The sequence below is a fragment of the Ammospiza nelsoni genome, chromosome Z (assembly GCF_027579445.1).
Source record: "Ammospiza nelsoni isolate bAmmNel1 chromosome Z, bAmmNel1.pri, whole genome shotgun sequence".
Classification (NCBI taxonomy): Eukaryota; Metazoa; Chordata; class Aves; order Passeriformes; family Passerellidae; genus Ammospiza; species Ammospiza nelsoni.
In genome coordinates, this window is record NC_080669.1 from 26,288,161 (window position 1) to 26,360,249 (window position 72,089).

Here is a 72,089-nt window from a genome sequence, read left to right on the forward strand (position 1 = left end):
CCGCTCCGGGGGTCCAGGCCTGAGGGCGGGCCGGGCTCGGGGACCGGCGGGTCCGCGCTCTGTGGGGCGGGGCGGGAGCGGCCGGCGGGAGCCACCTGCCCCCAGCGCCGCCCTCCGCCCTCCCCGCGCCCGCAGCTCGCTCAGCCGCCGCCTCGGCCCGGGGCGAGGCTTCCTGCGCCGCCGCCTTCCCCGGGAGCCAGCCCCGGGCTGCGGCCGCCGGCGGGCGTGAGCGGGAGATCGCGCCTTATGCAACCGGCTCAGGGAGAGGCCGCCGCCGCCTCGCCGGCAGCAGCAGCAGCAGCAGCGGCAGCAGCAGCCCGGTGCTGTGCGTGAGTCCCAGGGCCCAGGGGGGAGAAGGTGTCCGGCCTCAGCCGTGCGCGGGCAGCGCGGGCACTCCCGCCTCGCTCCCGCCGGGCCGTCCCGCAGGTGCGGCGAGGCGGAGGCGGGCGGGAGCTCCGGCCGTGCCGTGCCGTGCCGTGCCGTGCCGTGCCGTGCCGTGCCGTGCCGTGCCGTGCCGTCGGAGCTCCCTGTCTCCCTAGCTCCTGAGCGGTGTTGGCCCGGGCGTCCCTCTGTGGACGGGGTGAGGGCGGGAAGAGCCTCAGCCCGTGCCGGCCTTCGCCTCCGCGCCCTGCCCGGCTGTGTGCCCGGCGGCCTGGCTGCGGAGAGATGCGTGGCTGGGACGACCTTTACCCGCTCCCAGTGCCGCCCTCCTGGGTACCGGGGGCTGCTGTCGGGATTCTTTCCTTGCACTTCATCCAGAAACTCCTCTTCCCCTACTTCTGGGCGGACCTGAGATACCTGCTCAAAGTGGTGACCTATGGCGCGAGAATGGAGATGTACCGGCTGCAGGGGAGGGTTGTCACTGTCCTGGACAAGTTTGTGAAGCTGGCGGAGAAGCAGCCCCACAAACCGTTCCTCATCTACGAAGGGACCGTTCACACCTACAGAGATGTGGACCGGAGGAGTAACAGGATAGCACAGGTCTTCCTGCAGCACGAGGCTCTGAAGGAGGGGGACACGGTGGCCTTGCTGATGGGGAACGAGCCAGACTTCATCCACGTGTGGTTTGGACTGGCCAAGTTGGGCTGCGTGGTGGCATTCCTCAACTTCAATGTCCGCTTCAGATCTCTCCTGCACTGTGTCAGTAGCTGTGAGCCCAAGCTACTGGTTGTGGGAGCAGGTAGGGTATACTCCTCATTCCTGCATCCAAAGCTTTTAATGTCACGTCTCCCACATACCTGCCCTCCATATTGTTTGTTGGAAACCTGATTTAGAAATGTTCACAGAATGAAAGAAATACAGAGCTGGAGAAGGGTTCAAAATGTTATAAAGCTTCAGCCTCTCTGGCAGAATCAATTATATTTCTGCTTTGTGAACATCCATTTAACTTTTTATTAAAGAATGTGTATTACAGGAGAGTTTTCCACATCTGAGTACAGCCTGTTCTGAGTGTTTAGTTGTGTCAGTAAAAGTGTCTCTGAAAGCATTAAAATTACCCATTAAGAATAATTTTCCATTACTTCTCAAACAGTCAAATTTAATCTTACTTAAGTAATGTACTTTATTCTCTTGTACTACCTGCCCATCTTTCTACTGATCAAACACACTGCAAAACTGGAAGGTCTAAACTTGGACTGTACAGCCTCTGCTGTTCAATTGTTTGCAGAGGTACGACAGTTTTACAATAATAAAATTTTGGAAATAGAGTACATAGGAGGTTGATTCATAATAACAAACTTACTATTGGTGTTGGATTGTCGAAGAAATTGCTGTGTTTGAATAGGTAGTGTGTGTGGTGCAACTTTCTGGAGTATTACATTTTTATTAAATACTTCAAAAGAATTTAAAATCTTGTTGTAGGCATCCTGCTCATTGTATGTTCAAATTGGGGTTAATTGTATAAACTGAAGACAGATCCAAAACATTAACTTGCCAAAACTCATTATGATGAAGTGAAAGTGAACCTGCAAGGCTCAAAGACCACACAGAAGCTTGACACTTGATTGGAAGAAAATATAACTAAATATTGCATATTATTTGTCTCATATTGTCCCTTCTCTTTAAAAGTGTTGTTTCAAGTCTCCTTTGCCTTTTTTCTGTTGCACACCTTCTTGCTTTAATACTGTTACACAAATTGTGGGGTTTTACACCCACGACACCTAAATGATAGAATTTTCTTCCATCTGATATCTACTGCTATAAAGCTGTGTTTTCAAAAATTTTTCTCTTGCATATTCTTAAATTATAAATCTTCTAATTCTGATCCTATATGATTTCCTAGTTTAAGATGTTTGGTAATTAGAACAAGCCAATGAAAACAAAACCAATTTAAATATAATCCACATACATGATAACAAGAGTTCTGAACTGACAGCTTTTCATTTTGCTTTCTTAATTAAAAAAAATCTTGTTTAGTTTCTTCTTATGAATATGTACTTTTGAGTGTATGGATTGAGGAAGGGAATTCATGTTCAGGAACTTTCTGCTCATTGACTGTGGAAAGGGAGAAACTTTGTATCAGAGCTTGCATCTGAGAGAGGTTTTTATTTAAGTTAGAGGTAACTAATGGATGAAAAACGCATTTGCAGAGCAGCGCTGGGAACTGTGTTTCTCGGGTCTTAATTTGCTACCAGCAGCTGATAGTGAGAGCAACTGTGTTGAACTATGTTCTTCTGGGATTCTGCCTCTGCTCACAAGGGAAGAGCTGTGTGCAGACAGCTGATACAACACAAATACCAACAAATTAGTCTCTCAGCTGGTATTTTACATTTTGGACTTCTTACTTTATTAATGGCTTTTAGTTTCTGCTGTAAGTTTGCTGGTCCCATGAGCCTTCAGGACTTAGAGGCTCTTTTTGTTTTTATCTGTGAAAGAAGTTAAAGTTGCTGTGTCCTCAGCTATTGACCATATCATACAGTAGCCTCTCCAACGGAGTCCAGGTTTGGCAATTGAAAGTGTATACACAGACCAGTGGCTGTGAGGCCTAACTCATACCACTCTTGAAAGAAACGTATTGAACCTAATTGTTATAGATAATAATTTCCCCCTGATGTTCATAAAAATTTCAGAGCAATGTTTAACAGTGGGATTACACAGTCAGCTACATAATTCTTAGAAATCTATTAAACATCTTTTTGTTCAGTGTTATTGTGACTATCAAGGGATTCTTCCTCATCAATAAACAAGAGTTGTTCCTTTTCCCCTTGTGGCACCATTTTCACAGAACTGTGGATAGTTTGAACATGGTATATATTTTTTTACGAAGCATTTACACTACAACCAATCCACTTGTGGTCTAATATTTGTCATTGCCATAGACAGGCATCATGTCTGGCAATTGAGACTGTTTTTTTAAAATCAGAGAATAGTATGTAATGGCAGTATTTCTGAATAGTGAAATTCTTTTAAAACTATGTAGGTTTTTTACCGTCCACAAAGAAATGCAGGTTAACTTAGCAATTCTATTTCTTGCAATGGTTAGAAACTATATCTTCAGTGTTTTGGATGACCTTTGGTCTTATTCATGGACTGCAGCACGGGAGAAATTATCCCCTTAACAATTTTACTCCCTGTGTTCAGCAAGACCAAATTTGCTCTTGAAATTCTTGTCTGTAACAGCACATTAAAACAGGAGCCTATGTACAGGTTCTACTGTTACATCTTACTGCATATCTAGTTAATATTAAGGTTTCATTTATGCTGAAGGGAACCTTCAGCTGCTGCCTGAAACAATTCTCACTGATGATGGTTTATGGCAAAATCTTCCCGGCTCAGACTGTTGATGTAGCCTCCTTTTGTGTGAGATGATTGCATCTTGAAGATTTTTTGTACCTCATTTTCAAAAATGCTTTTATTTCTTACAAATGTGATACCTCCATACAATTAGGTTTGATATTATTTATGGTTGCATTGTCTTCCATACCTTGTTCCATTTTTCATGTTGCCTCTTGTAAGTGCACTCTCATATGCCTTTTTTTACTCCTAACTTTTGTTGTGTGCCTGCATATTTGTCAGGCATTGTGGTTTGGTAAGCCCATCCAATTAGTATTGTCTTTGCTTCAGCACTTGGAATCAGACTTTCTTCTGATCTGACAATTGCTTTTTCTAACTTGTACTTGGATTGCTTTTTCTAACTTTAGTTCAGAGTGTTTCAGTAGTATTTAAGTTTTGTGGATTTGATTTTGTCTTAATGTATTCTATGAACTCAGCAACTGAATGTTTTATTCAGATATGTTATAAAAAGCCCCAGATATGTTATAAAAACTTCAGGATTTCTTTCTCTTGTTGGTTTCCTATATGAAATGGCTATCTCTAAAGTGTGGGGTTTTTTTCTATGACACTGATGGTCTTTTAATTAATTTAGTGCAATCAAGTAAATTTTTTTGTCTTCTTGTCCGGGCTCTGGCTAAAAGGCAAATATGGATTCTATTATTTGCCAATATTTAGTCTTTCTATTCCTTCCATTTGCCTTTGTGTCAGAGAGACAGAGTTTTTTTACTTTAACTTCTCTCATTTGTCTTTGTTCCCAGAATATTTAGCTCTTGCTTTAATTTGTTGCTTAACCTTTTCACACTTCCATTCCCAGAAACATTTTCTCCCACCACTCCCATTTTGGGGAATGTTTCTTGAAAGAGGTTCAAAAGCTAGAGTTTCAAACTGCATTTTTAATAAAACTGTAGTTAACTAACTTTTATGTCAATGAGGAACTTGTAAAAGAGAAAGAAAGAAACTATGTTCTTCTCTCTCTAAAGCTGTTCATTCTTACTACAGGTTACCAGACTATGCCACCCTTAGTTGTTTAAATAAGCTTCTGGTTAAACAGAGGAGGCGCTGCTTAAAATGAAGACATCTTTTAAGGTGTTATGTCCTTTTTGGTGCATATTTCTATTGATCGAAAACTTGCTTGAAGAAGGGATTACATTGCATCTGTTCTATCATTGTATCTATAGCAGTATCTACATCAGCAATACTACTAAACAACACATACAGTTCAGTGAACCATGAGAAATGCACAAATGGAATTTATTTGCCAGGGCATCTCTAATCTGTTCCTACTGGGAAGAATTCAGCCCAGAGTAGGACATCCCAGATTGCCATCATGACTTCTGATGCAAGGATTCAGCTGTTAAGGATTGCTTTCTAAACTCCATGAGATTGATTTACATCAGTCCTGGTAACAGAGGCTATTAAAGGAGTGTACATGCTGCATGGACACGTGTGGGCAGTGTGCTCTACGTGGCTCTGCTTGAGCAGGGAGATCGGACCGAGGTGACCTCCAGAGGGCCCGTTCTATTCACAGCCGTCTTGTGATTTTGCAGTTCTGTACAGTGGTTTGTCTCTCAGCTGTATTGCATTTTTCTGGCCAGAAGTTTTTACTCTTGAGGCACTAGCAGTGCTTTCTGCTGCTGCTGCTGGGTGTATTCTGAGCTTTACAGAAGCATGTCTAATCCTGGAGAAAGACAGTAAGCAAAGTATTTTTTGAATTTGTAAATTAAAGTCAGTTGATGTTACATACAACTAGAAGTCTCATCTGTCATGTTAGTCACTGAATGAAAAAAATAATGGATTGTATGGAAACAACCTTTTCTTTTCCATTTGGAATAAAAAGCTATTTAGACCTAAACATTTAGAAGAGGACTGTGGAAGACACCTGCTCTGTTAGACACCATATCTTTATGATTACTTGCTCTTACTCTAGTCTGTGTCTTGTCCCAGATGGTCTTTGGGGGGTAAAAAAGAGCTGACTGTGATTTGCAAAGTGGTTTCTATTTTGTTATTCTTACTGCCTTCAGTGGCACTTCAAGACACCAGCACTGATCCTGAGCTACATCTGACTTTTCTGCTATTATTACTTTGTGAGAAGCCATGCTGAGTCACTTGGGGGATCAAGTACAAGTAACAATTACTTTCTGAGGCCAGACAGTGTGGGGAAGAGTCCGGACTTGATATAACTTCCTGAACATATCAGCCAGGGTACACATCAAAGTTATGTAAGACCCATTTCTTGGAGTTTTCTTTCTGAGTAACTTTCTGTTCAGTACAAACTGATCTCATAATCTAATGTATTCCTTTCATCAGCGTGGGACTGTGTCCTTGCCAACAGCCTGCATGATCTCTCTGCTAGAAAATAACATAAAAAACCTTTGTGCAATGGGAAGCCTGGGACAGTAGTTCAAAACATATTTTCCTTGCTTTCTCAAAAGATGTAACTGAGTTATGTATTCATGCGAATATAAAGTAACAGTTTCACAAACTTTTACTGAATGATGCTTTAAAAGTAAGACAAGAAAAAAAGCAAAAAACATATCCATCCTGATAAATTCCAGATATTTTTTCCCAGTAGAAGCCAAATAACTAGCAAATGGCAAACATTTGTATACAAGCCATGTAAACAGTACAGATGGAACTTGCCAAATTTTCTATGAGGAGATCTTTCTCCCAAAACAAGTAACCCAAAATCTGAATATACTTTTGTAGTGTAAAGAGTAAATAAGTATTACTTGGGTAAAACTCCAAGTTTAAATAGCAGAATTGCTTTACTGTAATTGCTTTTCTGTATGAGGTGCACATACAAGGTGCCTCTAGAAATATACAAATTATAGCTCTTCCAACAGGGCTGTGTCTTCCTGACAGGTGGAAAAGATGATATGTAAAGACTAGACAGCCCTACACAATGTCTGGCACAGAAGTTTTCTGTTTGGGGAACAAAATGTTAATTGACGATCATTAGAACTATTATTTGGAAATATGTTTTTACAACTGAGAGTCATCTCCAAACATCCTATCTCATGTGTGTTCCAGAAGTAACTTTCAGTTTCTGACACTTTAAATACAGCTGTTTTAACTTACCTTTTTTTATTCAAGAAATAATTTATTGTTTATTCTGTTCTGTGCTATCTACTGAGAAGTTTGTTTCACGATAACTTTTAATTACAAGCTGTTCATGTATTGTTCCAAGTACTAGATTCCTGAGCACAGAAGAAAAATTATGCTGTGTAATCATTTAATTGTTCAATAGCAGTAAAAAGCTCCAGAGCCACTGGTTTTAAGAGTGAGTGTTTGGAGAAAAAAATTACAAGTGTGTATGTTTAATATGATGATTAATCTTAACTATTTTGGGTAGATATGTTTCAGTCTACCAAAAGGGAACTGTGTCCTCATGTCATTTTTGAATCTTAAATGAGTGCATCTGCAGGGTTGAAATTAATAGTTCCTATCTTTCTTCCTTTGCCGCACAAAAAGGGGGAAAAAAGAAAAAGAAGAGGGAAATCCTCTTCTTTTTGACAGATTTGCATTGTAGGTGAAGCTAGTGCACTAATAAAGAATGATGGAGAATCTATATTCTCTACTTTTGAAAACAGAAATAGAACACCAGCTACTTCCAACACCTCTGTTTCTTTTGCTAGGTTCTACACAGGCTCTCCTTAGTATATTTGAGAGACATATATTCATAATAGGAAGACAAAGTCAGTATGAGATGGTAATATGTACATAGTTATTCCATGACACTTCATTGATTAATATGTGTTAGAAGTAGTACAGTTGTATTTTTCTATTTATTGCTCAAAAATATGCCATAATTCCATAATACCACAGCTAGACAGAATTGACATGCCAAGGAACCTTGACATTCATGGCATCAGGTTTCCTGAAGTTAATACTACTGTTCTTGATATTATTTTTTGTTCTAATTTTTTCACTCTGTTGCTGTCTATAGTGGGACTGTACTCCAGTGATTCAAACAGCATCTTTCAGATTTAAAGTTATTTGGGTGATTTCTTCCTGAAATCATTCTGCAGTACTAGGAAAGTTAGAAAACAAAATTTTTAGTGTTAGACTACGTCAGATCTCTTTGCTAAATGTTCATAAAATATATAAAATTTGTACTCTGTAGGCTTTGGGTTTGTAAAACATGTTTAGTTGATGATAGTAGGCAGTATATCTGTAATAGCAATTGTGTGTTATTAATTAAAATAACTACATCAGTTTATCATTATTAAAGCAGCTTTCTAAAAGATTAAAAATCTTCAGTTGTTTTGGCATAAAATTTATGCATATGGTATCCATATTTATTATTTGTGAAGTGAGTTTGGAGTTGACATCAGGATTTCAAATGCCGGCTCTGGCAATGCCTCATTGTGAGGTTCTGAGTGAGTCATGTCAACTTTGTTTATTCAAATTTATTCAACTTTATTTATTATAAGAACTGAGATAATAAAATAAATTTATATCCATAGGTTTATTTGTAAGATTAATTACTTAGACTGAGATGTATCAAAGCCCTAAGGTATAAATGAGTTCTACTGGAAACAGTATTGTTCCTGTTCTTGGTATGTTTCCTGGATTAGTACTTTAACGACTGTGCAGTTTTCTGAGAAAGTGACATTGTAAAAATGCTTCAAAATATAAATACCAAATAGGTTATTTAAGGATTATATCTTCTATATATTTTCTTTTTTATTTACTCTGGGAACTGCTCTCACTGTTTCTTTCCTGATAAGCCAACGGAATAGAACTTAGTTAAACTGCTGTTTCTTTTTAAATTAGTCACTTCTGTGCTTTTGAAAAGAAATTAGTTCTCAAAAGGAGATTGCTGTTGATGGCATCCAAGGAAACCTGTACTGTAATTATCAGTTATGCATATATCTGCCTCAATGGATTTCTTCAAGATTTATTTGAAGTTGAAACTTAACCACATTTCATTCTAGTCTTAACAATGACTAAGTGTTACCTAAAATCATGTGGACAATAGGAGCAAATAATCACGGCTCACAAGTTTGCCTTGACAGCTAGTTGACCATTCTACTATGGGATGGGATCAGTGGTATTTTTAGCATATTATATCTTGTTTTCAGTGGATTTTCATTCTAGTTCATTGTTATTTTATTGAATCTATATCCATGGAGGTGACTTGCATTTCTTTTTCTATTATAAAAAGTAAAACTTTAAGAGAAAAAATACTTTATTATCTAGGTTTATGAAGGCATAATGGAATTAACATCATTTCATGTTAATTTTTAAGATTTGCTTGGGACGTTGGAAGAAATTCTTCCTAAACTTCAAAAAGATGTTAGTGTTTGGATAATGGCCAAGGACTCCACGTTTCCAAATGTGCATACCCTTTTGGACAAAATAGAAGCCGCATCTGAAGACCCTGTTCCAGTTAATCGATGCTCTGCCAACACTCTCAAGTCAGCTGTGTTATATATATTTACTTCGGGAACAACAGGTACAGATCTTCTAAAGAGTCCATGTTTTCCTTCAGCTTGCATCTAGAAACTTGATTTTTCTGAAACTCTGGTATCTCAATAGCAAAATGTCATGTTTCTCATCTAGAAGCATTACTATAGAAAACTGCTCATATTGGGTTTCTCTTCAGTGGTTTATGGGTTTCTCTTCTTTATTTTTTCCTGCCACATTGTACAAATACAATGAAAGGCTTTACCTCTTATTACTTCACAGATCAGGTGTTTATAAAACATTGCTTTTTTGGTCGGTTTACAATCATAATAGATAGTATTTTGTGACCACATAACACTCCCTAGCTAAAGTTATTAAGATTTTTACCTAGAACTTTAAAAAATAATCTTGAAACACTCAAATAGACATTTGTTTTTCTTACATTAAGTTGTGTTTTATGCAGGTCACTGTAGAGACAGAAAATAGGATTAAGTTACTAGCCTTTTAGTTTAGAAACAGATGTCTGAATTGTGCTCCAGCAGCTAAGAAGCTAATACTTAAAAAAACCTGATCACTGACATGAAAGGCAGCATTGTTTTTAAGCTGAGTGGATTGGCATTCTCATTCAATTGAATGCAACAGTTTTAGCCACATGAAGATTGAAAATACTTATGTGGTTTGAGGCTTTGTTCCTTCATACAAATAATAATTTTATTTATTTGCTTCAGGTTCTTAGGAAAAATTAGGAGATAAGAACATCAGTCTCCAATAAGTTAGGAAGTTATAAATATTGTCAAGAGAAGAGGTTTTATTTGAAATTCTACTAATAGAAATATGCTTAAGCTTGCTTGTTAAGAGTTGGGAGTTAAATTAGCTTAAAAAAATTACAGAATTATCCAGATGGGATGATTTTGTTCTTACAATTAGAATCAAAGTATCTGTGTGAAGTCTCAAGTTTCAGGTAGAATTTGAAATATTTCTGAAACTTTGTATGAAATACAAGAATTTACATTGAATTTCTATTATGTACTATGTAACTAATATCATAAGGTTTGTGTAGTCTGAAGAGTATGGAATAACTAATTCTGAGTTACTGAACATTTTCACATGTTTTGACTGATAATCTTAGTTAAAAGAAAGGAGTGTTTTGCACAGTCTGTAGTAATCTGTCTGTAAAGGCAGAAGTAAAAACTCAAGACTGTAGAAAACTTCTTACTATAAGCAATTTATTGGCAACCTAGGCATATTCCCTTTTCACTTAAGTGTTGAAAAGTGGAATAGCCTGGAGGGTAGCTCAGCTCTCCACAGATTATACTTCCAGCTCTAGCTAAGTCTTCAAATGAACCATAGCTTTGCAGAATAGGTGAGAAAACTTTGTGAATCATTATATTTTTTAAAGTATTGAACTGTTCTCACCGTTCATCATCAGCCTGACTCAGCCTGAAATTTGTGTGTGTGTTTGAGAACACAAATATTATGCAAGATCACATCCCCTACTCAGATTAATAGGTGAAGGGTAGTAGCACAAGAAGCCCTTGCCTGAGAGTCTGCATGTTGCTGAAGACAAGTGCTGTGCTGAACTTGGGCAAACTCTTTCAGAAGAACCTAACTGATGTGGTCTTCTCACAAATTTTTTTCTTTTTTGTTAATTCGTCATAGGCTTCGTAGAGTTCTAAAACAAATAGGAAGATGTATGATTCTTAGATAAGCACCCATTGTGTGACCTATTCCATGGAGATCCCATACCTTTCTTATTTGCCTTACTATCACTATGACTCTTGCCTGAACAAGATCTGGTGTGATGCCTCTTTATGTTAAAAGAGGTCCATATCTACAGTACATTTTTTGTCCCTTTTTGCTTTCTATAATTTGCTAGCAGCAAACCAGTGAGTTTCTTTATGTTTCCAATTACTTGAATGACTGTGACATCAAACTAAATAGCAAAGAGATGAGGTTACAAACTGGTTAATCTTTATATAAACATTGTATTAAACAGACAGTTGTCTATTTAGGTCGTCTAAAAAGATGGTTGACAATTTGATTACAGAAGTAAAAATTGACTCTCTTGTGATTTTAGAGACTTCATACAGATTCCATTTAAGAAATGCTTTAGTGCATTATTTTGATTTTATTACAGGTCTTCCAAAGGCAGCAGTCATTAGTCATTTACAGGTTCTTAAAGGAGCTGCTGGACTGTGGGCTTTTGGTGCTACTTCAGAAGACATCATTTATATTACTCTGCCCCTTTATCACAGTGCAGCTTCTCTTCTTGGCATTGGTGGATGCATTCAGCTGGGTAAGGCTTGTTTGCTTTTGTTGTTAATAGAGAATGAATTATTATAAAAATGTCTAAAACATGCTTAGGTTCACTAGCCCTAGGGAAGCTAATGCTTTGCTCAAATTCAGTGAGTAGTCTTTTTTGGAATAACTGTATTTTGGGGAGAGGGGATGTTTTGTACTAACAAGTGATCTCTACAAGCTCTCTTTGTGGTGAAGAATTAGTTGTCATAATTTGCATCACAAATGTTTTGACTTCTTCATATTTAGGTCAAAAGGAGGCTAAGGACATATACAGTATTTTGGCAGTGTGTATGGTGCATTAGTGTATGTACTACTAAGTACAGTAGAATAGAATTAAAATGTATTTGGTGAACTTAAAATATTGACAAATACATTGATTACTACTGACTGTGAAAGCTTTTTCATGTATTTTTAAATCCCTTGACTTTTTATCCATTTGATTTGTGTACTTTTACTTTTGTGTTTTAACACTGGCAAAAAATCAGATGTATTACTGAGACAATGTAGGTGTCCTCAATGGCTCTTTTCTAAAAGATTTATTTGGAACTCCATGACAAATACTTTGTTTCCTTATGGGTCAAGTTCAAGTCAGAGCAAGGGAAAAATAATTTTATTATGGGTTAATAATACAGTTATGAATCAGCATTAATGAATACTTTCTTGAGAAATAAGGCTTCAGTGATACTCACTTGATTTACTAATCAGCCTGAATCTTCTGGATTTTTCAGTTTGAAATGCTTGAACACAAGAGTTCATGTTAAACTCTTAAAATACGTTACAACACCAACAGTGTTGTAAGAAGAGAAGCTGACTTGTTTTTAAGCTCTGATCTATTACATTGCTGTCTCAGCCAGGAGGCTGATTTCCTCTGCCTTCTTTGCCTACCAGGTTTGAACACATACCTTCAAATAAAACAGCTTAAATACTGCATAGTTCTCTGAGCAAGGCTGTTTTAGTTCCTCAGATGATCTGTCTTATAGCTAAGCTGCCACATGGAGCAATTGCCTAATTTCATTTTCCCTACTGTTTCCATAAAGGTGCAACCTGTGTGTTAAAAAAGAAGTTCTCAGCTAGTCAGTTTTGGAATGACTGCAGAAAGTACAACGTGACTGTCATCCAGTACATTGGAGAACTCTGCCGTTACCTTTGCAATCAGCCAGTGGTAAGTGGAATCAAAGTGATGCCTATTTGTCTGACAGTACATTTATTTTTCTTCAAGTGGATATGGCAAAAGGGAAATTAAACTGTATTAGGCATGTACTTCTGCCCCTCCTTTTATGTGAGGTTCTGCAAATATGCGGTGATATGTAGATGCTTAAATAAAAATAATGGCTTGAATCATGAAGGTATGCTAAAAGTATTATAAGGAACAATTTTGACAATAAAAACTGATTCAATATCATCTGTGATAAAGTACTGTTTCATGGAATTTTGCAAGGTAAGTTCAAACAACCAGGAGTACTTTCCAATGCCTTTTCTAAATTTACAGAACTCTTTTCTTGGCACATGTGTGTGTCAGAGGTCTCATATTTTGTACACTATGTTTTAGCACTGTTTTGTTTTGCGAAATGTGCATATTCTGAGACCATCTAAATAATATTTTTAAACTTAGAAGGGGCTTGGTCTAGGTTAGCAGCTTTTTGTTCAAAGTGAACAATTTGCTTTTTTTTCCAATTATAGAACTATTCTAGACAACAAATATTTAGCAGAACAGAAAGAATTTTGTGAAAATATACACAAGTTGGATGCAGTGCAACTGTTATCGCTTTGAAAAGCCTCCCTTTGCCGCTATCATAATTTCATTTTGTTATTTCACAAAAATAATCAGTGGTTTATTTCCTTTTCATTGAATCTTATTAAAATGACTCATCTCTTAGGAAAAGGTACCAGAAACTCAAAGTATTTAATTTGAAAATTATTAATATCATCCTTAAGCAGTATTCTAAAATAAGGGAATGCAAATCAGTCTTGTTTTCCAACAGAATAGTAATTTGCATTAATATCGGAGTTGCTGACCAAAGAATGGAAAAGGTCATTGGATTGCTTTTCCCTGAGGAAAATTTTCAAAAGTATATTTAAGCAATGTAGTTGTGGGTCATGGATCCAACTGCTCTATCCATGTGTACCCCAGTAAAGTAGAAGTTCTTGAATTAAAGGGAGCATGGATGATGGCCTGGTGAAGACCTCTGGTGCTGATGAGAAACCAGAATAGTGATACCTTCTCTGATTGTTTTTTGTGTGTTTTTTTGTTGTTGTGGGGTTTTTTTGTGGGGGGTATGTCTTGGGATTTTGTTTGTTTTTGATTTTTATTTGTTTGGGGGATTTTAACTTTCTAGTAAAATAAACAAAAACTTAGTCGATAACAAAAAATCAAGTTATAAATCATAAGAAAAAGTCAAGGCATTGTGGAGGCATAGTTTTTATAAATTGTGGGTTTTTTTCCTCCATTGTAGGCTAACTTGATTGCCATAACATCATTTCCCTTCTCACCAAAACTTTGTAACTTCTGCTGTGTTTGCAGTCTGAGATATTAATTATTCCCTTTTTCTATTCTCTTACTGTACAGGAAGAACATGACTTCTTTTCACACTCCTTTTTTATGTTAAAGCACAAGTTATAGATTAATATACTTAATTTGTGATTGAAACTCTTCTAATTTTCAATCTTTACCAAGCTACTGTGAAGTAAAAGCAATTTTAAATTGTGCAAATAAAGTCATTTTTACCATCCTTAACTATTTATATACTGCATACAGTGGTTATACAATCATTAACTATTCATTAACCATATAACTATTCTATTTGTTAATTTATGTGCATATTTTCTAGGAGCTGGCTTATCTAAAACTCTTTCTTCTGTCAGGCTAAAGGGTTTTGTTTTGTTTTTACTTGCTTGCTAAGCCTCCTCAAGAAAAATTCAAATTATAAAACAAATCAGTTTGACAGCTAGGTACTTGAAGAAAAATACTAAGTATCTGTCATGTTAAAACTGGAAGAGAAACATGTTCGCACAAATGAGTGGAAGGTTTCAAAATATCTTATGCAATTTTAGTTTTCAGGTAAGCAAAACAATTACCTGACTTGGATTCCCTATTTAAGTTTCGTTAATGTAGAAGTACAATGTATGCTAGCAGCATGAGAAAGATATGGTGCATTTTAAAGTTATGTCAGGATATTATATGGGCACTGTTCATGAGATTAGAGTGCTACAAAGCCCTTCTCATCAGCCCAGATTAAATCCATGGCAATTACCTTATTTTCTTAATTTAATTTAGTGTTTCTTTAACACTAAACTTGAAATAAATGGTATATTGTTTACAATTGGAGTCCATGCTGTGGCCTCAAAGTTCATAAATTTTGAATTGAACTTTGGGCTAGTCTTTGTGGTAGCATGTAGGCTCTTGGCTGAGCTTTCCCTATTAGTTTTGTCTTGTTTGATCATTCTGTCTCCCACTCACATTTGCAAAAGTTCTTGAAGACTCTTGCAGCAAATTTTTCTGAGGTTATTCTGTATCCAGTTTGGTTTAGTAATCTGTTGTCTGGAAAGAACATTTGTTAGAAAAGGAAGTTATCTTTTTTCCTTAGGTACAAGTACAAAAAGATCTGGCTTTATGTGACATTTATAGATTTTGCTGGGTTTCCAAGTGAGTAATCCTCAAGCCTGTCCTCTTCCAAACACTTCTTCTGCAGCATTTTGATAGTAGGAAAATACAGTTACCAGCATTGATGGCTAATAGCCATTAGCAGCTACAAAATGGATCCATCTGTAAGATATGAGCATGACTACTCCAGTGAAGAAGAATATTTAGAAAATTGATATACTGGTCTTGCTGGCTGACATTGCTCAAAGTCTCTATTAACAGTGATCTGAAAAACTACAAGAGTATGGCATAGCAGAGCTCCCTGTATTGCCTCTTAGCAAAAGCCTTGGAATGCTTCTCTTCTAATCCGTGGATATATTTTCCTTAGACACTTGCAGCTAATTTAAATTTTAGCATCTGAACTGTAAATGAAACCTTCCAAAGGCAGTTGCAGATTTATTTCAAATTTGACATAATGATGATCTATTTAATAATGCATTGTATCCTGAAGCTTTTGGAAAGAAGGGAGTGGCAATGCAGCATCTCCTTCCTGCTTTTCTGTAAAGATTTGCATCCTGAAAAGTGTTACAAACAGAGGTTAGAAATCAGTGTCCTTAACCATTATGTCATGTTTTCTACTTTTGTAAGCTGTGATGCAGTGTGACAGTATTTGTATGATTTATGGTACCTTGCATGAAATAGGTAAGCTCTCTATTAAAACCAGAGCTCACTTCTGCTTCTATTCAAAGTCTGTGTCACAAATAATTGTATCATTGCTTACAATTTCCCATTTAATATATGTCCTGTTTTATGTCCGCTTGGTATTGAGACAGTGTTATCCTCTGGCACAGGTAATATTTCTTATTTCCTTAGGGTTACCTAAGTGTATAAGACCATGCTTATCAGCTCTCAGACTTTGTTTTGTTAAGCTGAGGCAAGACAGTCTCTCTAATAGATACAGTTTGGCCACAGGTTCTTTGGATAGGATTAAGCTCTCTGAAACTACTTCAGAGAAGATGCTTAGGATTTATTGTGTTAAAAGTCTTCTGTGTTAGAACAATAGTAGTGAAGAAGGTGAAAACAAGGAATACAGTGCTACTGGGATAAGAAAACAGAATGAATATTTATTTCCCTGCAGTTGACTAAAGTGTTGTGAAAAGTGATATAAGGATGGGGTTTACGTAGTTAGATAGCACTGTCTCTCACCAAGAAGCAGTTTTCCTTAAAGGAAGGGAATTTAATGGTCACATAAGCAAGGAGAAATTAGTCACTAGGCACTCTAAAATGCAGGTTTTACTTTTAATCACATTTTATTTCCCATTAAAGTTTAGTTCAATTTATGCTTGGTACTGGAAATTGTTCTTTCTGATGTCCTTAAAATGTAGAGTGGAAATGTGTTAAACCCCTTGCAGGTTTTTGACATAAATATTTTATTGAATACCCCAAACCAGTAATGTGACACAGTTGCAAACAGCCACATCTGTACCTTCCTTGGGAAAGCTTCTAAGAATCTCTACGTGTCATTAAAATTTAATTTCTAGGGGTGAATTTTGCAATTTGTTTATTCTTGTAGTGACCTAACCTTTAAAAAGAAACCTGAAGCCATCTGCACATGTCATAAGATATCATTCTTAATCCAAGTATTTCTTACTGCAGTATCAGCAGTGCCTAAAATAAAATTGAACATTGTTTGTACATACTGTTAGAGAAAATATAACTTTTAGACTAAGAACATACCCAGCAGATCTTAAATTAAAACTTAGAAAAAGCCATGAAATTTGGAAGCTTGTATTTTTTTCTCTCTAGACTGTATCATTTGACCTTGTAAAGAACAGACTGTATGTCATGGCAAACATCTTGTTTTCAACTGCTATAACTACAACAACAGTATTATTTTTGAAAAATGGCTTTAAAACAGATTATAAAACCACCTATTTTTCTTACTGTCTTCTGATACTTACAGATACTGGCCTACCTCTCTTGGTACCCACAAATGATCCTGTGTCTGTTTTCTCATCCTCCTCAGTAATAATGGTAAAAGGTTTTGAGATGTTCTTCATGGAAAATTGTTTCTGTGATATCTTAGGAAGCATTAGTTTTTTATATACAAACAGCACTGAAGGCTAGTTAGAACATCAACTACTGATTCTAGCATGGTGGATCATGACCTAAGAGGTCGTGCAACTTGACCAATTTCTCTCCTTCCAGTTTTTCCTAGACTTGTCTTTTGGGTTAAACAAGTGGAGTCATGCTTATATTAAAGCCTGGAAATCACAGCCATGTTTTCACAAAGGGAAGCTTCATATTGCTCACAGAATAGTGTGTGTAGCATGCACCACAAGAAATAACCTTTATGCACTTTAATTCTCTGAACTGACCTTTGAAAAGTTTTGTGTGATTTGTTTTGACTGGTGTGCTCCTGGGACAATCACCAAAAATACAATGCTTCATATTACTGGGTGGAACACAGATAAAAGTGACTTTTTTTTGTTTCTGAGGAGATGGGAATACAATTAAACAAAATATTTCCTCTTTGAAGAGCTGATTGAAGAAATCTTCTTCTAGAATATAATTCTAATAGATTATCGGGAGATTGATTATTAAAAATGGGGTGAGAATGAGCTATATTAAATAGCAAGCTACCAGTTTCTGAACTAGAAAGATGTGGCCTTTTCCTAATTTTATTGTCCTTTCTTATAGTGCATCTCTTCACACACTTCCTGTTCTCTTTTATTTGTATTTTTAAATTTGGGTATGTGTTTTGCTCAAAAAATCTAGTTGCAGTTTATAATTAGGCATTACTAAATAATGAACATGGATGTGCATCTTGAAAAATATATCTGTAATAGTAGAGTATCTCCCTTCTTACAGTCTGATTAACTACCTGATGCCCCTTTTTCAGGGCTAATGTATCAATAGAGGAATTGGTGAATGTGTTGTTACATACACACCATGTAAATACTTGAATGCAAATCCTGTCTCATCTGTCTTATTTTATATTTAACAGATGTTTGCATTCTCAGGCCCTGAGATTGCTTTCAGTTTCATCAAGGGCATGATACAGAGAACAATTCATGCTTCCTTTCCTTGAATTATCCTTCTCCCCATTTGGATATTCCTTATGCAGAAATAATAAAAGAAGGGCAATGAACTTGTTTTCTTGTGTTTGTTTTAAGTAGCTGCTTTAAATGCAGCACATTTTTATGTAGCTGCAATCATGAATACTTCCTGCATCAGTTAGTGTACTGCTGATAACACTCTAAGAGGCATTTACCAACCGCTTAATCACACAGATATTCCAAGTCATTTATTGAGAGCACTTAAGGGGAAAAGACTGCTGGATGAAAAATCCCAGGAATCTGGTGTTTAATGTACTAAGGCAGATCTTGACTTGTCAGTTAGTTAATATATGTAAGAAACAAGCATGCGAGACAGAGACATATTGTGTCAAACTGATTTATGATGTGTGCAGATGTTTGGTACACAGTTCAAAGATCCTGGCAGAATGAATGAAAAAAAATTCCAGGTGTATGGTAAGAACTATTCTTGCATATTAATGCATTGATGTCAATGAAAAAGATATTGAAAAAATGCTTCACCTTTATTGTTAGAAATAAGTGTATGTAAACTGAACACTCATTTTATTTAAGAATCACTCTGAATTAAGAAAATAAAATCAAAGTGCAGGAAAATAAATAGACATTTTTGGAAATGTTGGGAAGATGTTACTACATTCTGTTGGTCTAAACTCTCTTGTCCTAACTATCTGTGGAGAGCTATTAGTAAATTCAGAAACACAAATCATAATTGAATTGTCAGAGGACATGCAATTTGAACTTATTTGTGGTAGGTGACCAGGGTAAGGCACTGAGTCCTTTGTAAAGGAGATTTTGTGAGGAAACACAGTTTTTAGCGTAGGAGGTGTTAATTTGGTACAGTGTTTTTGCAGTGGGCTAAGAATACGCATGCACACAAGTACTGCATACCAACTGCTGCAGGGCAGCTGGCTGACATGCCACAGCTCGATCAGGTGTCACGAATGGCCCAGGCCTAAAAGAGCTTTTCTGCTGGAGCAGAGAGAGATGTGTTAGGTGACTCTGCATCTTTTCAACTACAGAAACAACTTTCTGCAGTATTAATATAAACCAACCAAAGTAGTGTGAGAAACTGAAATTATTGCACTTTTAAATGATATGATATTTGTTCTTTTGGGAAAAAATCCCAAGCACTATGGTCCATGTAAGCCACTGTCTTCTGGTTCATCCTAGAAGATGAACTAGACTAGGAGAAAACCTATCTTTTCAGCAAACAGCTATCAGTGCTTTTATTTTTCTTAAAGAAAAATAGTAGAAGCAAAGTTTTTTTTTATTAACTTGGTCTCTAGAGGTTTTGAATGTTCTTAGCCTGATGAAAGACTCAATTACTGTGTGTATATATATGCATATGTTTGTCTTTTCTGTTCATTGTGGAACAAAGAATTTTCTTGAAAGCGTCTCTTGAGCTATTTTTTGTATCTTAGCAGAGGCAGTAGATTTGAATAATTCAGTGGCATCAGCAAGAGATAACTGTAGTTTGGCTATGGACACATTTAAATTTCACATTTCATTTCAGTTTAGCATTGAAATTTCAAGGAAAAGAACCCACTTTGAATTTTATGTTGAGCTGACAGAAATATCCTAAAATTGGTGAACAATTTTGTGGAGGAAGAAAAAAACATTAAAAACTTTCCTGATTAAGTTCAAAGTAACACTGAAACATTTTAGCATAAAAAAATATTATTGTTGTTCATTGACAATATAATGAATTTTAATATATAATATAATAGATGTTATTATTTCAAGTATGTAAAAACCTACACTGTTGCATTGTGATACTGTGTCTGAAGTTGAAAAAACAAACCACTGTAAAAATAACACCTATGGGCAATTTTTGGATACTTTGTTCCAGGCTACATCCATGTCAGATTTTAGTGTTGTATAATGCAGCATGTTAATAATGATTTAGCATTAAGTCAGTGAAGTACGTATGTCCTTATGTGTTTAGAAATTACTTTCACATCTAAAGATAGAAGGGAAAAAGCGGGAATTGGGTTCTTGTAGAAACAGAGTTGTTAGAGACCAGGGGAGGCTGGTGAGTGATGTAGTTTTGAGGTAAAATTGCAGGATTATGCCTCAGATTGTAATCTGCCAACATCTACCTGCATCTAGTGAAATAGGTACTTTGCTTGCTGAATCATTTCAGCTAGAGAACCTACTTTGCAGAAGGAAGACTCTAAAGATGAATGAATACATTTTTATCTTTCTGTGAACTGCTGGTTTTGAAGAAGGAAGAAAACATAGCGGTCTTTGTGATTTAGAGGAGCTTAAAATTCCATTGTGTTTGCAATTTTTTGTTACAGTAGGAAGAATCCACATCCTTGAAAAATCTAATTTGTCCAAGACATAGGCCTTGGAGAAACACTGCTGTCTATGCACTCAGTTGATGTTTTACTGGTTTTAATATCCAAATTGTTCAAAAGATTCCTGTTTCACTCAGCTGACCAAATCTCTTCACAAAAATAATTTGTTATGATTTTATGTGAGACTAAAGGTGTTCAGATGGATTTTTACTGTAAAGCCATAACTAATTAATACTGGTTTGGTGGGGGGTGGAGAGGGGCATAATATAAAAGTAGAAAATAGAAACTCTCTGTTTTCTATAGTACATGTATGCAAATGTATACATATATGAATGTTTGAAAATAATGTGAACATGTGCAGACGTGTGCATTTGTTTATGGAGAGGTGTTTGCATATGTATGTATATAGGACTGTAGGCAGATAGAGGTGTATAGACACAGTTGCAGTGGCAGAGTGCCATGCATTTCTGAAAGTATGTGGTAACAAACTGTACCTATGTATATTTTGAGCTTTCTCACTTCTAGAGCATTCTGTATTGCAACTTGAAATGATTGAAAATGGAGTCGTAGTTTAAACTAGGTGAAATTAAAAGAAAATAAACCCAAACAAATCCAAACAGTGTAAATACTTTGCCTTCTGGTACTTCAGCTTAAATACGATTGTGTTCTAAAGGTAGTCCATGCAATCTCAATGTTTGGGAATGTTTAAATAAAATTAGAACATCTTACTGAATTTGATACATACTATGGGGTTTGTTATGGTAAACATGGGACTTGACAACAGTAAAGACTCAAGATTACTAAGAAATAATGTATTCCAGTAACATTGAACAAAACCTTGAGAGTCTTAATTTTGAAAAAAGTACGGAACATGACTCATACGCAATATGTGGGAAGAAACATATTTTACAAGTGTGTCAAATCTGATTGTTTCCTCATAATCAGTCTGAAGACAGAAGAAAGTAACTATTCATCTCTTCTGACTTTAATCCCATGACAGAAATAATTCCTGTCTTTCTCTGTTCTTCCCAATTTTTTAATTCCTCTGGGGAGAAATAGAGTGAAACAATACAACTTTTAAAATATGGACGTGTTTATATAAATCATTGTAGTAATTTTTTCAGGAAATAATTTGTTTGTTCAACATGCTAATAGGTTTTAGATTGCAGCTTACTGCTTTGCAGCTGTCCACCAGCTATGCCAGCTTTCTTTAACTTCTTGAGTGTTATGTTTTCTCCTCTTTTTTTTACTGGATGTATTCTGAAGAAGGTATGTTTTTCCTGCCATGTATGCACCAATCAAATGCAGTTATCAGTATACTATATTTTAATTTTCTTCCCTTTTTTTAACAGAAGGAAGGAGAAAAAAATCACAAAGTCCGACTAGCGGTTGGAAATGGCGTAAGAAATGATGTATGGAGGGAATTTTTGGACAGATTTGGTGCTATTAAGATCTGTGAGTTCTATGGTGCTACTGAAGGAAACATTTGTTTCATGAACCACACAGGAAAAATTGGATCGGTTGGGCGCACCAATTTCCTCTATAAGGTGACTATTTTTTTACATTCTATTTAGTAGGAGTGCTGAAAAATTGTGTTTCTTAGTTGTAGTGCAGTCCTAAGTCCAAGACAAATTTTCTAGCTTGGTTTTTGCAAGTTAGTTGATCCTCTGTAAAATCTTGGCACCCAACACAGCTGTACACTCAGCAGAAACACTGAGATTTTTTATGGAGCTCACAGGAGTCAAAAAGGCTTTAGCTCTCTTCTGAAAGTTTTGAGTAATCTGACAGTTGCCAAGTATAGTTTCAGGTCTCTACTACATTAGAGGACAAAAGAAAAAGTTTGATTTATTTTAATACCTAAGAACTCCTCACTGCTGAAATAAGACTACAAATTTCCTATTCTGACTTAATGTTCTACAAATTATAGTTAGAGATGTGTTTATATAGTATGTTTATATTGCATTCTGCTATGTAAATATTTGGCATACATGGGAATTAATAATAATTAATATATTGCAATAATTACATACAGTAGCATATAGACATATACAAATTTAATAGATATTTTATACCTGGAGGCAACTTCATCTAGCCAGTATCAGTATTTAGAAATGTTAAAGATAACACAATACATATATAATCACTGTTGAGGTATTGTGACAGAGAATACTAGGCAAGATGATTAATTTTAAAGTGCTATACCCAGTTATCTACAGTCTACAGTAGGTGTTTGCTATATTCTAGGCTACTGAAACTAGAAAAAAACCCCATTCTGTATTTCATCAGCTTTGAAAATGGCAGTCATATATTTTGGGGAGGAAGATTACATGTTATTTTTATCACACATTATGACTTTCCTCCATCCTTCTGAGTAAATTAAGTATTTATTTATGCTTGAAATTCACAAGGGGACTTTTTCTTTTTGGTCCTGTAAGGACAGTCTTTTAAAAGCAATTTGAAAGTCCCAAACAAAGTAACGTGTCCCAACCTTTAGCTAATAATATGAAAGATGTCTAGTCTTTTTGAAAGGAGATTGCATACTTATTATTATGTTGCTATTTATGCCAGTTTTTACTCTTCTTGAAATAAATAGTACCTCATGCATTGCCTGGAATTTTAAATTGAGTGATACCTATCTATATACAAGTCTATATAGAAGTCTTGTTGACTTAAATGACATTTGTGCTCCTTAGGAGAACTGATAGCAAAATGTCCCGACAAAACTTTTTAAAGGAATAATGTAAAACCATTGTTTGGAAATACAGCAGAGGTATCTTCTGATGCCATGTAAATAGGTTTCTAGGCAGCATATGTTCCAGGGTCCTCAGCTTCAATCTCCATCACCACAGTACAATCACTCCACAGACTGCTTTACACACAGGGGCCAGAGGAATTCTTCATTTCTTGTACAGAAACTCAGACTACAGTGAGGATTCTGGAACCACTCAGAAAACACCACAAGAGCTAGTGTGTTGCTCAGAAACCACAGAGACCTCAGGAATTTTAGCAGCTGATTCCACTGATTCTCTGTCCTACATGTCTGATGCTCCATTCAGTGACCATCCAATGCTGTTGGCAATTTCCAGAAAGGTCCAGAACTGCTGCCAGAAATCAGAGATCTGGAATTTAGAGAGTAGTAAGTGAACCAGGAGCCTTATAGCTGATGTTAATTTTTGCTTCGGACTTTTCTAAGCCTGATGCCTTATGATATCACAAGATTTTGCATGTGTTCCAAACTTGAGTAAATTTGTTTTCAGTCTTACAGAACTTTGGGCAGATTTTTGTCATAAATCATTAACCTTTTGGAAATACTTTGTGAAGTCTACAGCAGATAAAGGTTAAAATTGAAACTACCTGCATATTTATTTAATCATCTTTATTTTTAATTAAATAGTGTGGTGGTTTTGCAAGTGACACTAAATGCATATTTTTATGCCATACATAAGTTCATTTTTGCTTATTTCAGGCATTTGTTCTGGGAGGTTTTTTAATACATTTTGCAGCTTGCAGGTTACTAAACAATGCCTTCTGAAGTGTAGCTGTTTTTTGTTTTACTTCAGTCTATGTGACATCCACTAGACAACTAGTGATATGTAAAGGAGAGCAGCATAATTTCTGATTTGTTGACTTGTGAAAAACCTTTGCTGAGGTTGGAAAGAAAATCTGTCTCCTGCTGTAAAGCAGACAATGGCACAGAGAAGGCCCAGCCACCCAGTCACTAACATTCGTTGTTTCTTCAAATCAATGCTACAACATCTTTTGGAACATTCTCTTGACACGCAGGACAACATGAGATAATCTTTAACATGCTTTCTAGGGATTTCCTAAACACCTATTTCTAGAATAGAAAGAAACAGAACTGAGAAAGTGGGAAAAATAGGTTTGTGTGTTCATATATGTGGTATACTGAAAGAGAAGGAAGAAACTTACTCTCTTCCTACAGCATAATTGCACAGCGTGCAACAAAGTAAATGCAGTACAAAGCCCTATGGATACAGGTGTTGCGAGTATAGAGGGAATAATAGCAGAAAGTTTCAAAGTATAACAGTTTTGGGGGGGGGGGGGAAAGGAAAAAAAATAGGAGCGCATTCTGTTGTAGTGACAATGGCACACTTTGTAAAGGTGCAATACAAAAATTACAGCTTTGAGTGGCAACCTGAGTTCTGAGTGAGCAAAGTAACTTTTCTACCAGTAACTGCTAAGGACTGGGGATAGATGCTTGTGATAAATATTAAGGTTCTACAGAACACATTTATTTTTATAAAAATGTTGGAAGACATAAGGTAATAGAAAGAAACAGACTGTTACAGCAGTTGGCAGAAGTCACTGTATTTAAGATGTTAACTAAAAGCAGTGCTCTTGTTTGCATTTCTTTCTTTTCACTCTGTGTTCTTTATATAAGAAGGATTGGTTCATGTGCTTGAAAGCCTCCCTGTAGAATATGAATAAATCTTTCAATAAAGATGTTTACATAGAGTCAATGAACAGAAAAGTAGAAGCCTCTGAATAGCTTTTCAGCTGGTGAAACTTAAAATGTTTTACCAAAAATACAATGTCTTTATTAACACAGTAATATAATAAATTACTGTTTAATCTTTACATCTGACATACATCTGTATCTAGGTAATGTTAATAATCAATTATTTTATATATGAAATACATTATGTCTGTATGTATATAGATGTGATATGGGAAAAATCTTGAAGACCCTCTTGAAGACCCTCAATTGTGTCTATCAATATATAAATCTCTTTCTTATCCTGAAATAAATTCTGAGTGATGACAGATAACAAGGGAGCTTGGGATTAATGAGATTCAAGGAAGCTTGTAAGAAGGGCTGAAAATAACCCAGGCCACGCTCACCTGAAAAGCATTATGTAAACAAACAACAAAAACAAACAAAAACAAACAAACAAAACCCCAAACCAAAAAAAAACCCGCCCAAACTTTATTTGTAAAAGTAATTTCTCATTATTTTAAGCAAAGATACTCAAAATATCACACGAATCCAAATCTCTTCCACAAAATTGTATAGATAAAAATCAGCTTTGAGCTGAGGAACATTTCAATCTTAAAACAAATCTTAAATAATTTCAACATATAAAATGGCTTTCACACAGCCATTCAGAATTAGTATTATGCACTTCTTCATGCAGTCACAGAACTTGTGGCAGAAGACAAATTATTTTTTTTTTAAATAAACAAAGTTAGTTTTAAGCAAATTTTATAATTCTGGAAAACATTTCAAAGGAAGAATACTGATGTGTAAATCCAAGAAATGGATGCACCTAAGTTCATTGGCCAATGAAAATTAATGTTTTTCTTCTCCTTTTACTAATTTTGAGCAAAAATAATCTAAAGTACTAGAAGTGTTTTCTAAAGTAGTATATTCTTACATGTTAGGATTCAGTTAATATCAAACATAGCTTAAAATATTTGTTTCTTGGTTTTGTTTACTTTGGCTCACAAAGTTGTGTGGAGTACCTATGTGTCTGCTCTTTACAGCGTGAATAAGGCATTTCAAGCATACTTTCAAAACTGTCTCTAAGGTGTGATGACACTATGTTCTAACTTTTTTTCCTTACATTTCAGTTTTTAAAGATGTTTGGAACTAAATCTAGTACATGTAATGCTTTGTTTTCGAAACTGATATTGTCCAAAAGAATTCAAAAATACTTCATCTTTAAAATCAGTAATAAAAAGCTTGTGATATCTATTTTCTGGTAAAGGTTCTCTGGGCATTCTCTGCAAGTTGAAATGCTAGGAATGTCAAAACTACTTTCGAAACAATATTTAAATTGACATATTTCCAATCAATTAAAAAATAAAGCAGGTGAGGGAAGCTGGTATTAGATAACATCTGGGCAGCATAGTAGTAGACAATGTAGCACATTAATGCACTTTCATTTTCAGCTTGCTAAATGATGCTTTTTGTTTGCTACATTATCTTGTGCTTCAGAGAGTAAGATGTAGATTAAAATGATGAATGTTGCATGCAGTACTCTGAGAAAATAATATGGTAATGCTTCAACAGCTCAGGTCCTTGTCCTATTAGAATTTAAATAATGAGGCAAACCAAAAGTTAGTGTGCCCAGACTAAATACTTTGCTGTGGGGCTTTCATTTTCTAGTATTTAATATGAAAAGCAAGCTGCTTAGAATCACAGAATGATTTGGCTTGGAAAAGACTTTTGTGCAGGCACAGCTGTTTGCACAGACTATGCGTAGTTTCATTATGCATATTTAATACAAGATGTGGTTCTTTCTTTCAGAAACCTAATTGGAATACACCTTGTTAATATTCTGAAGTTGTAGGCAAAAGAAGTTGTATACAACATAGTATAATTATGTATAATAATAGTCTCTCAGATACTGAATTACAGTTTCTGAGTGTTTTTAACAATTTGAAATAATTCTTCATTCTTTCAGAGCTCCAAAACTGTATCGTGTCAAAATACTACTGTGTATGATGCATTATTTTAAGCTATTCTAATCAGACACAAAACCAGTAACAATTAATTTTATACCATTTCATTCTTATTATTTATATTACTCATTGCATTTGGTCATATTAAACCTATTGAAGTAATAAATATCAATGTAGAAAGAAAGAAAGAAAGAGAGAGAGAGAGAGAGAGAGAGAGAGAGAGAGAGAGAGAGAAGAAAGAAAGAAAGAAAGAAAGAAAGAAAGAAAGAAAGAAAGAAAGAAAGAAAGAAAGAAAGAAAGAAAGAAAGAAAGAAAGAAAGAAAGAAAGAAAGAAAGAAAGAAAGAAAGAAAGAAAGAAAGAAAGAAAGAAAGAAAGAAAGAAAAGCATTTAAGGCAGACCAGAAAAAAAAAAAAAAAGGCCCTCTTCCACTCTGTTCCTCAAGAATAATCAATTATTTTCTAATTGAGGTAAACTTTCTGGCCCTCAGATTCTTGACTTTGTTAAATTATTTAATCTGAGGTTAATAAAAATAATTACCCTTCACTTAATTAAAATAGTGTTCCATTCTTGAATCATTATTTTATTTTGCAGGCTATGACCTTTTTCCTTTGATCAACTGTTACAAATATCTTTTTGTTTCAGACTTAGGGTAGAAGAAAAACACAGTGCTGAACATTGAAAGGACTCAATGAACCTGTTTTGTCCATATGAGGCTGAAATTGTGGGATTCATGTTGCTCTTTATTAAGATTTCTTTGAGAAAAAATATTTATTTACAATAACATTTCAAATTAGGATAAAGGTGCAACTCTTTGTCCGAGTTAGTGGCAGAAAAGGAAAGAGGTTTATGTTTTAACATCCTACCCTTTACTTCAGTCATTTCCATATAACCCTCCTTAAGTTATATTGCATTTCTTTATTGTGAAGAGGGCAGGTTTATAATTAATGTTTTATAAAATTGTTCCCTGATTGCCAAGAATTCTCAGGAGAAGATCATTACCTTGGTATGACCAGTTGTTAAAGATTGCTGATACATTTCCTTTCGGGAAGGCAACATGGAATCCCAAGTAGGGCAAATTGTCTCTTTAGAATAATAAAGAGACAATTTGGATCACTGCAAACACAGTATCAGGGAATAGTATCAGGAAGTGTCTCTTAAAGGTCCAGTTTGTATTCATATCACAGGAGAAAAATAAAGCAAAATAATAGTCACATGCTGTATATTCAAGAAAAAAAAAAAAAAAAAAAGAAAGAAGAAGAAGGGGGGGAAAAGTGTTGCAGTTGCTAGTTTTGATAGGAGTATCTTGTCCTTCAGTTTGCTTGGAGCCATGGCAGGAGGTACCCTTCTGCTGGTGCTCAGTTCCCATCACCATACAGCAGCCTGAGAAGGCAAGAGGGAAGAGCTGAAGTTAGCTAAGCAACAGTAAAACCCAAGAGGAAGCAGATTTTCCTTTGTGAGGCCTTTCCCTTGCCACCTGTTTTCAGTGCCAGAAGACCCCAAGAACACATCAAAGCAGCCACCACCATTAAATGTCCCTTAAATACTAGAGATAATGTTTTTATTATGCTGACTCACATTGTTCTTTCACTGATGATGTATATCTCATAACTTACTTGTAGGAAAATTTAACATATGGACAGTTCTGTGTCTTCATTTACAAAACTGTTTTGATGCTGCTTAGCTTCAGGAAGTGGCATAAATTTACATACAGAGTATTTTCAGTTTTAAATGAAAGTGCATTCTCCTTTTTGATGAGCAAGACTGGAGTACAGGTTTCCTTATGTGTATTTGCTGCCACCAGATGTCACTGTGTAGATGAGTAACTGATGACTTCTTCCCTTTTTTAGCTTTTTTTCCCATTTGATTTAATCAAGTATGATTTCCAAAAAGATGAACCAATTAGAAATAAGCATGGTTGGTGTGAAAAAGTTAAGAAAGGTAAGTATGTATTTTAATAGGATATTACAGCCTATTGATTTTAATACAAATACTTAAAAGAGTTGTTTTAAGAAGCCTTGCTATTGTGTTACTGCAGTTTACCAAATTAACTGTTACTCTTTGCTCTGAAAAAAAGCAGTATGATTTTTGATCTCAGATAAAACAGCATTAAACACACCAGTACTGATATCAGAAGCACTCAGGAGATCCTTGGATGTATTCACAGAAGAGTAGTGGTCAAAAGTGATGCTATGGCATTATCTTTGAATTTATACATAGTGACATCTGTGTTTTTTAAAGGAGGTTAACATAAGGAAATGGTTGCCTAAGAGATCTACAGGAGGGACTGGTGGATTAGAGCAAATGCTTTTTGATGGGAGATTAAGTGTTTCTGACTAGGTGATGTGATTAACTTAATAATTAAAAAAAAAAAAAACAACCCAAAAAAAGGAAATAAACCCCAAAACTGCTTGATTATAGCTGTCCTAAAACTATTTACCAAAAATCGTTTCAAAGCATTACCCACATACTGGAACATGCATTGAATTGTAGGAAAGTAACAGGTGAAACTGGAGGAAGAAAAACTCATATTAAAGGTCAGGCAGACAGCTTTAATGGGGAGCTGAAACAGATTTTTCAAAGGAGATATGAGATTCTCTAACAGTTGGTGATAAAACATGGGCACTTTGAGATGATATGTCACCAAAAGCTGAAATTTTATAGGAATTTATCTCTATGGATGTCAAACTGACCTGTGAAGGGAACACATGCTTTAATTAGACATGTGGTCTAATTTTTTTCCAGCTACACCACCCAGTCTAATGAAAAGTATTATCTCTGTCTATAATCTTTGTCGTACCCATGTCTTATTTCTTCAGAGCATTATGGCTGCAATGATACTACCAGTGAACTAAATACTTCTACTTTAAACACTACCAGTTTATGGGGGAAAAAGGCACAGCTTTTTTTAAGGAGGCAGTCTTAAATTAAAAATAGTGCCTACTTTTGGAAGCATTTTGATATATTTTTATATTTATAATTCTTGTCTCTGTTACAAAGTAATGGAACTCTTAAGCTATATTTTTCAGAATCTGCTCCCAAAAAGGTTATTTCATACAATTATTCCATAGTCTGCAAACTAACACCCTGGTACTCTACAAGCATAAGAGGATAGTCCTTGCCCCTACTCTCCCGACTTTTTGAGGAAAAAAATTGTGTTAAACTTTTGAATTTTACACCAAAAAGTAAACTGATGATGCTGTATCACTTTAATGAATATTCTTAAGAAGTCTCAGAATCACAGAATATTCTGAGTTGGAAGGGACGCACAAGGATCAAATCAAACTCTTTAAGTGAATGGTCCCACATGGATTAAACCCACAAGCTCGGTGTTATTAACACCAGGCTCCAACCAAGTGAGGTAATTTCAGTGTTCTCAGAACTTCTGAAAAGAGATTAAATAGGAACACAGTGCCTGGGCTGAGCACCTACTTCTGATTAACACTAGTTTTTGATTAGGAAGCTGATAAAGCTGACACTCATCATGACAATTCAGTAACCTGTGGGGAGTCAATTCAATACGAACTTGAATAGTGCACTTTCAGAGGATTATAAACTACTAGAGAGTTACAATAGATAGATGACCCTTCTGGGAGAAAACTGGTGAGCCACAAGGAAGAAATACAAGTGACTGTGAATTTGCGTGGACAATACTGTAAGTAATATTAATGTCAGGTACAGAAATGTCCAATGACATTTTGCGTTTATATTCTTTCAACTTCTCTGTATAGGTGAGGCTGGTCTTCTGATCTCCAGAGTCAATGCGAAGAACCCCTTCTTTGGTTATGCTGGCAATAAAAGACACACAGAAAAGAAATTACTCTGTGAGGTATTTAAGAAGGGAGATCTTTATTTTAATACTGGAGATCTAATGGTTCAAGACCATGACAATTTTCTGTATTTTTGGGACAGAATTGGAGATACCTTCAGGTACAGTTACTGCTTCTTTTCAAATTTCTTAATTAAAAATACATAGAATGGAATAATGGGGTTGGATTTGTTTTCAGCTGGAACTGTTCAATTTATTGCTATTGTGATGTAGTTTATAATGACTCTGAAGTGGATGATAAAGGCTTAATTTTGTCACAGGTGTTCTGTGAGTAATATTCCTGTGGAATTGAACGATTCATTTTCAGAACAGTTAGTAGGAATTCCAGCTCTTTGATCATGCTTTTCAAAAAGCATATAACTAGTGATGGATTTGCTATGAGCAAGGAAGTCGGATACTGATGTGGACAAAAATGTATCAAATAGCAGAGATTGGCCACTTCTGATACATTTATATACCTGTAAAAAACTTGGAAACAATTCTATTCAGTGGCCCTTACACTGTTTTGATGCCCAGTAAGGGCAATGAGTTGCAACATTGTCTTCTGGTGATTAAATTCTAATGTCACAAGTGTGAAAAAATGTGAGGTAGTGTCAGTCTGAAATGAATGGAGCTTCTGCTAAAGGTTTTTAAAAGGACAATTGTCATAGGATGAAATTATTTTTTCACACATTTTAGATGGAAAGGGGAAAACGTTGCCACTACAGAAGTATCTGATGTCATTGCAATGTTGGACTTCATACAAGAAGCAAATGTGTATGGTGTGTCTGTGCCAGGTAAAAGTTTGAGTTATACATTGTGCTTCTCCCAGGTTCATTGTTAACCCTCATAACTCTTTCTATTTTGTGTTTTAAACTTATGAATCATATTTGATTGAGTCATCTGTAATATCCAGCTAAAATGCAGATGCAAGTAATGAAAATACCACCCGATTATGAATGAGCCAGTGAATTATGCATTATTTATCTATATGCAGTGAGGAGTTTTTTTGAAAATCGACCATGCATACATTTGTGATAGCTACATAACCTAAATTAGAATATAAAGATTCAGTAAATTCACATCTGTGTAAAATCCAGACATATGTGCCAAAATAAAATGTAAACTAGGTAATTCTAAAGTAAGTCTAAAGGAAAATATATGGAGACGTTTTGCTGTCTTATTTCACTTTGCCTCATAAAGTAACTGTAAAGAGTTAAGTTATAAAACCAAGAAGAAAATGAAAGAGAATATGAAGAGAAAAATAAATTTGTAAGGAAGAAAATATTCTAATTTATTTTAATAGAGTTTTTTGATATTTTTCAGGAGATCAGATGGGCTTTATTGTCATTCATGCTAAATCTTTTTTTAAAATACATGTTTGTGCTTACTGGGATAAAAATAAGTTTCTATATAGGAGACTCTTTGGTGCTCTGCTTTGCACCAGACTAAAACAATGGCTAAAACAGTGTTGATAACTTAAAAGTGCTTGGCTACCACTGACCAGAGCTTGCACAGTACAATGCTTTCTCTGTGTATGAGAATGCTGAGGACAGCAAGAGCTTGGGAGCAGATGTAGATGGTACAGTGGCCCAAAACTGCCAAAGCAATATTCTGCATCGTGATACAGAATAACTTTGCCATGCCTAGTTATTAAAGCTGGAGGAAAAGAAGTGGATGTGAGGGTTGTGGGTGTGGTGCTTGTCTCCCTGAAAAAGCGCTGCATGCTCCAAGTGAGGCCCTGCTCTGCAGGAAGTAGCTGGACATCTCTGATGATGGGGGATATTGAATGATGTCCTGGTTGTACTTTGTTTGTACATGTATCTTTTTGTTTCCCTATGAAACTGCAATTACCTTAACTATTAAGCCTTGCTTTCCTTCACTTCCCGTCCCATGGCAGAAGGGATTGAGCACAAGCTGGCTGGATGTTTGGTTGCTGGCAAGGATAAACCCACCACAAAATGATAAGGAGTTTTAAATGAGAGAAAGTGTCACTTTCTCTCATGTGAAGCATGAACACTCACTTGAACAGTATTTTAAAGCCATAGAACATGAAACATCATAGAAGACTGTCTAAAAATCAGATTCAAAAGTATGAGAGATGCTAATTTCCTGTACAATACTTACCTGTTTACCTACCCAGTTTATCTGACTGTCTTGATAATTGCACTTAAGGTTAAAAAAAATCAAATTCCTTACAGATTTTATAGCATAGCAAAAAATTAAAACAAACCAACATCTCTGCTATTACTACTAGCCTAAAGTTTAGTTACTTACTAGGTTGAAGTGTTTAGTTAATTTTGATAGCTGAAGTTCATTGCTTTTACCTTTTACCCATTTTGTTCTTTACCAAAGACTCACAGTGTTCTCATTTTCCAGACTAAAGAGTAAGAATTTTAAGTGCTCTCTCTGTTAATTCAGATCCACAGTTTTGAGAAAACATACTGGCAAGAGAAAGAGACTAAAACAGAAATGAAGATACAATTGGCTACTTCAGGAAAGACACTCTTCACTCTTGTTTTTGAGAGTGAAGAATTTGTTGATGTTCATCCACATTTATCGATTATATCAAGCACAGGACTCCATTTAGTCTTACCCACCACACTAATTTACAGCATTATTGCTTAATTGAACACTTGAGTGATCTCCATGTACATGTAATACCAGATAAAATATGAATGAGATCTTGCAGCTTTACTGAAACTCAGAATATGATATATGACTGTTGGTTTGTTAATGCACTATGGGGTTTTTTGTGTGGTTTATCATTACAATGTCAACTTTATTCATGTTACAAAATTGTCATCTAACTTCCTTTTGTGCAGATCATGAAGGAAAAGCAGGAATGGCTTCTCTTATTTTAAAGGACAATGCATCATTAGACTTGGAGCAAATGTATAAGCAAGTAGTGACCTATCTACCAAGTTATGCTTGTCCTCTCTTCTTAAGAGTCCAGGTAAGGTACATTATTGCACTGTGTATACAGACATCTACATAATTTAAACACAGAGATAGCTAAGTGAATAACAAAAAGTGCTTGTTCATGTATCACTAGATTAGTTTTAGACTGGGTCCTATTTACTGTCTTCATTAATGGGATCCTGGAAAGGGGTTACACAAAAAGTCAATGAACTTGCAGATTATGTTTAAATGAGAGAAACTGTACAAATGAGCAAGGACAGAGATCATACAAAAGGATTTGGGGAGATTAGAAGCGTAATCATGGTAAAAGAAAAAGGTTCAGATTTAAAAACATGAACAATTGCATCTGGAGAAAAGAATCTAAAATCCATTTTATTCAGTGAAAATGAGAGAGAAATGGAGCTAAAACAGAAGACAGTGGGCTGTACACAATAAAATGAATGTTATTTTCTGTGTAACAATGACAAATACTAAAGCATTTGGAAAGATACTAGGTAAACTGAAAAGGTGAATAAAAAAGTATGTTATTATTGCCACCACAGTAATCGTCAGAATCATCCTTATTTGTGCACTACTTTGTTCTAATAACTGTCCAGTTTGGGGTAAAAGAGTTCCTCCCACAGAGTGTAAAAATGTAAATATCATAGAGTGGGCTACATAGAGCTAGGAAAAAATATGAGAGTATCAAAAGCACACAATATTGATAATCATGATACATGAATTCTGATGAGCACTTTCATTTCTCTTAAATGTTTTGCAAACTTCCTGATAAAGACAAACAGAAAAATGTTTCTGAAGGTGTTTATGGGGGAGTCCCCGACATTCGAGGAGCAGGTGAAAAAAATCATCATTGTTTAAAGAGAAAAATTATGGAAGTTGGTTTCTTAGATTACCCAGAGATTGAATATTGGTTCAGAATAAAGAGAAGAAACAAAAAACCTGTGAAAGACCTTGGAAGTGAAATATGTGTGTATGTATCTATCTATCTCATAAGTCCAGGAAGATATCTTGCAGCAGCTCTCTGATGTGAGAAAGCAAAATTAGACTTGAGAATGTTGCAGTAGTGAGTTTATGAATTATGAGAACCTAGTCTAGATTCACTCCTGTATAGTTGTTCAGAAAAACCTTCACACTGGATGGAAGGAATCTGAATCTTGGGTATTGCATTGATATCAAGTATCTGGAATTTGAATTTAAATTAAGATTTATCCTTTACAGATGCATTGCTGTTGGTACAGCTGTCATTAACCAAGAAAGAAAGAAGGTACAGGGAAAAAAAAATAAAAACATATTAAGCTATAGAATAGGTATGAGGCCCTTCATCTAGAGAGCTGGCCAGATGATTTAGAAGAAAATTGTCTGCCCAGTGAGCCTCCCAATTATGACTCTTTTGTAAGAGTCTTGTTAGAGGATCACTACCTCTAATATCAAGAAGAAAAGAAGGGTAATCATAATAGGTGATTCCCTTCTGAAGGGAACAGAGGGCCCCATTTGTTGATCGGACCCATCCCAGAAGGAGGTCTGCTGCCTCCCTGGGGCCCGGGTACAAAATATCACTGAGATGATATTCCTGGGCTGATTGAGCCCCCTGATTGTTACCCACTGCTGATACTCAGTCTGGCAGTGATGAGATTGAAAAGAGGAGTGTCAAGGTGATTAGAAGGGACTTTAGGGCACTGGGTCAAGTGGTCAATAGGACAGGGGCACAGGTAGTGTTCTGCTCAGTGTTCTGCTCTCCCTTTGGTGGGAGAGAAAAATAATGAAAGAAATAGGAGAACTCACATCATTAACAAGTGGCTCAAGGGTTGGTGTCATTCGCAAAATTTAGGATTCTTTGATCTTGGGGCAATTTTTACAGCCCCTGCTTTACTGGAACCAGATGGAAATAATCTCTCTGTTAAGGGCAGAGGGTTTTTTGCTTGTGAACTGGCAGACCTTGGTGAGAGGGCTTTAAACTAGGTCTGAAGGGGGAAGGGGATGCATCTGGGCTGTCTGGAAGCAGGTCCTAGGGTGGTAAGACTGTGTTAGGAGAGAAATCAGCAGCCCAGCTGAGGTGCGTGTACACCAATGCGTGCAGCATGGGCAACAAACAGCTGGAGGCCATGGTGCAACAGCAGAGCTATGATGTAGTTGCCATCACAGAAATGTGGTGGGATACTCACATAGCTGGAGCACTGCACTAGATGGCTACAAGTTCTTCAGGAGGGGCAAGAAAGAGAGGAGAGGTGGAAGGGTGACTGACCCTTTATATTAGGGAGGCTTTTGACACTATAGGTATTGAAACTAAGGAAGATGGAGTTGAATGCCTATGGGTAAGAATTAAGGGGAAGGCCAACAAGGCTGACACCATAATGGGAGTCTGTTATTGTCCACCCAACCAGGAAGAAGAGGTGGAGAACTTCTTCTATTAGCAGCTAGATACTGTTTCAGGATCACCAGCCCTTGTTCTTGTGGGTGACTTCAACCTACCAGACATCTGCTGGAAACTTCATACAGCACAAAAGAGGCAGTCCAGGAAATTTTTGGAGTGTATGGAGGACAACTTTTTGTTGCAGCTGGTCGGTGGGCCCACCAGGGGAGGGACTATGTTAGACCTGCTGTTTGCAAATAGAGATGGGCTGGTGGGAGATGTGGTGGTTGGAGGTCGTTTGCGGCAGAGTGATCATGAAATTAGAGAGTTCTTGATATTTGGTGAAATGAGGAGGAACACCAGTAAGACTCTTATATTGGACTTCCAGAAGGCAGACTTTGGCCTACTTAGGAGACTTATTCAGAGAATTCCTTGGGAAGCGGCTCTTAAAAACAAAGGAGTTCAGGAAAGGTGGGTGTGCTTCAGAGATCCTGAGGGCACAGGAGCAGACTGTCCCTGTGTGCTGAAAGGTAAGCTGACAAGGTAAACGTCCAGCTTAGATGAGCAAGGAGATTTGGAAGGAATTTAGGAATAAAAGGAGGATGTGTCATCTTTGGAAGGAAGGTCAGGTGTCTCAGGAAGTATTTTAGGGGGTTGCTAGAGCATGTAGGAAAAAAATTAGGGAGGCCAAAGCTCAGTTTGAACTTAAAATGGCGACTTCTGTAATGGATAATAAAAAGTGTTTTTACAAACATTAATGGTAAAAGGAAGGGTAAGAGCAACCTTTGTTCTTTACTGGATGAGGGAGGGAACTTAGTAACTGCAGATGAGGAGAAGGTGGAAGTCCTTAACACTCTCTTTGCCTCAGTCTTTAGTGGGGTGATGGCTTGTCCTCAGGACAATTGTCCTCCTGGGTTGGCAGATGGTGTCAGGGAGCAGAATGGTCCCCCCATTATCCAGGAGGAGGCAGTCAGAGAACTTCTGAGATGCTTGGATGTTCATAAATTTATGGGCCCAGATGGGCCATCCCAGGGTGAGGAGGGAGCTGGCAGATAGGTTTGCAAAGCCGCTCTCCATCATTTACCATCAGTCCTGGCTCACTGGGGAGGTTCCAGATGGCTGGAAGCTGGCCAGTGTGACGCCCAATCACAAAAAAGGGTGGGAAGGAGGATCCTGGTACTTATAGGCCAGTTAGCCTGACCTCAGTACCTGGCAAGGTAATGGAACAGTTTATACTGAGTGTCATCGTGCAGCATCTACAGGATGGCCAGGATATCAGACCCAGCCACATGTAGGGGTCATGTTTGACCAGCCTGGTCTCCTTTTATGACCAGGTGACCTGCCTGGTGGATGCAGGGAAGGCTGTGGATGTTGTCTGTTTGAACTTCAGCAAGGCCTTTGACACTGTGTCCCAGAGCACACTCCTGGGACAGCTGGCAGCCCAGGGCTTGGACAGGAGCACTCCTTGCTGGGTTAGGAACTGGCTGGATGGCCGGGCCCAGAGAGTGCTGGGGAAGCAAGGCCTTTGACACTGTGTCCCAGAGCACACTCCTGGGACAGCTGGCAGCCCAGGGCTTGGACAGGAGCACTCCTTGCTGGGTTAGGAACTGGCTGGATGGCCAGGCCCAGAGAGTGCTGGGGAATGGTGCTGCATCCAGCTGGGGCCAGTCACCAGGGGTGTCCCTCAGGGGTCTGTGCTGGGGCCAGTCCTGTTCATTTTTACAGACTTACATCCATGAGGGTGTTGAGTCTTTCATTAGCAAATTTGCAGATGACACTAAGCTGGGAGCGGGTGTTGATCTGTTAGAGGGACGGAGGGCTCTGCAGAGAGACCTGGAACAGTTGGATGGATGGGCAGAGTCCAATAACATGAAGTTTAATAAGTCCAAGTGCCGAGTCCTGCACTTTGGCCACATTAACCCCCTGCAGCATTACAGGCTGGGGATGGTGTGGCTGGACAGGGCCCAGGCAGAAAGGGATCTGGGGGTGCTGGTCCACAGCCGGCTGGACGTGAGCCAGCAGTGTGCCCTGGGGGCCAAGAAGGCCAATGGCTCCTGGCCTGTGACAGGAATGGTGTGGCCAGCAGGAGCAGGGAGGTCATTCTGCCCCTGTACTGGCACTGGTGAGGCCACACCTCGAGTGCTGTGTCCAGTTCTGGGCCCTCAGTTTGGGAGGGACCTTGACACACTTGAGTGTGTCCAGAGGAGGCAACGAGGCCGGTGAGGGGCTGGGAACACAAGGCCTGTGAGGAATGGCTGAGGGAGCTGGGGTTATTTCATCTGGAGAAAAGGAGACTCAGGGTGACCTTATCACTCTCCACAACTCCCTGAAGGGTGGCTGTGGTCAGGTGGGGGTTGGTCTCTTTCTCCAGACAGCAACTGACAGAACAAGAGAACAGTCTCAAGCTACACCAAGGGAAATATAGGTTGGCTATTAGGAAGAAGTTTTTCATGGAAAGAGTGATGAATTACTGGAATGGTCTGCCCAGGGAGGTGGTGGAGTCATCATCCCTGGATGTGTTTAAAAAAAGATTGGATGTGGCACTCAGTGCCGTGGTTTTGTTGAAGTGTTAGAGAACGGCTTGGACTCAACGATCTTGAAGGTCTCTTCCAACTTTCTGTGTTTCTGTGAAGCTTGATCTGACATATAATCATACTTTAGAAGATGTCAGAACGTGTCCTAGACCAACCAGAGCAGGTAGATAAAATCTGTAGGTATGCCTGCAGTAGATAAAAGGGCTCTTTGACTTTTTTTTTTTTTAATACTTAATTTTTTTTCTTCAGGGATTGTTTGCATACATTAAAAAAATATTAAGACAGAAGAGAAGATGATGGAGAGAGATCATAAAGTTGGGCTGAGTAGAGGTAGTTAGAATAGACATTACAGATGCCTCACACCACTTTTCCAAGGGATACCATAGTACTGGAGCTGTCTGAAAACAAAATGCATGGTCAAGATCCATCTTCCTTTGGACCTGAATATGAATATGGCTGAATTAGTACATGATTCTTTCAAGCCCTTTTGTGAGGTGACAATAGTCATAGATACAGCAAATTTCCTGAGTTTTATCATAAAGGAGTTCTTGGTAATAACAAGTTTTACTCTCAGAAGTTTCATGGTGTGTAGTTTCCTTTTATGATGTGCCCAATAAAGAAGATTGATTGTCTTGGGCAGACACCACATGTGACACTAAAGAGACATGCACAGGCATGCACAAAGAAAAGGGCTCTAGCTTTTGTCAGCTGGGTGTCTGGTGTGAGTCTGCAGCAACACACAGTTTTTCAGCACAATGAGAATAAATGGACTTACATCAAGTAAGACTTTGAAAAACAAATGTGAATGTGAGAAAAAGAAAAGTAGCTTGTTTTGAATAATGTATCTTTCTCTCTACTGCAGGAAAAAATGGAAATGACAGGAACATTCAAACAACAAAAATTTCAACTTGTGGATGAAGGTTTTAATCCATCTACAATTACTGATCCCCTTTATTTTTTAGACAATTCTAAGAAAGCATATGTCTTGTTAACCAAAGAATTACATGAGATGATCTTATCTGGGAAAATGAAGCTTTAATTAATTGACCATTTAATGGGCTATTAAGGGACAGTCTGTACAAGCTATTGTATGAGAAAACAATGTAATTAATTACCAGTACTTTTACATAGTTATCCAGAATAATGTTTTTTATATTTGATATTTACATTCAGATATGTCTTTACTTACTTGATTATGATTTTTTACTAATCACTTTTTATCTCTTGAGACAAATTTCTAAGCAAATAACCTGTAAAACCTAATTGAAATCTACTTTATATTACTTTGGAATATAAATGCTGAATCTGATACTTTTTCTTAGTACTAAATGAACATAAATGATACATGGTATGACACATGGTAGAAAAAGAATCAACATATATTGTGTCACATGTTGTGTCTAAAGGGAAAATATATGCCACTAACATTTTTTTTCCTGTAGTTTACATACTTCTGAATATGTATTGTAAGAAGTAAAAGCTTGACACTGGTTGGAGGAAAAAATATTTTCTGCAGAGGACTTTTCTGATAAAGCTGAAGCTGAAAAAAGTCCTCCAAACAAACCCAAATACTAACATCACCGTTGAATTTTTTTTTTCTGTCATAATCTGTGCTCTTTCATTTGTTAAACTGGCTGTTTGGAGATTCAAATTCTGAAGACAGAGCAAACTGTCGTGAAATGTGTAGCAGCAGATCAACAATAGGCAGAGAAAATCTGCATGCTTAATGGGGAAAATCATTTATATAGCATAAAAAGAATTATTGCAGCACTTTATGTCATTATATTGAGTACCTAATAGCTTCCATACTCTTAGTAATGACTGCTAGAGATCATTATTTTATGAATATAGAATATAGCTGAATTTTTAAAACACTAGATTTTATGTTCTAATAATTGGTTTTTATAAGTTTTAAAATAAAGTATAAGATTATTTAAACCAAATACCATTCTGTCTCAGTTTAAGTCTGATTGCACAAAGTTTGTTTTCCAGCTTCTTTTGATACTTTGTTTGCACAATGCCTTCTTCTAACGCAGTGTGATGCCCACTTTGTTCAGCCAGAAGCAGTATCAGAGAATACTGCAAGGGTGACTCTCTCCAACACTGGCCATCATAAGTCTCTCTTCCATCATAACAGTGGTATGAACCTAGGTTCTCATGAAAGAGTAGGATGTAAGACACTTTAAAAATAATCTTCTTGTGTCTTTCTACCTTTTCCATCTAACAAGGCATTAGAACTGGTGTCAATTTTTGAACTTTGATTATTACTTTAATTGATTTTCTTTAAAACCCAAACCAAGGATGCAGTGAAAAATATATAAGGATCATAACTTACTTATTTTTTGAACACAATATTCCTTATGGGACTGCCAGTATAAATAAGGAAGGTTACAATTTTGGAATTTACAAACCAGTGAGAGCTAACAAATACATACACCAACATCATGCCTGATGGTAGATGTTAATGTAAAGTACACACTGGGGAATGAAGAGCACTTCCCTAAAGATGGAAGGGGTCACTGTGATCTAGCATTTTCGGAGCACTCCCATTTTTTGTGTTTCTTTAAGCAGTGCCCAAATTGCTGTCTGTAGCTGAAAGCTGGGGCAGGCGATGTTTGACACTTACTGACACAGATGGAAGTGCCTTTACCTAGTCAAGAACTGGAAATTTAAGAATGAGGTATTTTATTATAAAGTTAAACTCAACTTTGCATGTTAGGATGAAATTTTGAGCAAAGGAGTGGTTGCTGAAATCAAAACTACTTTAACTCTTACACTGAATTACTCCTGAATATACTTCAGGATCCCTTTTATTACAACAATTTCTCCTTTCTATGGAAAATAATTCTTTTCTGTTTTTTTTTTTTTTTTTAATATGGCACCCTAACATCCAAGTATCATGCTTAATCTTGTAGAATACTAAAGAATTTAGTGAGATCAATTGCTTAGCTTTGGTAACATATTTAGCATTTCTAAAATTTATTTAGCGTTATAATATATGATCCTATGTATGACTAATGAAAAGGTTCAACCACTTAAATGCAACAAATGCAAGAAATGAGAGGGGAAAAAAGAAATGAAAAAAGAAGAAAACAATTTTCCATTAAAAATATAAAAGGAGAAACAAAACCCAAAGGTTTGTTCATGAGTGTCAGCACTTGGTCGCTTCTTTTGTAGTGTATCTAAGATGAAGCACATTGTTTCTGTGAACAGCGGTTGGGTCAGAGAAAACATCAGAGGAAGAACAGTGTCTGTGTGCCAACTTCCATGCTCCATCCACTACAGGATCAGCCAACTGGTGTTTAAACTCTTGGGTACATTTTCAGCAGCAGTGGGACTCTTCTAAGACAGCTGCCTTGGGAGCATAAAGTGTTTGTTTCCCAGCTGTGAGCACTAGTGAAATACAGATTTCTGTATTTTCCATAGTGTAACTAAGATAGCCTGGGCAATCTGCCTGTTTTCAAAGGTGAGTAAAATAGTACTGCCCCATGCACTACCCCAAGAAATAGGATGTCCATGGCATCAAGAAAATAATACATAGGCCCTGTATTTCCTAAGGGGAAAGCAGTCTATTACTCTCAGTCCAGTAGTTTTCCTTCTTTTAGCCAGTAAGTTGGGTGCCAGCAGATGCACTGAAGCATGTTTCAGCAAAATGTCACATTCCTCATGAATACCTAAGTTCTTGAACCAGCATGCAGTTAGGCTGAATAATGATGATGCTCATGTCAGACACCACAAAGGGTCTTCCTTTCAGAATGAGAAAATATAGTGACTAACCTGTTAATTTCCTACCTTTACACAAATCAACATTTGGACTGGCTGAGGTATGAGTGTTGCTGCAAAATGATGTCTCAGTATTTGTCTGGGAAAATTAATTTCATGTAGTAGGTGTTAAAGGAGCAGATGAGGGGTGGCTGGGGTATAGATGGGGAGTTGCACTACTAACCTCATATATTAAAAATAGATTAGGGGATTTCCAAGCAGGTGTTTCAATCAAGGAGTGGCCCAGGTGGTGAGTGGCAGGGAACATCCAAGAAAAAGGGGCAGGGCTGCCTTGATAGGCAAGGAAAGGACTAGAACAAAGGGAGGGGAATAGCCTGAGGGACAGCTTTGAGGGAGTTGTCAGCTTTTCCCTGACAACTTGGGGGAAAATGTGGGGGGGATAACAGAATGAACCATTTAACAATAAGTTAATGAAATAAACACAAACTGCCACACATAATTTGGCAATTAATTGCAAATAATTGCAAATAAACACGAACTGCCACACATCATGTGGCCATAAAGGTTACATCAGAAGATTATCTGATTGTGTCCTGATACTCAGGAATTAATACCTTACACATTATACCCTCTGACAAAGATATTATATGATTGCTGCTGTGCTAATTTTAAATAAACTGGGTCATTAGCAGAGTGAAAAAGTCCACAAGTCTGAGAATCTTTTACCAAAGTAGACTTCAATGAGTTTCTCCAAAGACTGCAATAAGCACAGATCAAATCAAATGGTGAGGAAATCATTTTGCAATACAACAAAACAGTCCTTGTTGCTGCCTTGCAGTAGGAGGTACACTGACCTCTTCCCATTTGGAGCCATTCTGGCACCATGAGGTTTCCATACTTCCTGCTATTCCATAGTCTTGCATGACAAGTGGGAGATTTTCGTTATGTCACCTGGACCACACACACATATTTTTAAATAAGAAGGGGACTTAGACTGGCAGAAACACCTTTGTTATTGTGTCTCCTTTTATTCATGTAACTGATACTGCTATGCTGACAAAAATAATGTTTCTTACAAGTACAGGACAGTCCAAGTCTGGTAAGATGCTTTTTGTGGTGGTTCTGTGCTCAACTAAGAGAACTCAACTAAGTATCTCCATCCATTTAAAAACCAACAAATCAACCAACCAACCAAATAAAACTCCAAGCCCCCAAATCCATATTATAGCAAACAGAGTAAAGAGTATTTAATTATTTGAAATATATCTTGCAAGAAGGGAGTGAATGCCTTGATGGGAATTCTAATATGAAAAGAGTCCTGCTCATTCAGTGCAAACTGCTAAGTGCAGATAAACAGAAATGTCAGTCTCTTATGGTGATTATGCTATGGAAGGGCATATATTTGGTTTTAAAATACTTTGTAAAGTTGTGGATTTGATCCAAACCCACACAACTTATTTCAGTATATAGTTATTTGCCTGACAGAATTCATTATTAATCTCTTTTTGCCAGGCTTTCATGCATCATTGTTAACTATATGTGGTCAAAATATGTAGTAACAGGTGTCCCTATGGGATGGTAGATGACAGAAAAACTAACTGATGATTTTGAGAGTAACAACAACAAGAGTGTTATCTGTGATTCAAGAAAAAATGTATTATAGTGATTACCACAATTTCCATTCATTTTTCTATTTATTCTGCCTTTCTTGATTATTCTTTTCTCTTTGCTAATAACAAAATACACTTGCATTCCTAATTTTTTTAAATTGGTAATAGTGAGGAAGTCACTGATGCTGAAACTAGTCATGTCACATCAGAATTCTGCTGAATCAACAACACATACTTACTTTAGTAATCTCAGCACAGTTTTATACTGTTTATGTGAAATGTTACTCAAGGGGATTTAAAACAACATTTGACTTATTATGTTCTTGGTGTCTTTGAAAGTGTAGAAATTAAATGTGCAGGCTTTACTAGGCAGCAACCTTTGAAAATCTGGGAAATGACTTGATTTTTTCTCCAAACACAGGATATAATCACAGTAATTTTAAAATCTAGCTAACTATGAGATACTAAAACACTTGCCTAGCTATCCAATAATTTCCAAATTTTTTTTTTCCAAGGTAATTTCTACTAGGCAGCTTACAGTACTTTTCCAAGTACATGTGTCTTCTACTAAATGCTATTAGTTTTCTCTTCTGGGTGGGCTGCACTTTATTAGTAATACACTTGATCAACAGTACTCCTTTTATTTAACTTTTTTTTTTTGGCCAAGCATGTTTTTTTCATCGCTTTTGCAGTTCAGGCAGAAATACCTGTGCTATAGTAGTCTTAAGAAGAAATAAGAAACTGTGAAGACAGATTAATTTGTGCCAGACTGTACTCCTCATGTATAAGGATTCAATTTTTTGGTATGGAGAAGCACAAAGATGGATCTCTGGGGAGGCATGCCTGAGCATTAGCTCACTCTGACAGCTTCTTGTCCTAAAGGTATGTGGGACTAGAATGCTACCTCAGATCTTGCTCTAGGTACATTTCAATGATAAGAATTCTCAATAACTTAAGAAAATTCACAGACAGAAAAATGGACATGAACATCAAAACTGTCATCCGATATTTAACTTTTGTTATCCAGGAAAACTATCAGCTATCAGCCTTAATAGGTGGATAAGGAGCTAATGATGTCATTCATTCAAATGTCAAAATTAAAAGGCATTTATTTATTTGTCAGCTTCTAAAGCCAGCATGTATTTGGCCTTTCACTTCACTAACATTACAATCAAATTCAATACTTCTAGAGTACAATTCTGTTGTGGAATTAAATTAATACCATGTGTGTGGCTAAAAAAGACATCTCTTCAATTTCTCGATCAGCTGCATTTCATGGTCCAAACTTTGGAAAATTTTTCCTGAGTTTTTAAAAATAAGGGTTTTTAAGAAATCCCAAATTGGCGGTAAACACTGTATATCCCAAATGAGACACTGCGATTTAGGGATTTGGACTGGATTAAACCAATCAGGTGAGTGAGATACAGGGAGAAAAAATTAGGTTTCAAATGCCTTACAATCTTCTTGTAGAGACATGTAATTTTCTCTGGCTATGTAAATTTTCATAAGAAAGTGGGATTAGGGCCTGAGATTTTTTTTTTTTTTTTTTTTTAAAGCAAGAAACAAAACCCTAGCTATGGAAATGTGGGCTGTACTCCAGATTTGTGAGTAGATCCTTATTTCTGTAATAATCTAAATGAAAATATTGCATACAAAGAGACTAAGAGAGTATCATTGGAAAAGTCTGGATTAAAATTCCAAAGGTATGGTACATTTTGAAGTCCTAATACTCAGAGCTCTTCCACCATAGTTAGTTAGTTAGTTAGTTAGTTAGTTATAATTCAGTCAGGAGAACAGCCCCTGGGAAGATGTTACAGAAGCCTTCCAGCCTAGCTGAATGAGGCTACAAGAAAGTGTGGAGAGGGACTTTTTACAAGGGCAGGGAGTTGTGGGACAGGGGAGAATGGCTTTAAACTGGCGGAGCATAGATTTAAATTGGATATTAGGAAGCAATTTTTACTGTGAGGGTGATGAGACACTGGAGCAGATTGCCCAGAGAAACTTTTGGTGCCCCGTGCCTGGAAGTGTTTACGGCCAGGTTAGATGAAGCTCTGAGCAGCCTGGTCTAGGGGTCTAGGGAAAGATGCTCCTGCCCATGGCAGGGGCTTGAACAAGATGGTGTTTAAGGTTCCTCCCAATGGAAACCATTCAGTGATTCTGTGATACTAAACAAGAGAATCTAAGTTCCTGCTTCATTGGCAGCTACCATGCTTCAGGAGCAGAGTTGCTCATTTCACAGCTGAGTAGCTGAAGGAAATGGAGTTGCTGCAGGCATTGTTTCTGTGCCTAGCTTAAGAGCTCAAATGCCAAGTGAAATTCACAGGACACCATAACAGAGCCTTAAAAAAGTTATATGCCTGCAAATAAGATCCACAGAAGTCAGTTAAAAAAAATGCCTAAATTGACTAGTAGAGAACAGTGGGAAGAAGATTATATCTTAAATCCATCTCCTGTCAGCATGTAGGTGTCTAATTCTCATCTGCTAGGAGCACAGAGATAATTGAGCTCTCACCTAGAATTACACAAAACCAATTTTTTTTGCAAATGCAAAAAAATTCTACAGATTGCCATGAGAAATGCAGCCATATACATTCTGCTCAACTTCTATCCAAGCATTTAATTAGAATCATACATTAAAGAGAGAAAATTATTTATTGATAACATGTGAAAACCCTGCAATCAGTTATATATCTCTGCAGTAACAAAGCTGTATTCTGTCACAGGATTAGGAGAAACTCTTTTGCAGCATAAAAAAATATAACTCCATTTCCATTTTGCTAGTCACAAAAATCCAATTTTCATGAAGAGAAGCTTACATCTACCCAAATGCCTCTAATCTGCCATTAACAAAGAGGTTTTGTTGGGAAATTCGCAGATCAAAACAGTAAGAAGCATGATTCACTATTGTCTCAGTCCGGTTTTGGCAGATGTCTGCTACAACGAGTAGTTCCTGTGCCATTTTTCAGGTATATTCAGAACTACTTTGAGGTAGTATGTTTTTTCTAGAGGTACAGACTATTTTTAAAGACCCTCCTCTTTTGCTACATTAAAAACTACATTTCTTTAGAGAAATGATGCATACAGAAACCATATTTTTGTGAAATATTTTTGAGATAATTCACTTTGTTCATATAGTTCATAATATTAAACACTACCGAACTAAAATGTTGATCCTATAGTCTGTATTTTTCTTGAACCTCTCTATGTGATGTTCAGTAAAAGGTCCTCCCAGACAACTTTTGACCTAGTTAAGATAATCTCTGCCTTGCTTTTGTACATAAAAAATAGAGTCAGAAAAATACATCCTAAAAAACAGTTTCCAGGACTGATTGAGGACAGTCAGAGAATTACTAATAGCTTTTTATTTACACAGCCAGTGGATAACAATTACCCTCATGGTAGCTGCACTGTACATGTTTTCCTGGCAATTTCCACAGTCACGTTCAGAACCTGTATATTCAGGCATATTCAGAATTTAAGTGGAAATCATCTTTTTCTGCAACCCATAAATCACAGTAGCTTGCTTTCTGTCACCACCATCCAGTCTCTGTTTAAAAAAATAAATTTTTGAAGTATAGGAGCAGTAGTACATTAAAACTGCACGGTGAAATCAACTGAAGCAATACACTAGACAGCATTGTTGCATTTAGTAAAAGACCTGTTGCATTCAATAATATATTAAAACAAAAATGTATGACTTATTTTGCTAAGTAAAAATAGTTCTACACATATGTTTCTCAATCTGCAAGACAATTAGGTATTTGCTGTGATATTAAGATTAGAGTACTAAGAAGCAGTTACTTGAAAACACAGTCGTTTCCAAAACTGCAGGTTTTAGAAACCTTACTACAAGTTTTTCAAACAAATAGGATTTGGGTTATAACTGCTGATTCACATATCTGGTGGTCATTGCAGAAGTTGTTACTGCAAATTCTCACATTACACCAAGCAACACAGACAGCTCAAAGCCACAGTATATAACAGTAGAGTTCTGCTTTCTTTTTATTTTCTGAACCCCAAACCATCCACATAGTCATTCCATTTTGACACAGACCCCCAAAGATTATTAAGAAAAAATGGAAAGGATTTCAGCTATTGAAACTCTAAGTAAGTAACAGTGAGGATGCCATTCAGTGGAACCCACTGAAACACATAGAGGAAATAATATTACCCCTGCATATTCCATTGCATCATTCTTTGTTAATAAGACCCTGTCCAAATTAATGAGCTTTTTAGTCTTAACTTTCAACAAATACTCATTTTAGAGCCCGTCATTGAATAAAGAGTCACAGAAACCCTGTTCCCAGTGGTAGAAATTTCTGCAAAGACTAAGAGCTTTAAGAAGGACAAAAAGCACTTTTTAAAGAAAAATTCTTGCTTCAGCTTTTATTTGGGTGCTACAGCAATAAAGCCTGACTCCAAAAACAGCGTTGCAACAAATAAAGGTCTCATGCACATTTATGTATGGGTCACACACATGTATGTATGTATTGTAAAATGGGTCATCTGTCAGGCAGCTTTGCTCATATGAATATGATCAATTAATTGTGCAGGTGGCAGCAGACCTGGAGTGATGATGAGGCTATTCATCCTGATCTCTCAGAGATACTTACAATAGATGCTAGCTAAAAATATCCGTGCTCTGGACCTCTTCTTTCTCCTATGTTCTGTTATTCCATTTTTTAAAAAAAGTAACTTTTAATGAAACAGGAGGCAAAGAATAATTTTTTTTAATGCAAAATCACTCACGGATTAAGGAGTCCTGGAATTAAACCTATGAATCTCCTGAGAAACGAAAACCACATTCTGCTAATGCAGAAGTTTGTTAGGCAGATGTTCCCAATGACAGTAATCAAGTTAGAAAGCTTTTCAAAGAGCTCTTGAGTTAGTAAATTACATCCTCCTCAAGATAAAATATTTAGAACTGGGAAACGGAGGACTGGAATGACAGATATAAAAAATAGATAAAATGGAGATAAATGCCGACACTAAAAGAACAGACAGAAAATATTTCTTTTTTCCGTAAAAATCTCTGACAGTTTCCTCTGTCTTACAATTGGCTGATATACCTCATATGAGTGGAACTACACTTTCCAATGTAGGTCAAAGCCTGCCAAAGAGACAAGCATGCCAAATGAAAATGCAAAGGCACAATGTGATAGAAGCACCTTGTTGATTTGGGTAGCTATTCACTCCAAGAAAGGAGCAGAGGGCAAGAATTCTGTTAGATAAAAATTCACATTACAGAGTTTAGCTGTAAGTAATTGTGCTGATTTTGTCTGGGATATAATTTATTGTCCTCACAGTGTAAGTATGGGGCTATGTTTTTGATTTGTGCTGAGCACAGGGTAGACAATGTAGAGATGTTTTGGTTATTGTTGGGCAGGGCTTACACAGAGCCAAGGCTTCTTTTGCTTTCCATACTGCCACGATGGCAAGGCATTTGGGGGTGCATGGGAGGCTGTGAGGAGACACAGCCAGGACAGGTGACCCCAACTGACCCAAAGGGGTATTTCATATCATATCCCACGTATACACCTCACACAACATCATGCTCAGTAAGTAAAGTGGGGGGTGGAAGGAGGATGTGAAGGTTTGGGGTGCTGCATTTGCCTTCCCAAGTGACTGTCACATATAATGGGGCTATGCTCTCTTGGAAACAGCTGAACACCTGCCTGAACATGGGAAGCTGGTCAAAATAAAGGGAAAGAAGCAAATGCATAGTCTGTAGAAACAAGGACAGGTAACCTGGGAAAAGTATAGGCATGAAGTTTGGTTGTGTAGGATTGGGTAAGGAAGGTGAGGAACACCAAGGCAAAACTGGAACTGAACCTAGCAAGGAATACAAAGAATATTAGGAGGGGCTTCAACAGGTATATTAATCAGAAAAAGAAAGTCAAGGAACCTTCACATCCCCTGATAAACAAACTGATAACAATGGATGAGGGGAAGGATGAGGTACTCAACAATTTTTTGCCTCCATTTTCAATGGTAACCTCTATTTTCACATCTCTTGAGTGGATGGACAGCAGGATGGGGACTGTGAGCAAAGTTCCTCCCACAGTAAGTAAAGATCTGGTTCATGACCCCCTGAGGAATCTGAAAGTATGTCCCACATATGTCTGTGGGACCAAATGAAGTGCATCGCAGAGTCCTGTGTTGTCAAGCCACTCTCCATGGCTTTTTCAAGTTCCTGGCACTCAGGGGAAGTCCTCAGTGACTGGAAAAGGGACAACATTGTACTCATGTTTTAAAAGGGTAGAAAGGAAAACCCTGGCAACCAGGGACCTCTCAGCTTCACCTCCATGCCTGGGAAAATCATGGAGCAGATTCTCCTAGAAGCTGTGTTCTGGCACATGGAGAACAGGGAGATGATTCGAGACAGCCTGTGCAGCTTCACCAAGGGCAAGTCCTTCCTGACCAACCCAGTGGCCTTGAATGATGGAGTAAAGACTTAGACATGGTCTCTCACCACTTCCCTATCTCTAAATTGCAGAGAGACGGATTTGACTGGTGGACTGTTCAATGGATAGGTAATTAGTTGGACAATCACATCCAGAGGGTGGTGGTCAACAGCAAAGAGTCCTGACAGACACTGGTGACAAGTCCCTCAGGGGTCTGTACAGGGATAATCCTTTATGTATAATTAATGACACAGACAAAAGGATCTGGTGCACCCTAAGCAAATTGGCAGATGACACCAAGCTGAGTGATGCAGCTAAGACACCGGAAGGATGGAATGTCATCCAGAGGGAGCTGAGCAAGACAGAATTCCCATTGCCCATGGGAATCTCATGATTTTTAACAAGACCAAGTGCAAAGTGTTGCACCTCCTGTAAGGAGTTACCTTACAGTAACTCCTGGTATCAGCACAGGCTGGGGGATAAACAGATCAAAAGCAGCCCTGGGGAGAAGGACATGGGGGAGTTGTGAATGAGAGGCTGGACATGATGCAGCCATGGGCACTCCCAGCCCAGAGAGCCAAACGTGTCCTGGGCTGCATCCAGAGCAGCGTGGGCAGCAGGGGAGGGAGGGGATTCTGCCCCTCTGCTCTGCTCTGGGGAGAGCCCACCTGGAACCTGCATCCAGCTCTGGGCTCCCAGCACAATGTTCTGATTATTAAAATGTATCAAATTACTTCCTTTCTCTAATCAGTAAACTACTGCTTGAATTATTACAAGAAGGTCATGCAATTCACAATTAGAAGCAAAGTAGGTGTTAAATTAATAAAATAGTGATAGTTTGAGAAAATTAATGGCATTTCTGATTCCATGTACAACACTTACAAGACAGTACAATTCAATAAATTGAACTACTCCCACTTGTGGAAGAAGTGTCCCATTATACAAATGTCCTTGAGCACAGTGTATACCTTCTAGTGTGGGAAAGGCTACGCATATATAAAACTACATCGGGTTTGTACTATTAGATATATGTATACACATGTATACATATATATACACTTATTACAGCTATTGTTCAAAAAAGCAAGGGCCATGACAGCTGGCTACAGAAACCAGATGCCAAAGCATGAAGACAACAGCAGAGGTGGCAACAAAACTGGAAAGGAAGGTGACCTGGCAGCCACTCATTCATGAAGAAACACCTATTTTGCAGGAGAAAATCTTCGAAGTTTGACAAACTGTTGATATGTTCCTTGGGGAACTTGTCTCATAGCTTCCTAGATCTTTGTTTAATCAACTAAAAAAGCTGGAAGGGTCCATAACTGCTAAGATGTGACTAGATGAAAAGATATTGCCCCACAGATAGTACACAAATTCTCCCAAGTAACAATGCAAAACATTTGTTGAGATTGTGGAAACTCTACAAATGCCCCAAATGGAACATTTCCAGGTTATAAACAAAATAATAATAAAAAGAAATCACAAAACAACAATAACAATGAAACAAAGCGACATCTGAGTATTTAACAGGATTACAGATCTAGAAGAGTTATGTTGAACTAGAGACAAACACAGGACCCAAAGAAGGACTTGCATAGAAAATTCTTTCAAGAGTGGCTTGTGACTAAAGCTTATTTGATCTAAACATGTACAAGTCATTAAAGACACAAAAATAAACTATGGATCAAGCAACAGGCACAGTACAGACAACACTCAAAACACTCTTCACTATGGAAACTGGTGTCCCATGTGACCAAACATTATTGATTCAGCGGAAAAATTAAAGAGAAACAAAATAACCCCCAAAAGCTAATGTATATTAAGAGTGGAAGAGTGACTGCCAGAGATGAAGATCAATTATATCATAAAAGAAATGCTTTAAGTTTTCAGACTTACCAACCTTCAGACCACAAAATGGATTTTAAGATGTCTGTCACTGTCATTAGCCAGCTTGGCAGAAGGAGATGGAAAAAGCCCTCATCTATCTGGTCTCTGTCTGCATGTTTTTACATTTTCATCAACAATATTGAAAATCTTTTGGTAATAAATCTCAAAAGTAAACTTAACTGTATTTTTTGACCAACATCTGGTGTAATTCCAAGTTACTCTGTGCCCTGAAAATATATAGTTGCAATACTTAATCTTGAAGAAATAATTGAGAAATTTTGACAATTTTTGTCTGCTGTGCTTTGTGATTTAAAGGCAAAACATACTCATTAAGACTGTGCTTTAATAGAATTACCATGCCATATTTAATGCTTGTAATGAAGACATGTAATTATTTATATTCATAGAAATGTGGGGCTACCATATCTGAAACTAGGTCTAAGAAATTTTATTGTAACATATCACTCTGAAAACAGTCATATAACTATCCAGAGAGTAAGCTCTTTATATAAGGCTGCCTTATAATAGCGTAATTGCTCCCAACTTCAATTCTTTACATTCTTGCAGAAAAAAACAGCTGAGTTTCATAACTGAGCTTCTATTGTGGCACCATCATTTTAATGAAATTTCTTTAGCAAAAGAAAGAAAAAACAGTTAGAACTCAGCAGAGTGCTTTGACAGCACTATATTTTTTCCATGAGAACTTGAATTTTCACATATTTAGTACTAGTAACATAGAAGTAGGGTCTTGTCTATGTTTTGGCTCTGCCTTATGGCACTATATTACAGTTGGACTTGATGATCATACAGGTCTGTTCAGACATGAACAATTTTATGATTCTGATTCCGTGGTTACCATTTGTGTCACATTCTCCTATCCTGTTCCAAGTGCTGTTACACAGGAAAGGATATCAAAAGATATCAAAATACAGCCCACATGACATGATGTAGGCTACCTCTGAATTTACAGCAAAAGCAGTATTTTTCCTAATTGTGTACCAGAACTGATGACACATTACTTGCAATGTGAAATGCCAGAGAGATGCATTACAAATACTGTTACACACTTGTGTTATTCAGACTGAGTTAAAAGTACCATGTTTGTTGTAAGCCAATGTAATGGAGATCATTGGGCACTTTTCCTGTGCAGTGCATCATACTCTTCTCTTACTATGAAGCAAAAAATTATATGCTGGATTATACGTGTGCTAAGCCTCATATTTGTGATGGTGTGATACCTCTGCAAGTGCCACATGAGCTGTATGATTAACAGACACACAAAAGGTTACTGAATCCAACTTACATTCAGTTGGTGATGCTCGGAAAGTTCAGTTGGTGATGCTTCTCAAGTTCTGATCTCAGGGTGATCCCTTGACAACTGAAGATAACCAAAGCTGGCATGGAAAAATAGCATAGTCTGACCTGTGCTTGCACCAGATGTGATTTCCTCTACGGGACAATACTCTCCAAGCACAGGCAGCTACAAAGAAAGACGAAAAAGAAAAGATAAAAACGAGAGGAGAGGAGAGGAGAGGAGAGGAGAGGAGAGGAGAGGAGAGGAGAGGAGAGGAGAGGAGAGGAGAGGAGAGGAGAGGAGAGGAGAGGAGAGGAGAGGAGAGGAGAGGAGAGGAGAGGAGAGGAGAGGAGAGGAGAGGAGAGGAGAGGAGAGGAGAGGAGAGGAGAGGAGAGGAGAGGAGAGGAGAGGAGAGGAGAGGGGGACTAAACTACCTGTGAAAAGACTGACTGTGAAATTGCAGTGTAAGAGACAGAATTTGAAATGTGAAAAGATCCAAGGCTGTACAATATGATACCAGCAGAAATAAGACACAGACCAAGGGCCAAGATTAGCTGTCATTTGGTAAAGACAGATGGGTTGTGTGATGAAGAAAGCAGCTATGGCATTGCCTCTATGTGTGTACAGGGGGCCTGTTAGCTGTGCTCCTCTGCCTCCAGACGTCCTGTGCAGGGAGGATCAGCCTCTGCTCCGGGTCCTTGACCTGAGGGGCAACAGGGGAAGCAATGGTCAGCTGCAGTAGAAAAGTCCCTTATCATCCAGGTTTTGGATGAATGTGGGTACTGCCTTGACAATTCCTTGTCACTGCACATATTTACTCCTGTTAGCAAAACTTCTTCTGTTATTTAAGTGAGCTTGAATCTGGTGAACATACTAAAATATGTGTTCTGCATAATACCTGATTTTTATTCAAACATATTCATTATAGACAGCAGTTTAGAAAGGTAAGAACCTGCTATGGCTTATTTTTTTAATGCAGATGTATCTATCTTGCTACAATGGAAAAAGGAAATCCATTTAAAAGGCATCATTAATCCACAAAACCACTACCCATGCTATGTTTTAGAAGTATATTTAATTTTAGAACTGCACTCAATGAAAATAAAGTACAAATTAAGAAATGGGAACCAGTTTAAGTCACAGAAAATAAACGGAATTCACTGGGTGTTCAATTTGTCACCTTTTCTTTTGGAAAACTGGAAATGATTCAAGTCAGCTAATGAGTAGGCCATAAAATTGTTCACCCTGTATTCCTCTACTGTAACAGCATTAATGACTGTCTGTATCAATAAATTAAGCCAGCAGAACAGTAAGCATGGACAAATAATTAAAATAAGCCCTGAACCCAAGCTACTGGACATTTTTTATAGCTGGCAGGTGGAACAGAGTTGTACATAATTCACCCAACATTCCCAAGTATTCACCTCATTTTTGGACATGAAAATTTATTTTTCTCTCCAGCTACATATTGTCCTATGCAGAATACAATCAAGTGCTTAAACCAAACCCAGATGGACAGGCTCTCCACTCTTTTCAAAGCATATCTTAACCACAGAGATGTGGAAAGGAGGTGGAAATTCTGTATGAAACCACTGAATACACTGGCAGTTAGAGACAGCAAAAAGAGAGTATTTTGGACTTAATACACCTCAATATGTGTAATTTCTGCCTAAACACAGTATCACTTCAATGTTTTTCCTATGATGTGCAGGTGACATTGCACATTTGTTTCTTGGGTAATGTATAAAATAATCACTTCATGCTGCTTCGGTGCCCAGTGAGTACACAAGTGAGTACGTAAATAACTGCAAAAGACTACTTATCCTTGCAATTTTTAAATCAAATCATATCAACATATGTATTTTCCAGTGAAATACCCCAACAAACCAACAAACTACTGAAAACATAATATTGTCATGTAACACGACAACTCCAAATTTTTGATACCAGTAAAGCCTGAGAACAATTTGCATAGAATCAGAGAATGTCCTGTGCTGGAAGGGACCTCAAAGATCACCTAGCTCCAATCCCCCTGCTTTGAACAGGGGGTTGCCTTTCACTAGACCAGGTTGCTCAGAGCTCCATCCAGCCTGGCCTGAACACTTCCAGGGACTGGGCATCCACCATTTTCTCTGGGCAGCCTGTTCCAGGGCCTCACCTCCCTCACAGTAAAGAATTGCTGCCTCAAACCTAATCTAAACCTACTCTCTTTCAGTTTGAAGTCACTCCCTTTGCCCTGCTACAACATGTCCTTGTAAAAAAGTCCCTCTCCATCTTTCTTTTAGGCTCCCTTCATGCCGCAAGCAGGTCACCCTGAAGTCTTCTCTGCTCCGGGCTGAACAATCCCAGATGTCTTTGCCTTTTCTCATAGGAGAAATGCTCCATCCTCCTAATCAACTCTGTGCCATGCAAACATGCATTAACCTTAATGGTGCATTGGCACAGTGCATGCAAACAGCCACTTGTTTTTAACACAGTATTTTCTCTCTATGCGAGTATCACACTACTCAGATCTTTCCCCCAAGCACACTTTAATATAACAGAAACTCTGGTAATCATGGCAAAAATAGGGGCAACAATTTCAGCTGCCAGTCATCCCTGGAGAAAAAGTAAATATGGTAGAGAGCATGAAGCTACGAAGGAAAAAATATGCGTTCTATCCTGCTCACTTCCCCTCATCCGTGGATGGAACTGGAAGCTCGGAGCCGCGGCTCGGGCACCGCCCGCTGCTCAGAAAAGGCCAATTCCGAAGGAAGCCTCGTAGAGAACTCAACTACCAGTCTCTCTACAGATCTGGTCTGGATCACCCTCCAAAGCAACCGGGCACGTTTCAGGCTCTACCAACAGGTTTCCTTCCCAGCTTGCACGGGACGCGGCCTCGCCCGTCCCCGCCGTAGCTGGGCCCGGTGCCCGCCCGCGCTCCGAGCCCGACCTGCCCAGGGCACCCAGCAGCGCGCTCTATCCCCGGACCCTGCGAGGGCCCCGCCGGGGCCGCCACACCCGCGGTGTCCCCTTGCCCCTCTCCGGGAGACACGGCCTCTCTCCGCCCGGACGAGGGCAAGTGCGCCCGTGTGGGGCTCCTCTTCTCACTGTCCGCCTAAGCAGGGAAAGCACCATGCCCCCGCCCAAGACAGCCCGTGTCCGCCCGAAGAAGGCACCCCGGCACCGCTCCGACCCCCGTGGGGGTGCGGGGCAGGGCCGAACCCCATGGCGGGGAGGAGGAGCAGGAGCAGCCGCAGCCGGGATTGGGGCCCGCCGGCACCGCCCGGCCGGTCGTGGGGGAGGAGGCGGCGGGAGGAGGAGCGGTGGCGCGGACCGCAGCGAGCTGGCGGGGCTCGGCGCGGCGGTCCCTGAAGATGGCGGCGGCGGAGCCGGGCGCTGCTCCGGGCAGCGGGAGCTGCGCTCCAGCGGGCGGCGGCTCTGTGCCCGTCCTTTTCTGCTTCTCGGTTTTCGCGCGGCCCTCCAGTGTGCCCCACGGCGCCGGCTACGAGCTGCTGATCCAGAAGTTCCTTAGCCTCTACGGGGACCAGATAGACATGCACCGTAAGTTCGTGGTGCAGCTCTTCGCGGAGGAGTGGAGCCAGTACATCGACCTGCCGAAGGGCTTCCTGGTCAACGAGCGCTGCAAGGTGCGCCTGGTCCCGCTGCAGATCCAGGTGAGAGCCGGCCGCCACAGGTGCGTGTGAGGGCGGGCAGCCCGTCCCGTCCTGCCGCGGCGAGCCCCGGCCCCTTCCGGGAGAAGTGAGGGATCCTGGAGCCGGCTGGGACCGTGGGCGCAGTCCCCGCCGCCCGCGCTCAGTTGTCTCTCCGTGGAAACTTTTGGTTTCCCGAGCCGGGGAGGCAGGTGCGCTTTGCGCCTCACGCGTGTGGTAACCGGGCTTTGCCTTCGGCTGGCCAGAACTTACTTGGCGTCATGAATGGGAAGACAAGTCAGGTCGCTGAAGTAATCAATGCTCTCCGCTAAATCAGGCGGCTGGTCATACCCAGCCTTAGCCGGGGGTAATGCTGCGAGGTGGAAACTGCAAGAGTGCCAGTAAAGTGGGCTCTGCCAGAGCTCGGTATCTTGGCTTGTAGTTCACCAGGACCTCTGTATCCCTCTTTGCCTCAAAAAGCTCTTTCTCATATTCAGGTCTACAGCTTGGTAGTTCTGTAGCCACAAACCAGGAAGCCATACTGCCAGATAGATGCAGTTATGTGTGCTTTCCTATGAAGATACTTTTATGCCCACTAGAGATTGGCGCAAGTTGTGCTCTAATACTTCCACTCAAAACATTTTGCTTCTTCCTTTTTCCAGTATCGAAGAATTCAACTTAAAAAAACCTCACAAACCAAAACAGACCCCAGGATTAAACCCCACATAATTGCTGTTTTCATTCTGAACATTTAAAAAAATTATTATTAGGAAATTTTATTTTGCCTAGCTGACACTTCTCAGATGTTAGAGAAGTGTTATCATGAGAGCTGAAACATTGCTTGTCTTTTCTTACTGTTTTCAGAAATGTGTAATTAATCCTCTTTGTAAACTCTGCTTAATCATGGTGTCTTGTATGCATAAACTCTCTAGGTGGTCTGTTTGCTTTCATATTAAGGATGTCTTTGGCATCTTTTATTCTTAACTTAAGGTATGGAAAGAATGGTTAAGAAGAGCTAACTAGTTTAATAAATGATTAGCACATCATATACATTCATTATATTCAGTTTAAAAACTTTTCTGTTTCTGTGTTGTAATTTATGGGAGCCCAATCAGAAAAACTGGAAAGGAACAGTCTTTCCGGCTTGCAAAAAGAGTTGGTATAGATGTTAATGAAAGCAAGGATTTTAAAAACAGAATTTGGGTATTCTGGGCATATAACAGTGTTTCAGGTCAAAATTTGGTTCTCATTTGTGCATGCAGATCACTACTCTGCAAAGACTCCCTTGCAGATGCCTTCTGCACTGAAACTGTAAATGCAGCTCAAGCATTTGTAGCAGGACATACGTCTTGGAATAAAGGTCAGTACTGAGACAAGGATGCATCACTCCCAGGGTGCAAATGCACTATACGGCTTTGACTGCAGGGATTCAGGATGAACCAATATTTTATGCATTATTGCCTATTTGATTGCCTACTTACACCAATACTGTTGCAGTTCTGTTGCAGCTGTTGATATTAAAAGGATGGTATTTGTGGGTTATTCCTTGATATGTTTCAGCAGCTGTGAATGAGCTGAAGATGTCTCAAATGAGACATCACAATGATGTCAGTCAGCTTGCCTTAAGCCAGAGACAGGTGCTCAGAGATCACTTGTTTGAGAAACATTTGGTATGATACAGACACAGCTGAGCTTTTTAAGACCTTTAGGACTTAGTGATGGGAATATTATACTTCCTGTGTATTCACTCAGGCATTGCCACTATTATATGCCCTTTTTTCCTTCCCTCCTGCTTTTCCTCCCTCCCTTCCTCCATGATTTATCTGCAGTTACACACAACATTGATTTGTCAACTCTGTGTGTGGCATAGTCAGTGGAATCCCTGTTTTGGATGTATGTTTCAACTTTTGCTTGCTGACGTGATTAGACTTTCATATTTAGAAAGATATTTCTGATTTAAAATTAAAATTCAGAGGTGCTAGCAGCTGTATCACTAGACAATAATTTCAGTGTTTTTATATGCATGTTTTATGAGGTATATGTATGCATTTAGTTGGAGGTAGGATTTTAACCTTTAAGGCAGCTAATCTGTGGTATATTGTCCTTCCATTTTGACTCCTGTGCAGGCCTGTCATAGAAGGATGCCTTTTGGTATAATAGCTCACAGAATGTCAGCATCGAATGATGTTCAACTGGTCTGTTTCAGTTTCTTGTCCCTGCAGCTCAGGGGGGCAGTAATCTCATGGAGGAATTACCATATGCTGCCCTTGGAAAGCCACTCCATGAACTCAGTTCAAAGCTTGATCTGTGCAGGGACATTTGCTCTTTTGTTGTTTTATGCCTTTGTACCATCCTCATATGGGTACGTTTGTTTGGTCCAGGTGTCCTGACACGAAACAGTCACTTAAGCTTTTGATGGCCGTGCAGCGTTAGGCAGGCTGGTGGGGAGCACTGCACTGTGATGTTCTGCCTGGCTGCCGCTCCTCAACTTGGATCTTCTCCACCCCAGACATGCAGAGGAGAGGGACATTTCCTCAGGCCTCTCTCAAACGGAGGGACTGCATCTGCTTTTCATAAATTTTAAGTCTTATAGATAAGTCTTTTAATGGGAGACTGTAACATTTGTAGTTTGGATGAGGCAATGGAGACCACTTTAATCACCTCTACATACAGTTGAATAGTGCTACAAAAGTTATTGTATTTTCCTGTAGTGTTGTTGTACCTGCTTTTGGAGGAGAGAAGTAAGGAAAAAGACTTTGGTGATATCCAAAGAAAAGATGGCTATATGCACATTACAGCTGTGTAATAGAGCAGTTTAGGCAGCTAGAGAGGCTGTTTCACAGTTACTGTCATAACTTCAAGGTGGCTTCTCCTCAGGAGGACTTGTGCTCTGTATTTACAAACTAGTAAACCTTAAGATACTGAAGCTAAAAGGGTAAAATTATTGCTGAAACCATTGCATAAAAGTACATCTATTTCAGGTTAGTTTTTTGAGAGAGGTTGGTGTCTCAGGCATATCTGTCTTGAAAAAACTTCTGCTGAATGATAAGCTAAATGAAATATAGCAATTAATACACAGATTTTCACTGTTATTGCATATACCTGAGATTGCTCAGATAGTCTGGAGCTAGAACTAACTAACTCAGGAACCCAAGTCCATTTTCTGAAGACCAGGAAAAACCAAAGCATAAATTGCAGGGATTCTATTTGGGGTTTTTAGGGTGAAATTAAAATTTTTGATAAATTGTTACATTCCTAAATAAATAAGTATTTTGAAAAGCAGCTTGTGGGACCTTAAAAAAGGGGGAGGAAAGGGGCTGAAAATACTGAAAGAGGATTTTTTTTCTCAAATCCAGACTCCTTGTTTGTATATCTTTACTCTGTAACAAGCATTTTAGTAATTTTAAATTTTGCTGAAGACTTTTGTACTACATTAGTTATATGTACGTCATGTGTTATTTTAACTAAATCTGTCCTTTTTAAATGCTGAAATACATGTAAAAGGCTGCACATTAGCTTAGCATAAGATAAATATTTGTGTTTCTAAATTGAAATACTTGTAACATGTTTTTCTCTTGAAATACATCAAACTGAATTTATTCATTTTTTTTACATTTGAAATATAGGCAGCAAAGTACAACTGAATCTTACCAATTTTCTTTAAGAAATACAGAAGAAAAGGTGGTAGCTTCTTTTTGTTGTTGTCTCTGTTGTGCCATTCTTGAAATACCAAGGTTACAACATCCCCCAGTCTGCCCTTTTAGTATGTAACATTTAGTAGGTGACATGAGATTTATGACATCACTAGTGATGTCAAATGGGGTTATTTCTTTGCTTCCAGTTTCTTGTTCATTACAAATACTGTGAGGAAATTCATTTTGTAAGTCTCATGATTTCCCGGACTTTGAACAGGTAAGGGACAGGTTAAAAGCTAGTCAGTATATGTGAATATTTTTGTAAAGCTGAATCTATAATTATAGTACTTCATCTCAATCACATTTTTGTCTGATTGATAATAATAATAATAATTAGCAGAGATGATAAATAGATGTGAAAAAGCACCTCTCCTTTCCCACCTAGGTCTTTTCTAGAGTAGGATTTAAAGCTGTATGTGACTTGTGACAGCATACCTTTAAATCCTGGTCTGGACAAGGTCCTAGAGATGACTTCTTTAGCTGGGTAAAAGAGCTGCATCAGGTTACTTGACCATTTGATGTACCTATTCTGGTTGTGCTGTGGGTAACCTTCAGCTGGAGGACATAAAATCCTAACTAAGAGAAATGAAGTGCAACAAGTGGAAATGCTTATGTACTTCAGGTGAACTTCAGGTCATTTGGGTTTTGGTGGTTTTTTTTTTTTACTTTTATTTTGAGTTCAAGTTGTTTAATGGTATTGCGGCTGAGTAGATGTAATATGCAGGGTGGATTCAGGCAGATACTGTGTGGCTGCAGTGGCTCACAGTCCTTGCCCAGCTTGCCACTCTCTGCAGTGAAGTCAAACAGGTGTTGATGTGCCAGCCCAGGTTTGATGTTTAGGTGTAGTTTTGCCCTCACCCCAGCTCTTTGGGATGTTCCACTGGGAAGATCTGGGTGATTTTCACTGCCAGATGTGAAGTGGAAGTGTCACAGCATTCCTGTAGATGGGGAGGATGGCATTGAAAGCAAGTGAGTTGTAGGATTTATGTGGCACACTAAAGAACTAGTAAACTAAACCTTTCCTTTATACATAGCAAATGCTTACATGAATGTATTTATGGACTCTGTTAGCTACTATTTATGAAACTGAGTTTCAAACTGCTTTCTGCTGCACTCTGCACTGCCTACATCTGGTCTTCCATGTAACACCAGCGAGTGTTGACTCTTTGATGTTAGCTTCTCTTCCAGTTTCCTCTTGTTCTGCCACAATTCAGATTGCAAGCTAATCAGAAATAAATAGAAAAATCAATATACAAATTATTTGTGTTAGACTTTGTAAAAGCTTTTATTTAGCAAATATACAGTTGACACAACTTTGTTTTAGAGAGGTGCTGGCATGAATCTGAAGGCATAAATTAAATCATATGAAACCAACTTGACAGTAAAGAAAAGCAGATATAGTGCTTTTGCTCCAGCTCCCTGTGCTTCTTGACATAAACATATGGGATTCTGTGGAAGTCTATAGTAAGAATACTCTGTGGCTTGAAACACAGTCAGTTTTCTTCTGCACTTCACTGTCAAATCAGAATAAAATTTAATTGTGCTCTATAAAATGGCTTTCAAATCCACTGTTTTTAATTATTCCATTGTTCTTCTTGACAAAACATAGGGCAAATACTGTTTTTGCAGAAGATCCCATGCTGGAAGGAGCTGCAAGCATCTGAAAAAGCAGACTTCAGGTATTTCAGGACAAGCTGGAAAAACAGGGTGCAATAAGATGCACTTCAAAATGGAAGTAGCAATGTAGAAATAATCAGCTATACAAACAGAAGATGAGGGAGAGTTCAGGGGATGATTTATAAGTCTAAAATGTACTCAGGAGTCAAAGTATCGTCCATTATGAAAAGAGCAAATACTGTACTGAAAAGTACAGAATAAACAGGGCCTGGAAGGGCTGTGAATTGGCTGATATTTGAGGCCCTGCTAGAGCAGTGAAGTAGTATGGGCAGAGAAACACTGTTTTGATTGAGTGCAGACTGCAGTTTGAGAACTACCCCAGGGAGGACCATGAAAACAATTTGTAGGAAGAAATACTAAAAGCATTCAATACATTTTAGAATAAGGAGTGGGAAAGGAAGGCCTAAAGGGAGACCTAAAAGTCTGATTCTTAATGTCTGGTAATAAGTTTTGCACATGGTTATCCATGTGAAGGAGGGTTGTAATGCGTTTGTGTTTCAAATTCACTGTGGAGCTAACTGGAAGTAGTACTCATAAATGTGTGCAAAGGAGCTATGGATGAAAAACCACTGAAAGGCAAAGGTAACAGAGCTGTGGGATGGGTTTTACAAGAGTTCTGTCTCTGATGGGTCAAACCATGTGGTCATCTGTGAAGAATATTATTTATGTTTGTTTGATCCTTCTGTAGGGCAGGACTATGCTGCTTCTTGAAGACTTTCCAACTCTCTTCACATTTGTTCCTCTGCTAGGGGTGGTGGTGCCATCTGCTGCACTGGCAGAGGAAGGTGCATATCAAGGCAGTAGATTAACTTCACATTGATCATTCTGTAGTCGATGATGGTTTGTGGTTCAGACACATGTTAAAAAATTACAGAATTACAGAATCAGTTAGACTATAAAAGACCTCTGAGATTGAGTCAAGCCTATGACTGAACCCTGCCATATTAATTAGAGCATGGCATCAAATGGTACCTTCAGTCTTTCCTTCAATGCCTTCAGCGACAGCACCTCCACCACCTCCCTGGGCAGCCCATTCTAATATCTAATCTCCCTTCCTGTGAAGAAATTCTTCCTAATGTCCAACCTAAACCTCCTCTGGTGCAGCTGTTAAAGTGATGGAAAGATTTAAAGGAGAAAGTTACAGTCTTTGCTTGTCATATAAATGCTAAGACAAAATGGCACATTTTATGAGTAGGAACCACACTTATAAGTATTGTTTATTCCAATTTTTCTGTTTTTATTGCTGAGCAGTAGGAAAGTTAAATGTCATGATTGACTTCTGTGATGGTAGTAAGTGCCAGAGCTGGAATGGGTCACAGTATGTGTTTCCTGTGGTGTTGAATTGTACATTAATACTGCCTGCCAACTGCCTTTTTTCATTGTTCAGGCAAATGGTGGGGTATGATGGATGGTATTCAAGAACAAGGTGGTTATTTAATTTTATGTCCAATCTTTCTTGGTCCCAGACCTCATTTATTACCTGCTGTAGAATTGCAGAAGTGTTACTTGGGAAAAGTATCTAGAGGCTGCCTTCCCTGGCCCCTTGATCAAATCAGCTGCTGCATTGCTGAATACTAAAAATCTCATAGGATTGAAAATCTCACATCTGTGGTAAATTTTTTCAGTGCAGCTGTATCTTCCAGTGAAAAAGATTTCCCTAATGCCTGTTGTGATGCTCTTCTGTCTTCCTGTGGTATCAGTGAGCCCAGTGTTACATCATCTGCACTGTGGTGGTTACTGTGTTTGCCTCTGTAACTGCTAGTATTAGAAGTGTTGCTGTTTGGCTCACAAGGACTGGAGGAACCATGTTTATGAATGCTTGCTGCTTTGGCAGTAGTGGTGTAATGAATCTGAGAATTGAGGAAATTTAGTATTTGCAATTGTTAGCATACAGGTAATTTTCCCAACAGTTTGAATAGGCCATTGCATATGTTTAAGCATTGCTATTATTAAGCACGGCCTTGGGAATTCAGATCAGCACCATTTTACTCTGGAGACGTGTTGAATCAGTGAAAGTTTTGTAGTGAATATTTATCAATTCCTAATTCCTTTGTGGTGAGTTGACCTTGGCTGGCCACCACGTGCCCACCAAACCACTCCATCAGTTGTCCTCAGTAGGACAGAGGAGAGAAAATATGACAAAGCTTGTGCATCAAGATAGGGACAGAGAGGAATCTTGCCAATTACCATAATAGAAAAAACAGACTTGGGGAAATCAGTTTGATATAGTGCTAATCAATAACCAAGTAAAATAATCAGAAATAAGAACAAATGTAAAAACACCTCTTCCCTATGCCTCCCTTCTTCCCTGGTTTAGCTCTAGATCCAACTTCTCTACCTCTTCCCTTCAAGCAGCACAGAGGGGTGGGGAATGGGGTTTGTGGTCAGTTCATAAAACTTCACCTCTCCCAATCATTCTTTCCACACTCTTCCCCTGCTCCAGAGAGGGGTCCCTCCGGTGTGAGATAGTATGTAATGAACTTCCCAAATATGCATCCTTCCCAAACATTCTGCGCTTGGGCTCCTCTCTAGAGAATCACAGTTCACTTCAGCGAGTCACTTCAGCGGGGCTCTTCAGAGTCTCAGCCTTCTTTAAGGCATATTGCAGGCTTTCTTCAAGGCTCTGCTGTGGGGTCCTCCAGGGACTGCAGGTGGATTTCTGTTCCACTATGGAAGCCCATGGGCTCCAGGGGCACAGTTGCCTTTTCTTGGTCTGCACCAGGAGCTGCAGGGGAATCTCTGCTCCAGCACTTGGGGCACCTCCTGCCTCTCCTTCTGCAGTGACCTTGGTGTCTGCAGTGCTCTTTCTCCCACATATTCTCACCCTCCTCTCACAGCTGCTGTTGGACAGTGGGTTTTTTTACCCTTTCTTAAATATGTTAGCATAGAGTTGTCACCAGCATCACTGATATAGCAGATCTGTCTTGGATTTAGCTGGCATTAGTGCTCTCTTGACATGAGGCTGTTTCTGGCATCTCACAAAAGCCACCCTTACAGCCTCCCCCCACAACCAAAACCTTGTCACATTAACCCAATACACCTGCACTCTTCCAAAATACATTCTTTTACAGATTTTGTAATTTTTTTTCAGTTTAAAACATTACAACTTCAGATTGCAGGAAATGAAGTGTATATAATTAATGGATACTTCCCAGAAGCTCTTTATTCAATTCGATTTATCTGTCTGCTGAAAAGCTCCTGAATGGATGTAATTTCTCTTGAGTTGCCTTACAACTAAATGATAGTATGTAGCTCTTTTCTTTCCCTTAGCTTCCATCTGAAGCCCTATACTTTGGTTCGACAGGTAGTGAAAGTAATTTATCTATAAAAATACAAAGCACTCTTTCTAAGTGTAAGAAAGTTAAGTATTTGGTTTATTTTTCTTATCCCCTCCCTTCCACCCTACTTGGTACCTTGTATGAGGAGAAACTCTAGGAGATTACTGTCATTAAAATGCATTCAGTTTGGTTTCTAATATTTACAGTCTCGTCTACTTTCTTTCTAGCCTTGGGCTTTCATCAGGCTTGTGCTAAAAGATGTCATAGACAAATCAAATTGACTACACAATGGAAGTATTGAATATATATACACATACAATATTTGAAAGCAAGTGGAAGTATGAAGTTTTTAAACTTTAATGTATCCTGGGTCTATTTCAGTTCCAAGAATTGTGGATTTAAAAATGAATTTGAAGAGTGTAATTTTGCTTTTGGTACTTTTTTTTTTTGCTATGATTTAGGTGGTGTGTTCCTCTGCCTCCCTTCAGAGTTCAGAAACATCCATGTACATTTATGTGGAATTATGCTTCCCACCTAATAAAATATATTAGGTGGGAAGCATAATATTATATGTACGGTATAGTATTATATGTGATTATATATTGATGACTATACCGTACTGTTCAGTATCAGCTATTCATTTTACTTCAGAAACATACCAAAATCAAGCTTGAAAAACTTGTCTCCTATTTCGACTCAAAGTAACATAAATCCATAATCTAGCAGATGTATTGCAAACTCTTCCTCGTTCTGCTACATTTCTGAAGGGATATCCACTGCCATGGAAAACATTGCCTTTTTTTCTTTTTTTCAGATTACTACTTTGGGCAACTTGACACCCTCAAGCACTGTTTTTTTCTGCTGTGACATGCAAGAGCGATTCCGGCCTGCTATCAAATACTTTGGTGATATCATCAGCGTGGGCCAACGACTGGTATGTTGTAGTGAGTTCTGATCACTCGTTGCAAACTTTTTTTATTATTTTACATACAGTCTAACTATTACTTAGTATTAGGTAACAACAATGTCTTTGTTATTGTTTTTCTACTTTTTCTGTTTTTTCTTTTTTTTTAAAATGTTTTCCTCTCTGTCCTCTTACAGCTCCAAGGTGCACGGCTCTTGGGAATTCCAGTTATTGTCACTGAACAGTATCCTAAAGGTCTTGGCAGCACTGTGCAAGAAATTGATTTAACAGGAGCTAAACTTGTGCTTCCCAAGACAAAATTTTCAATGGTGCTGCCAGAAGTTGAAGCAGCATTAGCAGAGATCCCTGGCGTCCGGAGTATTGTCCTCTTTGGAGTAGAGGTAGGCGTATTGCCATTCTGATACTGGTTTATGGTAATGTTTATTGGCCATCAAAGGGGCCTCACTTTGTGTAATTAAAACAAACCAACTCAGTTTATATAATTTATAGTACTTAGAGCTTAGATATCCTCTACAGAATAAATTATTTTTGTGTTGTCATTAATATTATCTCATTAAAGAATTTGAGATGAGATACTTATAAACTACAGGCACTTGTCACAATCTTAACTGGCATTTAAAATGCATATTGAGTTCCCTCATACTGCCAGGGGTAGAAAAATACGTATTTGAACTCTAGTTAATTATGTACTCTACTTTGTGATTGTGTGACTTTCATTTCATAATAATGGTTTGTTGGTGGCTTTTCTACCTTTGATTTCTCCCCTGTAGACTCATGTCTGTATCCAGCAAACAGCATTGGAATTAATTGGCAGAGGTCTGGAAGTTCATATTGTAGCTGACGCCACCTCATCAAGAAGTATGATGGACAGAATGTTTGCTCTTGAAGTAAGTTTCTTAGGCAAGGCTTTCTTCACCTTGGGTTGGTATATTAAGTTCTCTGCTTATTGTAGGCTAACAAGGAATTTCTATGGACAAAGCAGTGGATAAAATTAGATTTGAGAAGAGATGAGTACTCTGATTCTTAAAATAGCATTGAAAATGGAGAAAAAGTACTGGCTTTTTTTAATCTCCTTGAATTATAATTTAATATGCATAACCCAGTTTGGAATGTTTGGAATTTAGCAGTGATTTTTTCATACAATATAGATTGCTCCGTATAGACATTAGTATTTTAGCATGTCCCTTTATGCAGTGTTATCTCTACAGCAGAGCAAAAGTGCTATAAAGCTTTTGGCTTCGTTGTTCCAAAGAGTATTTATTCAGGTGTGGAAATTCTTGAAGTGCAACTAAATACAGTATGTGATCCTGTTCAAATATCCTTGTACCTCTGTCCCTCCTCCTGCTTTCCTTCATCAGTGCAAATTAAAGCTTAATCGCAAGACCCTGATTATAGTAAAGATTCCCCTCCCCCCTGCTTTTAGGAGCTTAGGCAAACTAAATGTTGAGAAAGTGGAGATAAATGTAGCAAGAAGATTTAAAAGCACATACAACTATGTTGTAGCAAATTCATTAAAATGATTTTTTGATGGTGTACTCCCAATTTGCCTACAGGCATCACTGTTGAAAGTCAAAACCCGATACATACATTAAGTATTGCAATTTTTTGCCTCAGGCCCTAATAATTATTTGAAGTAGAAACTAATGATAACCACAGCATGTTATGCTTTTTCATAGATTTTGAGAAGACTTAATTTCTTAAAGACTAAAGAGAAATCCCCAGCACACAGTGATTGATGAAACCCGTGACTTTGATTAAGTGGAAACCTAATGTCAACTGTCACATAGAGCATAGGGACACACAGAGTACAGGAGTGACTGAAGTCATGGACTTCCCAAATCAATATGGTGCAGCAGCAGTAGGAGACAAAACAAATACAGAAAACCTGAAATCTGTTGGCCTTATTGTGACCTTATTATGGCCTTATTGTGTATGTTTTTGTACATTTATTACCTACAATGTGTCTGTAAGCATAGAAGTTGGGCCAATGTAATAAAGGTTAAAACAGTGACTAGCTAGCTTTGCTTTACTTTCTAGGCTAAAAGGTATTGATCTTAGAAGTGTGATTGCTTGCAAAAGCTGTAAATTTTTCCATTTTTGGTAACTTTTTGGTACACCTTTGCGATGTGTTCTCAGTAAGCAAAAGAAAGCGTTTTTCTGTAGTCTCTTGTGTTGTCAGTCATTACAATATGAGTGAGCCAATGCTTGCCATGTGGAGTTGAGCCAGCAGTAGCACCTTCTCTGCTGCACATGGCAGCAGCACATACCAACATTGTCTGCTTCTTGTGTTACAGAGCCTCACTTAAAAGTGCTACCGAGGGATGTGGGCTAGAGCAAGCAAGACATGGGCATGCTTGGGAGGAGGAGACCAGGAGAAACGGACATGTATTGGACGTGTCCTTAATGCCAATTGACTGTGGCATTATGGGGGAGGTGGGCAACGTACCAAAGTCTTGCATAATCCTGCTTTAGTTTCACCATACAGCTCACAGTTCCTAGTCACATTCTTTTAATAAATGATTTTAACGTTGTCTCTTGTGCAAACTTATGCAAGCTGGTGAGCTGAGGTGAGTTTTACTGACCAGGGTTCCTGGACCCTTTTCCGTACCTTTCTGGGAAGATGAATGTAACATTTGCCTTTTCACAATAACACAGCCCTTCTCTATTCACGGTGACCTTTCAGGAATAATAAAGAGAACTTTGCAGTGATAACCTCAGCAGCCCCAAATAACTCCCATCTGGTCCCACCTGCCCCTTCAGTTCTCCACATTTCCCATTGCATAGCATGTGTTTTGATTGTACTGGTGATGAATATACAAATATTTGAGTGGTGTACTAGGAGGTGCAATTTGACTTAATTGGTAATGAAAACATTCATGTCTGCTTGGATAACAGGTTGTTTCCACTTCTGTTGTGTGCTTAAAAATGACAGCAGGCAACAACTTCTAGTTAAAAAACCCCTCAGAAACAAAAAAAATCTTGAAATTTTCATTGATGAAATAACTCAGCCCAAAAGTTCAAGGATGTGACTATTCTGAATCTGCCCTGTCTGATGAAGATATCTTATGCCAGTGCTTGGTCTCAGATTGAGGCAGCTTCATCTGCTCCTGCTGGATTTCTTTTCTGTTCTTTGTCTTTTCTAGTTTTTTCTGCAGTGTGGATGCAACATACTGTCAATACTTTCCTTCTCAAAGACTCTCTTCTAAGAAAACTTGTGATTTCCTTGGAAATCATCTAATATACTTAGCAAACGCATCTCTTATTTTCTGCTAATCTAAAATTTATAAAAAAATTATCTAGTCCTAGAGAAGATATAAGTCAATGTCAGCCTCTTTTGACATGTTACGGTGTGTTTTGCTTTTAAAGAGAAGGTGTTCTCTCTTTTCAACCAACATTTCACAGACAGAAATGATTTTTAAGGGTCTAGATTTTTTTTCTCATCCATGCTAGTTAAAACCAAAACCTTTGTATTCTTGAAGAGGCTCATGTTCAAAACATTGCTATAATATTTCATATTAATTTTTCTGTTTTTCTTCTTTTTTGTATGCATGTGAAGTTTAACAAATATGGTTATACTGAGTAGGAGAGCTGAGGAAAGAATGGCAAGTAGGAAGTATTGAATTCAGTAAATCCAATATTGTTAGTTTGTTGTTATGTAGGCTGTAGGTACATATACTTTACTTGTTGGTCCCTTAAAGTTAGTAACTTTCACCCACAGGTGGTTTGTAATTGAAGAGCTAGAGAGTTTGGAGCTTCTCTTTGCTTTAATGATTACGGTTGAAACTTGTATGTACATATTGTCTGTTCTCTGCCGCTAGCCCTCCCTTAGCCCGTTCAGGATCCCATTAGACCCTGCTCCCATTTGGGGGAGCATGCAGCTGAGTAGAGGATGAGGGAGGGAAAGCTGACTCTGTGAAGAGGTTTACTGCCAAAGCATCTGTATGATGGCTGGGAAGATGATGGGGGACATGGGTTGATAAGCTTTTGGTGAGGGTAACTTTGTTATGTAAGCAACAACCACATTTTTAAAAGTCCAATAACTTTACAGTAAGTCCTGTGCCTTGGGCTACGTGAAGCCCAAGCCCTGTTGAGTTGCACACTTACAAGATCTAGCAGACTTCTTTTGGTTTTGCTTTCTCTGCAGCTGTATATTTTATCCTATAGCCTGTGAGAACTGACTGGGGTTACTGTCTGTAATGAAACATCATTTAAAAAGAGCTGCTGTCGTACCAGTATGATTTATAATGTCTGTAGAAGAGATTTTTCCTCTTTTTCCAGAAATTATTGCTACTAGGTGTGCTCTGTAGTCCAAAAGCTGAAGTAGTTGTACATAACAAGGACTGAGAGAGAAATTGTTATAATTTCTTGCTTCATGCTGTTCGGTTGGACCTTGCTATTTTATTTTTTTCCCCAGGCCTTTCATCTGCATGAGAGTGAAGAAAGCTGTCCTCTGGGTTATGCAAGGGGAAGGGGTTGTTATTAAGATGTGTGGGGCTGCTGCCTATTAAATCTGACTTGGGGAAAGAATCTACTTCAAGTAGAAAGCCTTATTTGTAATCCAGGGCAGCCTTTGGCCATAGGAAAGTCTAAACCCTGTCAGTTTTTCATCCTAGCTTTATAAATTATACCACTAAGAAATGCTGGAATGGAATTGGCAGTGTTTTTGTTCACAGGAGATGTTTTTAAAAATGCTATCTATCTTTTCTTTCAAAATCCACTCATTCACATTTGCAAATACCTTACATGATTTCTCTCTGCTCTTTTATTTTTCAGCGTCTTGCACGTACTGGAATTATAGTTACTACTAGCGAAGCGATATTGCTGCAGCTGGTAGCTGATAAAGAACATCCGAAATTCAAAGAAATTCAAAATCTCATTAAGGCAAGTGCCCCTGAGTCAGGGCTCCTTTCCAAAGTTTAAAGCAGGTATGGAGGAAGCAGATCTCACTGTCCTCTTTACAGAGGAAGGAAGGCTATAAGTGCACACATACATGTTCTTTCACTCGAAGTCTGGTAGGAGTGTAAAAATAAAAATTGACATATTTGTACTTGCCTTAGTAAAATTTTCTGGTTATATGTCTGGGTGCAAGTGTGTTCTGTTTAGTTACAGCTGTCAGAAGTTTCAGGTATCATAGGACCCTTTTGTTGTCAAATTTCTTTATTTAAAAAAATAAATTAACAGAGGTGCCTGCTAGTCTATACTATACACTGATTGTAACAGCTCAAAAAATGCATATTTCTGTGACACCCCTTGATTGTGTGCTTTGCAGTTGTTCTGTGATGTCCTGTTTTACTTTTGTATTAATAGAAGATAATTACTTGTTGGATAAATGTGATGTGATATGCTTTAATGTTCTATATAATTGAAGTATTTTATTAGGGCAAAAGTTAAAACTGAGTAAGATATATGACCTATATGTGCGCTTTTGTTCTCTAGGATAAAATTTAAGCACTTTGAGGCAAGACAC

At 38.2% G+C, this 72,089-nt stretch overlaps 2 protein-coding genes across 3 annotated transcripts in view; both read left to right on the forward strand.

The window, feature by feature from the left end:
• The first annotated feature begins 365 nt into the window (after positions 1–365).
• On the forward strand, positions 366–40,440 carry SLC27A6 (solute carrier family 27 member 6). 2 transcript variants are annotated; one of them, XM_059492880.1, is made up of 10 exons: positions 366–1,180; positions 9,023–9,229; positions 11,318–11,476; positions 12,519–12,643; positions 21,812–22,006; positions 28,734–28,824; positions 30,615–30,813; positions 31,391–31,488; positions 33,517–33,647; positions 39,360–40,440. In XM_059492880.1, the coding sequence occupies exons 1-10, from the start codon at positions 667–669 to the stop codon at positions 39,534–39,536; spliced, it is 1,896 nt and encodes a 631-aa protein (XP_059348863.1). In that variant the 5' UTR covers positions 366–666; the 3' UTR covers positions 39,537–40,440. The 2 variants fall into 2 exon arrangements, with proteins under 2 accessions (XP_059348863.1, XP_059348864.1); XM_059492881.1 differs by having other exon boundaries at positions 21,815–22,006.
• Positions 40,441–56,722: 16,282 nt separating this feature from the next.
• Positions 56,723–72,089, forward strand: part of ISOC1 (isochorismatase domain containing 1) — a 16,155-nt gene continuing 788 nt past the window's right edge. Inside the window, exons 1-5 of the mRNA XM_059492882.1 lie at positions 56,723–57,071; positions 66,512–66,631; positions 66,799–67,002; positions 67,393–67,509; positions 71,396–72,089. The exon at positions 71,396–72,089 is cut by the window's right edge and continues 788 nt beyond it. Coding sequence (XP_059348865.1) covers positions 56,772–57,071; positions 66,512–66,631; positions 66,799–67,002; positions 67,393–67,509; positions 71,396–71,542 — 888 coding nt within the window. The 5' untranslated portion in view covers positions 56,723–56,771 and the 3' untranslated portion in view covers positions 71,543–72,089. The remainder of the gene's footprint in view (positions 57,072–66,511; positions 66,632–66,798; positions 67,003–67,392; positions 67,510–71,395) is intronic.

Coding starts and splice junctions, on each gene's coding strand:
- SLC27A6 (XM_059492880.1), top strand. CDS start 667: ATGCGTGGCTGGGACGACCTTTACCCGCTCCCAGTGCCGCCCTCCTGG. Junction 30,814..31,390: donor AGAATTGGAGATACCTTCAG/GTACAGTTACTG, acceptor CACACATTTTAG/ATGGAAAGGGGAAAACGTTG. Junction 31,489..33,516: donor GTATGGTGTGTCTGTGCCAG/GTAAAAGTTTGA, acceptor CCTTTTGTGCAG/ATCATGAAGGAAAAGCAGGA.